The following is a 72,089-nucleotide window of genomic DNA, read 5'->3' as shown; positions in this document are numbered from 1 at the left end:
TATGATAATAATAAAGAGTATATAATAATAATAATAAAATTATCATTATAAATAATTCAATTTATGGATTATGGGATGTAGTCAAATGGTTGAGAATTACCTTAAAACATATATCATCTTATACTTACTCCAAATTAATATGAATTTTAAAAGCTTTTTCTTATCACATTAATTATGTATTTAATCACTAAAATATCACTTTGATTATGTTAGGTTATCTAATTATTTGTTTTTCAAAATCTTCACTAATGTTAGGTTTCGATTTCATTTTGATCATATACTGTTAAAAATTAATATAACTATTGACTTGACATCTTTATTTTTTAATGATGATGTGACATTACCTTATGATGACATGTTAACATCACCTTTAATTTTTTAACGATTGTTGATCAAAATGAAAACAAAAAACGTAATGTTAGTGATGGTTTTGAAAAAATAAATAGTTTAGTGACTGAAACGAAACCAAACGGATAATTAGTTGACTAAATATTAATTTACACTATGTTTTATTCAACTTGAATTTTTACTGCACTTGGATAAATTATTATGATACATTAGGTCTTTAAAATTTAAATTTTTATAAATTAAATTAATAGTACTAATACTTATCAAAGTGGTAGAATTTTTCATAATATTAATAGTAATCTGTCCAACTGCGACTTATCGTTTGGCTTGTATTCGGTTGGGTTGCACTTGGATAAAAATTGTACTTCAACGGACTTGAATCATCCATTCATTAATTTAAAATATTATTTTCCAAATAATGAAAACAAAATTTCCAAATTAATCATTGTATTTAGTTGCTTTTTTCGCTCGTGAGAAATTATTTTATTATTTTCTAATAATCTATGTGAAGTGTGTCATGTTTACCTGAATATTCACTTGCAAAGTCTCATGTATATAGCCTTAGTTATAAGCAAGAGAAGTAAATGCATTTCATAAAAATAAAATATATGCATTTAGCCACCAGCTGTATAATAAATATTAAATCTTTTAAATAAAAATATTTTACAAAAATAAAATATATACATTTTTATAATTGCATTTCATTTGAAAAAGAGAGTAAGTATTCGGCTAAAGTATCACTATTTTGGATTTATTTAAAGACAAGTCCATCTATTCAGGTTTGGTTGGTTTGACAGACCCAAATTCGGCCAAATTGGCCCATTAGGGCTAGGGTACCTAAACATTAATTTGAGATATACGGCAAATTGAATACTCACCATATCAGATGGGCCCTACATAGGGAATTAAAAAATATTTTTATACTTTTTTAATTGAAATAATATTTTATCTCCATAAAACTGTTTATTTTATCATATATTCCAAATTAAATATTTGGATACTTAATAAGCTAAATAATTTACCCGGTTGCCCTAATGGGTCAATTTAGCCCCCAAATTCAATGGTCTAAGGCGCAACAACTCTAGTTAGATGTGGCATTTTTTATTGGTGGAATTGAACCGACATTTTTCTTTGGTCAATGAGGCATGCTTTATGCCAGTAAGATGCTGTCAATTTATTATTTTTAATTAATAACAATTTTTAGATTTATTTTACAAAAAATAATAAAACTAAAAAATTAAAAATTAAATTTAAAATAAATTAATTATATAACCAATATTTTTTTATTATTATCAAATTATACAAGATAATCATTAAACAATAAAATAGGACCACAAAATAAAGAATTAAAAACTCAATCAAACAATTCGAAAAAAAAATAATAAATAAAAAACAAACCACGTGACTACATATCTTAATGATGCTCTAAATAATACAAGGATAAATTACACCAATAATCACTGATAACTTTCTCGTCTATTTCACTCACTGTACTTTAATGTAAATTTTCTCACTGAATTTAACATAATTTAACATTTTGATCACTCAATCGTTTTTCACTAAACGTCGTTATACATAAGTTGTTATATAGATGCAAAACGATTTCGTTTTGGTGAAAATTTTAATTTTCTAAAACGGCATCGTTTTAATGCCGTTGCATATTTAATGGCTAAGTGACAAAAAAATGCTAACTACTTTAAATTCAGTGAGAAAATTAAATGAATTTAAAGTACAATAAATAAAATAAGAGAGAAAGTAAAATTCAGTGATGATTAGTGTAATTTACCCTAAATACAAACACCACCTTATCTGTCTAATCTTTTGTAAAGAGATTTATTCAAATTTCTCGTATTCATGTGATGAGTTTTCTAATATAATAGATTTGGCCTCATCTTTAATCGAAAAAATACAAATTATAATAAAAAATATTTTTAAATTAATCCATTAATAGATTAAAAATTTCAAGTGGAATCCAGACCGATTCTATCAGAGTTTCTTTTCTTTAAGTAACAAAGGGAAACTTCCATTGATCTTTCAACTCATGAAGAAGCAGAAACAATGTCCACCCAATCCAGGTAACCCGCCTTTCATTCATGTGACGTCTCAACAAATTCATTGAAATCCCACGTTGCATATAATTTAAGCCCTCTCTTTCTTTTCTCACACGCCAGAAATTTCCTTCACAATCGGCCGTTTCTAGTTGGCATTTCCAATAATTTTCCTCAGGCTGTCATCAATCATGGCATTGGATAAACTTATAATCGCAAAGACTTGTGCGGTTTGCCCTCTGTTTTTTCTCTGTGTTTTACTTTGTTTGTGGAATTCCATTTCTCAGCCATTAGAATAGCCTCAACGTGTTTGACGAAATGCCAACTAAATGGCTTTGAGGCTATGGGTTTTTCCTTCTTCATTTTTTCTTTCGTATATCGTCTCTGTAAAGCTTTAGCAAGCTCCCAAGTTTGTGTAAAAACAAAAAGTAACAAAGAATTTTTGTTTCTGACTACTTTTGCTTAATTGTTTCCCACCATTATATTCGAATCAGTCGAATTTGAGGTACTTCATGTAGGAAATTTGTGGAATTTTTTTTAGGCTAGGATGTGTTTTGCTTTAGGGTAGGAGCGAAGACATGAATCTTATGTGAGGATGGCGGCTAAAATATTGCAAGTCAGAAAAATAGGATCAAATTAAATTATGGTATTTGGGGGTAAGTAAAACAGTTACTAAGATCCTTGGGAGTTTGGAGGAGCCAAGCAGCTTCAAGGGTATTGTGGTTTCTGGTTGATCTTACATAGTTCAGAGACTTTCGAGCAACTTAAATATGAGATATATTGAACAGGAAATGATAAATGTCTTGCAATTTTACATTAAACACTCTCACACATAGGTAGCAGGAGGAGGGTCTCCTTTGTTCATTTCAAGCTATTTTGTAAAACTTCTACTCGGAAGTACCAGTTTAATAATTGCTACTAATAGTAGAGAATTTCACAAACACGGGAAACTCCACTGATTCACATTCATAGTAATTGGGAATGATCTAGAAATCATGCTCTTTAGTTTCGTTTGCCTTTCAGAGCTCCAGCACCAGATCTACAAAACAAACCATTGTACTCAATTAGGATATCTATTCTGAGAACTGGAAATAGTTGCACATGCTTATGTGTGCGACAGTTACAGACAATTCACTGCTGCATCTACGTTTTTGGTATTCAACTCAATGTGCCAAATATGTGTTGACACCATGCTTACTGTAGAGCTGTTGTGCTAGATGGATCATTGAACCTTAGAACTAATGAAGTCCCTAGTTGGTTTTATTGCATGGCTATATGCATTTGTTTTAGGATTTAGATCGCAATTGTGAAAACCATTTTTTAGAAAAACCAAATATTCTTAGAAGAAAATCAAGAGAAAAATAACTAAATCAGACGTGTAGGACATTACATCAGTGAATTATAGGCAGTCAATGAGTGGGTTTCTTTATGGATACCCAAAATGTCAAAGGCTTGTATACTTACAGTCTTCATCTGTTTTGATCCAGCATTCCCCGTTCCCATTTGAATCATTGCAGCTAAGTGTGAATTGAGATGGATTAGATTGATTGCTGTAACGTTGCATGTCCTTCGAAAGGGCTCTCTGAGGAAATATTATTATTCTATCATCTGCAAGAGAAAGACGCTCGTTCTCATGACCTCCATCATAACTGATGCCTTTCTTGTTCTCATTCTTTTGGGCCCTGTTATGTTTGTATGTCGCTATTGAGCTTTCAGGATGAACTTTTTTGTGGAACATGTGCAAAATCTACAAACCACAATTCAGGGAATTAGGGAACTCAAACCTTTACCATCATTATATTCATAATCTTAAGCACATTGATTCAAACTCAAAACCAATGGTCTGTTTCTTCTTCTTTTTTAATTATTTGTAATATTGAAATAAAGAAGATAAAGAGAAGAAAGAAAATAAAAATAGTTGGAACAATTGTGAAACATACTTGACATACAGACCATTCAGTTGTCCTTTTATCTTGGTTTTTTTGACATACCTTGTGCAGTTTTGTTTCTGCTGAGGCAGAACGGTAGTTCCACCAGTAGGTGTAGTAGAACTCCTGGATGCATTGAGCATTTTTTTCTTCAGGATTTTTTTCATAATCTGCACTGCTGATTTATCTCCTTCCTTTCCATTCGCTTCTCCTCCTTGTCATATCTACTCCCAAAACTCCTCTGTTATTTTAGTCCTCTGAAACAGCTCTCCAAGTGAGGTCCTTTGTTCCTTTTTTGCCACTGTAGTTGTTTCTGACAATTCAGTTGCTGAGCCAAAAAGATAACCTTGTGAGCTTCAGCTCATTCTCGGTTACATCTGTTTCTTTTCAGTTATGTTCTCTACTGAGATAGCAATGTCGGCGTTGATGGATTGGGAGTGTTTGGGTCCGAACCAAGGGTGCCAATTGCAAGAAAGCCGTGGAATAGCTCTGATATTGCTGATGATTCTTCTTCCTCATAGTCTTCTTCTACCCGTGCTGATTCTATACCAGCAAAAGACTTCCTAAGATGAGTCGGGCTGCCTGAATGGCGTGGTGCCGTAATAAGGCTTTGAGTAGAATTGTTGGTCATCCAATGATGGCCCTGTAACAATTACAAGAAGACCCTGACACAGAAATGTTTAAAATGAAAACTTGGATGATGGTGACGTTAGAAGGAAGAATTGGTTCTAGCAGAACATTTCTGCATTGGAGATATTGATTGTTTCCTACCATGATAATATTAGTTTAGAAGAAAATGAAAGAAAAAAATGCTATATATTTATTCCATCTCTATGTATTTATCATTATGTGTTCATGTTTGGTTCGTCGCAATCCTCTCTTTCAGTCACCAAAAACACAGAGTGTGTGATGTTCGGAGTTCTTTATGGTTCATGTTTTGCAGTCTCTTGAGCACATATAATATCAGTCGTGTTGCCATTGTGGTTTTCATAATTTTTATGGCAAGAGATTAGACCTTTCAAGTTAAATCTTCCACGTAAATGTCTTTGTAGAAAAGCTATATGGCAGGATGACACTTACCGATGGCAAAATCCCTCAGTGGTTCGCTGCTATTTTGGCGGAACTTACGGTGCATCCAACCTAGTAACTGCAACCAAAAGATAAAAATTTAACCTATAGAATTGAAGAAAGATCACTTTGACCTTCCATAAGCGAAAAGTTTATACCTTCATCTCTGCTCTCTTTACTATACCAAATTCAGTTACTTGTTGCTGATGGTGGGTGGTGTTCTGATCTACTTAAAAATTTGATGTGGAACTGTTTATGAACGTGAGATAAATTAGGTCCTTAGTGCATCCTATCATCTAAGATAAAGATGGCTGGAGAGAAACACAAAGATGGTTACAAAATTTGGGTTGGGTGTTAATTGTCAAGATTGCATCGTGTACCCTAATGGAGAGTGGGTCCTCTTGTCCAGGAGCTCGAAATTCTTTATGTCATCAACTCATATTTATGTGCATGGAAGGTATCAGGATTTTCAACTTTCTTTTCTTTTTCTTTTCATTGCCACACATTTAATTTTTTTTTGCATGATTTGTCGTAGACTGCTACAATTGAAAAAACTTTCTTATGGTGGTATATATGAATCACTCACAAGTCCATTGAATCAGTACATTTAATGCAATTAATCGCAGTCAACTATTTTAGATCATCATCTAGAAGTGTGCCATGTAGTATGTTACCACCTTTCCGACACGTAAACCTGCGTGCCCTTTTTTTGCTTATGATTTTGATGAAATTATTTATAATTATTATGATAATATGATTTACTTGGTATTTGTTGGAAGAGTCCGGTTTCACTAGTAGGGGCTCTGGAGATTATTTGTCAGATTTCATATGGTTCAAAGGATGTGTCCGCAATAGAATAAAATATTGTCATTATGGATACAAATGTTAAGTCTGCCAGATGCACTCGGTTGGTCCAGTATAGTGTGGGTTTTCTAACTGAACTGCCTTTTTGTGATGGACAATAATAAATAATAATTTTCTTAAATAAATATCTTTATACTCGAGATGTTACAATAATGTGGTAGTTGAAATCGAAAGAATTTTGGTTTTGCAATCAATACTGTAGTTAATGGTCATAAATCTAGTTTCATGCAGTATGTTGTTGATTGGCCACTGTGTATGACTAAAGCCTCATAATCGAATTTTACTATATTATGGTGATTACTAAGAATAATTGTCCTTTGAATGTCCACTAACAAAAGTTCATGTCTTGTAATCTCCGGTATTTCACGGCGCTGTTTTCTATGAATTGTTGAAGATGCCTTCATTCATAGCCAGTCATGTGCACTATCCACTGTCACATCCACTGTCACATCCACTGTCATTTTCATTTCCTTACAATTGCAGGCGTCAGCCGTCATCAAGTGCTTAACTGATGTCCGTGAAAAAGTCTTGCTAGCAACTGATGAATATGAATATTAGAGTTAAGAAATGAGAAAATGTGATAAAAGAAAGAGTTTTCTAGTCTTTTTCAGTCAACTTCTTCCTTTTTTTTTACTACTACAATTCTTTTTTTATCTTCTTATTTCTTCTTTAATCTGTTCTACTTCCTATTAATATCTTTAAAAAAAAATCCTAAAGGCGCAAAGGCGCGCTCGGCGCCTAAAGCCCGGAGGCGCTCACCTCTTGTATCTCGCTTTGCTTCATCCCAGGCGGATGCCACCTTCAGTGCTTGAGCGCCACCTTCAGTGCTTGAGCGCCACCTTCAGTGCTTGAGCGTCATCTTCAGTGCCTAGCTACGCCTCAAACCTATACGTGCCCGATGCGCACCTTTTAAAACCAAGAACCAAATTTGAAAGTTTTTGGCCTCTATTTCAGTAGGATAACTAAATCGTAGTTTCCATCTTTTTTGTTTTTCCTTTCCGTCCTTACTGAGAGTGTTGTGTTGTGCTGGACATGGTCATGCTTAAGAACAACTACATACAGAAAATAAAATCTCAGGAAATGAAAATTGGGTCTGACAAACAAATGGCGCGTTAGGCATTTGTGTTAAAATTGATCATATACTAGAAGTGTAGGGTCAGGAGAAATTATGCGCTTTCCTGTTTTGTGTAGCCAACACGAAACTAGAATACGAATAGTTGTGACCCAATTTTCATCGAGTCCAAATGCATAGACCCTGATCCAATGTGAATTCATGGTGGATAATTGTTATGGTCATATTTTTACAAAAAATTACGACTGGTGGGTCTATACGTTCTTTTTTTTGTTAAACAGAGGATTCTTGCAACCAAAACAGTGGAGATTCAGTCAAATAGATGGTGTTAAGCAGGCGGCGGGTAGTGGTGAATCAGTATAAATCGACAATGTTGGATCGGTGGTCAGTGATGTTGGTTCTGCGCAATGATTGGTTCTCGATTAATCAAATTATGGTACGCACTTATGATCCTTTTACTTTTGCAGATTATAAGAACTCGTGAATTGCTGCCACACAATTGTATGGTCATGGAACTCGTGGATCATGCAATGTAGGCAAACAATAAGTGTGCCGGCTCTGGCTTTTATTAGGTAAACAAGCCATGCTTTTTATTGGTAGAGATCAAAACAACTTTCTATTTGGTTTTTTATTCTCAGTTTTGTCCCGGATATAAAATTGCCCAAAAATCCGGATATATGGTTTAAAAGCTCAGGTTCTCTTATCCGTTCTAATAATTCGGATTTCTGGTTTCCTTTGTTGGGTCCTTTTCTTGTTGTAATTTCTAAAAGGAGGTAGAGGTGCCTGTATTTATACCAGATACTGCTAATCTATGTTGTTCGGACTCTTATTTTCTTCTGAAGCACTTGTTTTCGACTCATATTAGGACATAAGTATGAACGTATGATCCTCCGAGGCTCTGCTCATTTATGTTGATAACATCACGCATTCAGTGTATCTAATTTCCATTAAGTTATTAATGTTAAAAGGTGACAAAGAGCTAAAGGATATAAAATAAATTTGTTCGATGCTAATTATATTTTAGTTATACCATTTGATTTACTATTACCAGAAGCTAACTGATGATTTCTCCTTGTGAAAATTTGTTACGTCATGAACACATTCACAGGCTTGGTCGCTGTTCCTGCACGCCAAGAACAACCACTTGTGCCAAGTACTTTGGTTCTCTTTATTTGCCTCGTCTTCGGATATGTTCCGTCATAATCTATGTTACTCATACTCGGCTACAAGGGTATGTAGAACATCATATTCTGATGTTCATTTTCAGATATGCGTTAAACATAGATATTCGACGTAAATACTTTAATAAAAATGAAGTATCGGAGCAACATAGAATGTAAATGTTGTGGAATTAATGCTTTTGATGATATATTTTTTAGTTTTGGGAAAAGAAATCATGTATGATGTGAGATGGCAGCTTGATTCCAATGATTTTCAATCCTGGTGAGGAGCTGTTTCCAGTTCTAGTTAATGTCAGGCATCATATTTTCTTTTTTCCGAAAGAAATATTTAAGTTTTTTTTATGTATAATTAATATATTCCATCACCTTCATAGATAGTTCATCTCTTATTTTTTATCTTGAAACTACGTTGAAACAAAAGAAGATACAACCTTAATAATGCGACTAATGAAAATAGAGAACTTTTAGAGTTAAGTCTACAAAAAAATTCAAACATAAAATAAAATAAAAATGAAAAGGCAATAACATTTTGAATCTAACTTCCATCTATAGTAACCTAGTAATTGTCGATGGTAACTCTTTTGTTTCTATCCATATAGACAACTTAGAAGGTGAAGGAGTGGTGAGCAAAATCAAAGTAAACTTACTCTTTCGCAAAATAAATCTCAATACATCAATAAACAACCACAAAATGAAATCTAATCATTAAAAGATTACTGATAATTGCAAATCAGAGAGTAATATGAGAATCTTTACACGATCGCATATTTATTATAGGTATAGGAGAACAATGTGTCATAAGGTAGAAAAAATGTGCCACAAAAATAGAGTTAAAATGTGAAAAAGAAAAGAAAAGAAAAGACAACCATACGCAAAATATGCTAAAAAGTAAGAAATCAGATATAGAATAAAAACTGAAAAGATAACAAACTAAAAATGATAATAAAGATAAATACAGACGATTAACTATCAACATGAAAAGATAGCAAACTAAAAATAATAATAAAGATGAATATGGACGATCAACTATCAAGATAAAAATAGTGTTACTATCGATAAAATCAAAAGAAAAAAAAAACTACATATAGTAGACAAAAAGAGAACAAAAACTAGACTATAAATAATATATTTATATCAAAATATAATATGAAGTAACATATTTATTTCTCGAAGAAAATATTTGGTAATTTGGAATTAAACTACTACTTAGCGGTTACATAAAAAATCAATATAAAAATAAATACTTTAATATTTGCATATTTAATTGTTAGAATAAAAATAACTTTTGTCATTAAAAAATAAAAATATAAGGACGCTAAGTACTCCTGGAGTCTTATCCATTGATCTAAAGACGTCGTGCACTCCTGGAGTCTTATCCATTGATCTAAAGATGCCGTGCACTCCTGGAGTCTTTAAGTTTGGCCTAAAGACGTCAAGCAATCATAGAGTCTTTATGTTGTTATTGTAGATTTCATCCTAGATGGAGAAATACATCCGAATGTGGTTTATATTGAAAATTATTTTTCCCACAACATTATCTCGACAATTTGGCCTGTTGAACATGCATCGATCCTTTTGAAAAGCGATCAATCCTTTGTTGGATAGAAACTTTGGGATCGACCCCTTTGGTTGAGGGATTGATTCTTTTTATGGGAATGACTTGCTTGAGCTCGAGAATCACTCAAGAATCACCTCAAATGACATGGGTTAGTTTCTAAACATATTCAAAAGTTTATTAAGTTATTCAGGGTCTTAAAACATCACTTAAACATATCATTAACAGATGATTTGGTTGAGAAATCAAAGATAAACCTTAAAATGCTTAAATCACAAAATCTTAGCAAAAACCATAGATTTATGAAACCTTAATACTCCAAAGGATTAGAAATACACTACCTTAAATTTAGAAACCCGAAAATGAAGCTCATTTTTCTATCAAACACACTTCTTTTTTACTTTAGTTGATTTTCCACCATTTTCCTTCAAACCAAAAAGGAAGACAAGATCTTTAGCATACCAAGGGTTATAGGATGAGTTTGCAATATATTAGAAGTCAAAAGGAGTAGAGAAAGATATTCTTACCAACTCTTGAATCTATGGAGACTTGGAGGAGAGAAGAAGAAGAGAAATGAAGAAGAAGAATCTAAGAAGAGGAGATAGGATGAGAACCCACGTCTAAAACACCAATAAAAACCCTAAAATCAACTTCCAAATTCTTCAATGGTCTAATTGCACTTTTGGTCGTTTGTATTTTATCTTATATTCAAAAATCCCCTTTTTATGACTAATAGGGCCTCAAAGTCAACCCAATTAAGCCCAACAACTTAATTTATAATTTCACATGGTCCACTTACCTCTCAGGTAAACCCGAAACTACTAACCCATAATTTGGGGTGTTATAACTTTCCTCTCCTTAAAAGAAATTTTGTCCTCGAAATTTACTCAATCCAATCAACGATTTATCTTTAAGTCAAACACTTAAGAATCTTGAAGTACCTAACTTATATCAAAACTGATTTTGACGGAAGAAATCCTTACACCCTGACATACAGCTTGAAAATCACAAAAATTGATTTACAATTTCCTGAGGGCATTGTTAACATTAAACTTTAAGCGAAAACCTTCGAAAGTTCAAAGCTAAGAAATCACATCATGTCTATCCGACTCAGCATGCTCAGAATATTCCACAAGGATAACACAATTTGTCCATTCATTGCATTCTTTAAGACATTCTCTGACAAATCTTACTCAATTTAGTTAACTCGATGGCTAACTCGATAACCTTTTTTAACTTGTCGAACATAAGCAACTCAACGTGTTATATCTTAATATCTTACGGTACTTACCAACACTGTCTCAATACCGACTACTGAAGATATGACAGTAATCCTCAATTAACGTTAATATCTATACTTTTGCTGTGGAACTCTGGTTCACTACTCAACTACAATGCCTAACTATTTCTCATATATCTTATGACTCACATACACAATGCTCATCTGATCAAACATTTAAGGTACTCACAACTAAAAATTGACCACTTGTCGAGCGGAACTAATGACATTTGACTTTCCCGGAGAGCACACATCACTAAGCGGAGATCTCGCAAGGTCAAACTCCGACTTAGGATTCTGAGATTCTATATTTTGCATACGCTAACACTTATCATCATTGAGCTAAACAATGACAGCTGACGCTAGTCATACGATGCTTAACGAACTTGGTTTTCTATAACCGAAGGTATCCAAAATATACGGTACTAAGCAACATTGCATGCTACTGAGTATGATACATAGCTCATGCTCACATACCACGCAAGGAAACTACTGTCGAGGCTTGGCTCACTTAGCTAACTTACTTACCGATTATGCACGAATGCACATTGATGAAATCAGAGGTAATCTTAGAATTGTTGTATTAAAACATACACTTAGCTAACTTACTCCTCGAGGGTATTGGGGCATCTGTGCCCAGTTAGCAACCAAAGTGCTCTAGCACTGACTGAGATATATCATGATGTTTCTAGGAAATAAAAAGCAATTGACATACTGATTAGAGCAACTTGGTATACTTAACTCTCGTGGAGATCTTCATCTCCAATGTTAAACCCGAGATTTTGAAATTTTTTCCCCGGGTCAATAACACGAACTATCAAAGAATATATGAGATAACATTGCTCATTCTGCTAAGGCCGACCCACTCGATACCTGGGTCCTCATTCTAAGATCCTCCACAAGAATACTTTTCTTACTTAGCTCACTGGTCACCATAAAAGAATGTGTGCACATATGCTTACTGAAGCAACACGAAAAGCTAAGACATCTAAAAAATACTCGACATCTCATATGCGTCATCGATATCATGACCCTGTTCCTCTGCTATCTGATGAGAATGATCAAACCTCGTCAAACCAAAAACAGGTTAAATCACTGCTCTATTCTCCTGTTCAAGCATAGAACCAACGCCAATCAAACTAGGACAATCCTTCACCATATGTTCCAAGGATCCACGTCCATAGCACTTCCTAAAAAGCTTGAAGCACCTCTCTCGATGATTTTCACCATAATGCTCACACTCTGGATACCTCAAAACTCTATCACAACCTCTAGAGTTCGCTACAGACGAGGAAACTGGTGGTCACCTATGAGACCCTACACTTGTACTCTGATTCGATTAGAGTGACAAAGCTGACGTCACTCTCATCTGCTCTCATGGACCTCGGGTCGGTCACTGACTAAGATCTGTCTACTGGCACATAAGTTCTCATACTTGAGCTACCTGATTCGCCCAACCAACTCATCCTCATAGCCTGCACCCTCTCCACGACCTTAACTTGCCATGACGACTCTGAAAAAAACTCTAAGCGGGTCTGCCACCTACTACTCATGGAACCTCTTGCATCTCAAGGACTCGGTCGTAACAAGCTTTGGAGTGTAACGACTCAATCTAAGGAAATCTCTCTCGTACTCGAACATTAAATGGTCTCCCTGAACCAACTGAGAGAATTGTATCCTCAAATTGTCTATGTGCACCTCACCAACTTACTTGCCTCTAAATTTCTCTATGATTTGATCCCATGTAGGCACCCTAGGATGTAGAGCTGTCTCTACAGTCTCTTACACGTCGATAGCACCACCCTTAAGCAAAGCGGTGATGCACTCTAACTTACCCCCTGGCATAAGGTGCAGTTGCCTTATAGTAATCATGGTCTCCCTCAACTACTGATCGATTGAAATTGATTCATCAACACTTGAACCGTAGAAGTCGAATGTGTTATAACTCCTCAGTCTCTCTATTGAAAATTCTATCGGCACTGATATACCCTTGGTGGTTGGGTACACAATTTGCGCTCCAGGACTATCTCCCTGAGAGTGAAGGTCAAACCTCTGAAGAATGTCGCCTCTACGACTCTTGTGCTTAATGAGACCACATGGTCCTCTGCTCTAGGCAAGAACTCCTTGTTAACATTATCGAGATGAGAGGTTCAACTCTACATCATATCCTCGAGACCACGCTCGAAACTATCAACCATTACAAGTTTCTATAACAAAGACTTGGAAAGGGAGACATCATCAGGATTCCAAACTTATACAAGTACATTGAGAACCTAGCGACATGTATTCACTGACACCTTACTAAAAACGACCATTGTGTCCTAGGATCGACTCAACCTGACGCTTTGATACCACTAAATATAACACCCTAAACCCGATTGGGCCTAAAGTAACACACTAGGCTATCAAGGCAACCTATGATCCTCAAAACCTATTCATTTTCTTTTGAAATGTATTACATGATATCATAATAAAACATAAACAACTGTTATAAAAACATTTTATAAAATCGGAGCTCCGAGACGCATGATTTAAATCAAAATAATACATCTTGAAGTTTACAACTCAAATACATAAGTAAGGTTCTATGAATACACATACCCATTAAAGCTTCAGTATAGTACTTTATTAGAGATATTAGAAGTCCTGCGGCAACGGTGTTCCACGAACTGCTCAAGCTACGGACCTACCAACGGAAAACATCTGAAGGCTGAGCTTTCAAAACTCAACAATATAATCGGTAATATAGAGCAACATATGAATTTCATAAACTAAAGCATGCTAGAGACATAGTACTAAGCAATAGGTACAAGCATGATTCCAATTAGTGCTACCCACGTAAAGTCCTCCAGTTCTATCCCTTGAATCTACGTCTCATGCTTCCCTTAGTCTTCGCTAAGGGCCCCGCCATGAGTATACAAGTACTAAGTCTCTAATCTCATTATCATCCTATAATGCATCACCGTGCCAAACACAATGACGGTACCCGATATCACAGAGACGTCGGTGCTATCACTCAACAATAAATAAGTATCATGGTGTAGCTCGGGGTCACATAGCATCACGGAACTCACACCTATGTTTTCTTAATAGAGGTACCTTGGGTAGACCTACGTCACACAACATCAGCATCTCCCAAGTATCTCAGGCGAGGTCCGAGTCACATAGCATCGACACCTCCCAATACCTTAGCCTAGTTCGGGTCACACAACATCGACACCTTGCCTGGCTAGTCTACTCCTTTTGAGTACTCGGAACATGTTTAGGTCACATAGCATCAGTACCACGTTCAACTAGCGACTAAAGTGCATCTTTCACTAACTTGGATATATCCAGATATTCTATGCACACAAGATGACCATCCTACTGCTAAAGTAACTCGAATGTCCTCACCGTTTTCCGAGCTGCACACAATGGTATAAGTCTTATGGAATCTTACCTCATATTATCATCTCATTATTATTATAAGTCTTTCTCTAAAGCTAATTAAATCGCATGTTATAATAATCAAGTTATTGCATAACGTAACAAATACTAAAAGAATATAAGTATTGTACCTCCTTTTTTAGGCGGGATCATTCAAGAATATCAATTTTCCTACAAAACAACTAATATACCGGAAGGATTAGATCATAATAACCTACGTGAGACATATCAAAGAAAAATGATTCGTTTTTGATATTATGTCACGTGCGATACTATGTAAAAAATAAATAAACATTTCTTTCTTTTGACAAAAAAATAAAAGATCTCTTTCTGAGGATAAACTAAAGAAGATACCTCTAGAGCAAATCTTGATAAGTTAGTGGTTTTTCATCCTCATCGAATAATCAATCAATCTTTTTGTTTTTAATCAATTAGACTATTAAGAAAAATCAAAATATTTCACCCTATAAGAACCAATTTCTATAACACTTCATTCTCACCATTTTCAGGAAAATGCCTTACCATTTCATCCAATTTATAAAATTAATGAAATTATAGTTGTGTAATCACAATTAAAACAACTTAAAAATTGGAAGACTAACAGTGTAATTTACCTAATATAGTATTTTAAGATAGCATTGTGTTTTGCAGTCTTCGTATAGTAATTTACGATAGCATTGTTTTTGCCGTTTCATACGCAACTGGGAAAGTGACAAGCTTTTAAAATATATTTGATCATTTCAATGTGTTGGAAAAGCTTTCATTTCAATTCCGACGAATCCATTGAAGAGAAACTAATAATCAGATTATTGTTGCCTCCTTGTCTCCGATGTCTCGTGCATCTTGGATTCTGATTTTGATCCTTTCGATCATAATAGCGCCGTCGTTGAAAGCAGAATCGCGGACGCTGCTCCGAGAGATTGACAATAACAACAGAAGCGGTGATCAGAAGGTCTACGGCGTTGAACTGACCGCCACGGATTTCGATGGAGCTCTCAACGCCACTCCCGCCGCTCATGCTATAGTCGAATTCTACGCTCACTGGTTAGTACTCGTTTTAAAGAACAAACAATTTATTCTCTCAATTTCGATAGTTTTATTATTTAGTTAATCGCGCTGACCAACATGATTAGAAGTAAGTAATGTACCGTAGCCAAATTGAAAATTGGATCGAATCTTGACATGAATCAGGATAGCTTTGTATACATGGGTGCATGTGCCTGCATCCAGTGAACTTACAAACATGTTGCCTAGTTTAAGTTTTCCCCCTAGTCACCGGTATCTGATCTATTAATTGATTAACTTGATTCGATATTCTAAAAACCTATTATGAGTGCGATCATTCATATCGAAGTTTCAAACTCCTAACCTTAAAATATGTAAATCCTCATTCACTAAACTATCCTTCTTGTTGATTGCTAGATTAAGCTTAAACATGTAGGGCTAGTACTTCAGTTTGCATGCATCACACCTGTTTGTTAACATTCCTCTCTTCCGTCTGCGTGATTATTACTTTTCAGGTGCCCTGCTTGCAGAAATTACAAGGTATGTATATATTGTGGTCTGTTTTGCACATCGCCTTCTTGCCATTTCTTGGCTTTTCTTATGATTTTTGCAGCCCCATTTTGAGAAAGTTGCTAGGCTCTTCAATGGACCTGATGCTGTGCATCCCGGTATCATATTTATGACGAGAGTTGACTGTGCGTTAAAGGTATTTATTTTGTCTTCTGGGTGTTCCTGCAAAGTGTGTGTATATATATATACGTCTCACTTGCATATAATGCGGAGATTTAGGATTAATTTTGGATCTGAACTGGCTGACAACACAGATAAACAGAGATCTTTGTGATAAGTTTTCTGTTAGTCACTATCCTGTGCTGTTCTGGGGTCCTGCTACAGAGCTTTCCTCTGGCTGGAAACCCAATGAATTAGCAAGTGAAATACGTGTAATCGACGACAGACGAACAGCAGAACGCTTGCTTAATTGGATCAATAACCAAATCGGCAGGTATGTACAAGACATCTTCATCTACCACTCATTTAATATACAGCATCATTGTTCATATGATTTTACGTACTGCCTTTCAGTTTTTACGGCTTGGACGATGAAATCAAGCATCTTCCGTCCGATATATCGGATCCTGTACAGGTATTAATGTCTTAAAGCACATCTTCTGCATCACACACACACATATATATGTACAGTTTTGGTGAATTACATACTGATGATGTTGTTGTGCAGGACAAAAGGGAGACTCTGGATAAGGTATGTGAAGTTGTAAGGAAACAACTGGCTATCGAGAATAACAAACCAGTCACCGGAGAATCGAAATTTGTTGATCTTGGGGTACTCTCTCAACTCTCAATGGCCATTTGATGTTGTTTATGCATATAAAAGTTGTTCCTTGTCCCGCAAGAATGAAGCTTGCATTATAATTGATCGGATTAAGTTTCAGGCCGAAATCGTGATGGGACTTGCAAAAGAATTCGGGATCACCGTGGAAGAGGAGAATGCAGAAACCATCACAACATTTCAAGACGCTGCATATCTTATCCAGAAGCTCTGCAGCGAGAGAAGTGCCTATTAAAAGAAAAACACATGACCATATTGATGTATCACTTTCTAGCCTGCACTCTCTTGAACATTTCGGCAAATTTCTTATTTGTGTTCAATAATGTTGGAAATCTCGAATTAACGTTGTTTGGGATTTAAACTTCTGGGGATTCTTACTTAAATTTGTGTGACCAGAGAAGTCTTTGCAAATTAATAAAAATAAACTATAATACAATCTTATATTATCATTATATCATATCATTCAAAATTGATCACATTAATAAAAATATTAAAATAATTTATGTAACCAAAAATTGGTTACTAATTTAAAAAAAAATATTTAAATACTAACTTAAATATGTCTAATTGTCTATCTTTAAATATTAAATTAATATTTAAGCCGAAAAAACATATATTTTCAAGAAAGCCAAATCAAACAAAATTGTGACTTAAATAACGTCGATCCCTTGCACTGTGTCTAAACTGATTTGGACATTCTCCCCTAAATAATCTTCTTTTAAACCACCTCGTATCTTATGTTAAAGCATGTCGTCTACTTAACAAGCCGTGGAAGACGAGTCATTGGAGGACCGATGACGTTCCAGTTTTAGTGGCAGTGGTGGTGGAGGCTGTCATTTTAATGGGGTCACTGCCATGGGCAATGGTGGTGACACGCTCGCATCGAGGGTTCGTCGTAAGGGTGGATGCGGGGAGTGGTTCGCGGCTGTGAGGCGAAATCACCGTCGGAGGTCCTACTTTCATGGCCCTAAGCTCCTCCACTTCGCATTGAAGCCGCCAGTTTTGTTCCGTTAATGATCCGAGCCATCTCTTAAGGTACTCGCACTAAATCTCTGTCTGCTTCAACTTGCTCCTATATTCAGTCCATTTTATTCATATTAAATAAATAAAATACATAATTATATCAATTTTTTTTAAAATAAAATAAAATAAATAAAATGTATTTATTAGGTTATTAAATGCTAAACTATTAAAGAAGATACTACCAAATGATCTATCAATAACTCAGAAAAGAAGCAATTTCTATTGCAGTGATAATTCTGTAATCTGCTTTCTGTTCTTCAATTGCATTTGATGCCATACACTTATACAATATTTCATTAAAGCCAAGTCCAACTCATGATGGGTCAATGCAGCACTTTAGTAATTATCATCCCTTGTCCAACATTTCTTAATTATTTGTGTTTAAATGTTTTTAACTTTTAGGGTATTTTGTTTCCGACTCAATTTATCACTTCTACTCTTATCTATTTTTGCATTAATTTAGTCATTGAAATTGCTCAATTGCATCATTCTATACTCTATTCTTAATTTAAAATCCTAAACCCTAAACTCTAACTTAGAGTTTATAATTTAAGGTTTTAAGTTAGGAATTGAACAACTTCAAGAGTTAACTTGACGCGAAAATACGATATGAGCGAAAATAATAAATTAGGTCTAATACATTAACAAAAGTTACATTTTTACCTAATCATTAAGATAAACTATCATTGTTTTTATCCTCGAATGCTCTCTCATCTCATGAAACTAAACCAAATATTCCTCTCTTTTTTAAATGAATATGTCCATTTACTGGTCAGTTATGTGTTCTTTAATACATATTTACATGCATAACGTTAAAAATTAATTATTTTATAAGGTTTTTTTACACTATACATGTATTTAATTATAAAAATAATAACTTAATTTTATATATTAAACTACATCAGGCAATAATGAACTCACACGAATTTTAAATAACATAAAATGAAACAAGAAAAATAACACTAATATTATCTAGTTTCATGTTAAGTTTTATATTTGTTAAAAATATTTAGGAGGAAACTAGTGAAATTCAGATTATATAACTTTCTAATAACTTTAGTTTATTAGTTAAAAAATGTGTAGAATCTGATTCAGAATATATACTTTCTGATATTCTGTCAAAACTTTGTTGATATTATATTTTTACCCTAATCTCCTTTATATATATAAAGGATCTACTTACAAAATGTAAAAATCATTTAGTTTTATATAGATTTAGTATCGTTGGATGTGTGAAAATAGATGGCTGAGATGAACATTAGTAAATGGTCTCAGTCATATATTTTCACTCATCCAATTGTCATAAATATATGTAAAATTAAAAACTTTTACATTATGTAATCTTACCCATATATATATATTCACTTACACAGTAAAACTTTTAGTTTTACATTTCTTATGATTGTTGGACAAAGAAAAATAAAAAATTGAGATTAACTCCTTATTTTTTTTGAGTAAATATATTCTCATTTATTAATGTTAATCTCATTATTTATTTCTTCTCATCTAACATCTTAAAAAAGCGTAAAACTTTTTAATTTTACACTATATAATTAGACTTTAACCCTATATATATATATATATATATATATATATATATATATATATATATATATATATATATATATATATATATATATATATAGTTAGTTAGTTAGTTAGAAGACAATGCAAATCCTAAAGAAATATGTGTCATTTAGTGTGTATATATATTAGAAATATTCTAGAATAATATGGAAATGGTAGAAGTGTAGAAATATCCATGAAAAATCTATATATTTGTAATATTTAATATTATAACTAGAATTATCTATTAGAAGAATCTAGATATTTTTTTAATGTTAAATGGCTAAGTTGTTGGCATGTGTCAACAATCTAATGGCCACTAGAAACTATAAATAAGGGTGAGTTTTAACCAATGTTATAAGAGTGAAAAAGTGGGAAAAGGGTGCCAAAAGTGTGAGCTAGAGAAAGAGAGCTTGAGGTAGAGAAGAGTAAAGTAGTGGGGTAAGTGAGTAATGTTGTAATTGTATTTTGTATCAATAAAAATGTTCTATTCTCTTCAGGTTTCCCAATTAAGCCTTAGTTGTTTTTAAGTTCTTAGTTCACTTGTTTTAGTTTTGTTATATGGTCTGCTCTGCCGTCTGATTGACATATGGTCGGTTTTACCGCCTGATTGATATATGGTCGACTCTGTTGCCTGAATAATATATGGTTGACCTTGCCGCCTAAGAATTACTGTGCACTAAGAATTCATAAGATAAAGGCTAACCAACGTTAAAACGTGTTGGTGTAGTGTGGGTGCTATATCATAGGTCCTCTATAATGGGTGTGTTGGGCTCATCGAAGTTTCCAATAATTGGTATCAGAGCTAGGTTGTTCGAGACCATTTCTAGTAGAGGAAAGCTTCGATAAGTGATGGATGCTTACATGGACATGTTAACAACAAGGCACTAAGAGGAGATTCTGCCAGAGCACAATTAGAAACTATAAAGCTCATTGGTCTGGGACCAAGCCTACTAGACGTCTGACGTCTTTCATGATGAAAAATCTTGTTAGCACGAGCAATGGAATCAAGAAGCTCAATAACTACAACTATGGTTATTGGCAGACTTGCATAGAATCCTACTTACAAGGTCAAAATTTTTGGGAAATAGTTGTTGGTAGCGATATAACTCCTCCGCCAAAGAAAAATGCTAAAGCCTTGAGAAAATGAAACATCAAGGTCGAAAATACTTTATTTATTTTGAAGATTACAATTGAGGAGGACCTATTGGAGCATGTCTATGACGAGAAGACATCAAAGACAGCCTGAGAGACTTTAGAAAAATTATTTTCGAAAAAGAATGAAGCATGCCTCAAACTCTTGAAAAATGAGCTTGCATGTATCTCACAAGGTAACCTAACTATTTCTCAATATTTCACCAAGGTGAAATCTATTTACCGCGAGATATCTCAACTTGCCCCTGAAGAGAAGGTAAGTGAAGCAATGATGAAGAGAATTGTCATCCATGGTCTAACGCCTTAGTATGACGGATTTATAAACGCTATGAGGGGATGACCTACTCAACCATCGTTGGTAGAGTTGGAGAACCTACTAGCTAATCAATAGGCATTGGCTAAACAAATGAATAGAGTAACCATAAAAGATGAATAATAGGTACTCTCTACCAACAAGAAGAAATCCACGCCTTGAAAACAAGAAATGGCGAAAGAAATGTGGACACGATGAGGCAAGTGACATTCAAAAGAAAGAAGTAACTATTCAAGGGGAGCTAGACAAGGAAGATAAGACTACCTCTAGTAACATGAAGGGAATGATAAAAGAAGAAACGATGAATGCATCAACTGTGGCAAGAAGGGCCATTTTTTTTTTCAGGATTTTAGATTCTCCAAGAGGCGAACTTTCCAAGGAAACATGGCTACCACAAAGGAGGAGAAGAAAGTGGTCACATTGGAAGCATCCATTAGTGAGTAAGAATGAGATGCATAAGCTGGATTTTTTTATTATAGTTGACAAATAAGAGATAAAGGAAAACATAGAGGAACACACTCTCGTAACAACCATGAAGTCAAAAATAAACTACAAAGATGATTGGATCGTCGATTCTGGGTGTTCCAATCATATAACCAATGACGAGAAGAAGCTGTAAGACATGGATGAATACAAAAGAAGAAGAGTAGTGTTGACGACCAATAATTCAAGGTTGTCTATTTCTCATATTGGAAAAACAACATTTCCAAAAGAAGGCTCTCAGCATCTCCAACTTGAGAAAGTGTATATTATCATTGATTTAAAGAATAATTTATTGTCGGTGCCACAACTGACAGCAAAAGAGAATTATGTGCTCTTTGGGCCTAAAAATATGATCGTATTTAAGAGAATAAAGGTGGTTAGAAATCTAATTATGAAGGGAAGAAGAATAGAGTCGGTCTATGTGTTGTCTGCAAATATATCCTACGTGGACAAGACTCGCAAAAATGAAACGAGTGATCTTTGGCATGAACATCTTAGGCATGTGAGCTACAACAAGTTAAAGGAGATGATGAATAAACACATAGTAAAAAAGCTTCCTCAATTATATATCCAAATGGATATAATATGTGCTGGATGTCAATTTGGCAAAGCTCACCAATTGTTATTCAAGGAGTTAGAGCATTAGTCCAAGACACCACTAGAACTCATACACTCATATGTCTTTGGCTTAGTGAAACAATCATCAATAGAATGAATGAAGTACATAATGACATTCATCGATGACTTTTCAAGCTATGTGTGGGTTTACTTTATGAAGGAAAACTCAAAGACTTTTCTAAAGTTCAAGGAGATCAAAAAGAAGATAGAAAGTGAACTCAATAAGAAAATTCAATGCCTACGCAGCGATAATTGAAGAGAATATTTGTCGACTAAGTTCAATATCAATCTTGAGAAGCACAAGATCAAAAATTAATTGACTTTCCCCAATACTCCATAAAAAATGGAGTGGCAAAGCACAAGAATCGTCACCTTGCTGAAACTTGTCGAAACATGCTTTATGCTAAGAATGCGCTAGGAAGATTATGGGTTGAATGTATGAGAACAACAACATACGTGATTAATAGGATCTCACAAGCAAATTTGGGAAAGATCAAGCCAACTGTGAGTCATCTTAAGGTATTTGGATGTGTGTGCTACATCTTCGTACCATATCACCTAAAGAGAAAATTTGATAAGAAGATAATGTGATGCATATTTGTTGGCAATGATGATGCACGAACAGGATGAAGGTGTTGTGATCCAACTACTGGAAAATGTCACACTTCAAGAAATGTGGTATTTGATTAAGCTTCTTCATGGTGATCACCTCAAAATATCGAGCTTCTGAAATCTCATAGCTGATTCGAACATGAAGAAACAAAAAAACGAGAGTGAAAATAGAGAATCTAAAATTTGAACAAAACCACAAGTTCAAAATAAGAGAGGAAAAGAAAAGAGGTTCTTGATATGTTCAATACTCGTCGGGAAGTCAAAAGGGTGATCGACTTTGTGACGATTTTGAGAGGTATAATGCTAGCTCTAGGCATTTCAGTTGAGTTTTAGGGGAAAAAAAGAAGAGAGTATTTTGAGGGGTGTTGTTTCCCAAGGTAACTGTGAACGGTGGTGGAATGCCACCGATGAACGGTTGCCATCCATTTTAATGGGGATGAGTTAAGAGAATATGAACTCTCTCTCTCTCTCTCTCTCTCGAAACACAAATGAGAAAATGAGAGAGCTTTGAAATCTTAAGCCTTGTTTTGAGCATTTATATGGAAACCAAAACTATGTCGTTTAGGGGATGAGCGGCCATGTGTTTAGTGCATGCTATATTTGCTTAAGGAATGTCCCTATTTTTGTAATCTTCCATTTCAGTCACTAAATACAACTTTTAATATTTTGATTATAAGCTATCAATATTTATGCGTTTACATTTTAGTCACAATGTGCTTTATTCCTATGTGTGGGTTAAATATCTTTTTTGAGTTGTTAATTTTTTATTTGTTATGTTTTAGTCATTCGTTTATTACATTTTAAAAATGCATGATTTTTACTCTAAACCCCTTTTGGTTTGTTGTATAGTCACTTTGATCACTGTTTGATTTTTTTAGTATTTGCTTTTCAACTCCTTAATTTCATCCCGCTTTCCTTTGATACTTGAATCAATTTTATTCCTCCTTTCCTGACTAGTCAATTCCCGTAATTTATAATTTTATATTTAAACCATGCTTACATTTATTTCCTTAGGTTATTGTTATTTTGATTTAATTATGCTTTAATAGGTTTTCTTAATTTCTGTAACTTATATTTTTTTCATAGAAAGTCACTAGTTTTATTAAAATAGAAAATATCTAAAATGACAATGAAGATTTACAAGCACAATCGTAAACCTAAAATATATTTATAACAATTTTCTATTACCATTGAGACAAAAACTAGTCAAGTGGATCACATAAGGACCAAAGAACGAAAAGGTTGAAAAACCTAACCAAAAACTCGAATAAAATTAATTTACGAACAAATATGAATGCATCGGTAAATGAACTACAAAAGGGGATAAAACTACTGAAAGATCACCGAAAATCACAAATCAGAGTCAAGCGACGTGAGAAAGTTATCCACGAACACAAAACATGCATCCAAATCAATACGAGGGTCCAAAGCAAGGAAGATCATTATGATAAGAAATAAGCGCAATATTGATCAGTCGTGGTGATGTCAAATCCAATTCTGAGAAAAAAAGATAAATAAAAATAACGGCAAAAAACTGTAAACAATGACAAAAAATCGTAAGTTACCAAAAGACAAAGAAAAATATGCCCCAAATGCACAGATAAACTTGTCATAAAGGCAGAGAACATGTCACAAAATTATTCTTATTAAAAAAAATAAAAAAAAAACAAAGAAAAAAAGATAACTGACGGGCGGCAACCATCACTAAAACCGGTTAAACAAAATTAAATTTAAAAAGTTAGATTGATCAATAAAATTGACACAAGTTGTAAAGAATAAAAAAAGAGAAAAGAGAAAGGAGGAAGGAGGAAGAAAACAGCTAGGGTTTTAACACTAACTGTTTTGTAACTTATTTATACGTATGTATATTACTAAATATCATGGTATTTCAAAAATATTTTCCCTGTTTTTAACTTATTAACATATATATAACACATTTCATACCCTTTATATAATATATTACATATGTGTATATACTTTACTATATCTATAACCTATATTTATATCATATATATTACGAGATTACTTCCCTTATATATATATATATATAATTGATAAAATATCCATTTGCAAATATTTTTTATGTTTATGCATCGAATATTTTCAAGAACATTGTCGCGGAATGGACGTGAAAAGCACCACTTAATAGAGGTAGTGTAATTCGACAACATTCGAACGAAAAGTGAACTTGAAATAAATTCATTCCATTTTTGTGCAATTTTGTGATTCTAAATAATTAATCAATGTTTGGTACAAGGGATCATAATTTAATTTTAGACTCGAATTTGCAAATTCCACTAAGACAATGTATAAGCGATTAGGTATCAATTTTTTGGCGTTCTGGGGTGATTATCATTTCTCACGCGTAATCGACTCCTGAGCTCTTTGAAATGAATTTTTGGTGACGTAGACCAATTTTTGTCTAAAAATGATTTTTTTAAAATTTGTTTTAAAAAATATTTTTAGGTATTTGACCTACCTAACCCAAAAGGTCGATGACAGCTCCCAATTCAAATTAAAAAAATCAAATTTCATCAAAAATATCTAATTTCCCAAAATAAAGTCATAATTATTTTTAAATTCGATTTTTCGTTAAAAAATGGTTATGACAATGAGATGCTCTTAAAATTTACTTTTTTAATATTTGATATTAAAACTCATTTTTTAATACTTATTATTATGAAGTTACCCTTAATTTTTTTCAATACTTATTATTACGAAGTTGCCCTTAAAATTTATTTTTTCCAACACTTATTATTATGAACAATTACTTAAATAATAGTATGTAACCACAACAATGGCTGTTATGCAGCGGTAACGACATCGTCTAAAACTGCGATATCAACAATCATTACGTTCACAATAACATATGTTACTAAAAATCCACAACCACGGTAAGTGCATTGACTACAATATCATCTGTTATGTTCAGAATAACGGTAAACACAACGCGATCGAATACACAAATACAAATTATAATTTAAACCTCTAATTAAGGCCTAAATTTTTAGTTCACCCAGGGCCACCAAAATCTCAGAAACAAACATGTACTTAAACTATTATATGTAACCACTTTAAGTACTTCAATCATTTTTTTAATCAAAATAAGTCCCTAAATTATATCCTTTTTTGCTTTAAGCCTCTAAATATATATTTTTGATAAAAAAAGTACCTAATTTTATAGACGTGTCGACATCTTAATGGTCGAAAAATAATTTTCTAATTGAAAATATATTAGGACCTAAAATAATTAAATATAATAGTTTAAGTACCTAATTTGACCAAAAAAATAGTTTAAGTACCTAAAAAATGAAACATAGTTTAGGTAATTTTTTCACTTTAAACATGCTTAAAAACATATTTTTCAAACAGATGTTTTTATCTTTCATGACAAACTCAGTCGGTAAATATCATAATTAATATGAAAAATAATATATATGTAGAGTAACATTTTTTTGAGTTATAACTTTGCTGATAAAAACAAATGAGTTGTGACAGTTGCAAGCAATTTATCCGCAATCGGTAGAGAATCAATCGTTAACCGGAATCAAAGTATTATGTCTCCATTTAGAGGCCAGTGAATGTAAGGTGATACCACCGTTTCTCTCGGTATAGGTCAAGAGGTTTTATAGTATCTCTTGGAGCTGGTGTGAGACGTAGGGTCATTATAACAACTCGTACCATTGTACACTGACAAGCCAGGTGAATATGATCCGATGGTGACATATTTGACTCTACTAGATTACGTAGGTATGTTATATGCCATGTCAATAAGCAACTACTTCACAAAATATGTTACATATTCGAGATACTTCTTTTGGTGGTGCTCTACCTATGTCTTCCAAAATTATCGAGGTTCTTTCTTCAAAATTATTCTTTCGGGATCCTACACAATGATGTTCTTTCTTAGAAGGCTTTGAGGTACGAGCGCGAAGATGACATGCGAAGGTCATTTTGACGAAGGTACATCATTTGTCCCCCTTAGTTGAGAAAATTGTCCTAAAGTGATTTAAACTGAGACTTAGTTTGAGGTAAGTAAAATTTGACTCAATTCGAAAATTTGATCCTTTTTTTTGCTTGACATGTAATTTTATAAATTCGATTTGAATCGAAAAATATTCAAATTCGAGTCAAGTTATAAAATAGAATCGGCTAACTCAAATAGTAACTCGAATAACTCAAAACTTTTAGTAATTAGTTGATTAGTTTTCAAGTTTAAGTCGACTCCCTTAATTTTGTATGATATATGTATATCATATATAAAAAAATTATAATATATATATGTATTGTATATAGTTATAAAAAATATTTAAATCGGAATCAAATAGTACAATAATATTATAAATATTTATAATAAGATTTAAACAAAAATTCAAATAACTCAACTTGAAAATATTTTAAATAAAATTTGAGTTATTAACTAAAACTTGTAAACTCGAATAATTTGAAATTTTTTTGACTGGACTCGAATTCAACAGTTAGGAACGTATGATTTGGTCCGACTATATAAGGAGAATTTTACGTGACAATCGTAAATACTTTTGTTTATATCTTTGCTTTGGTAGTTTCATTTTCACGTGAGTTTGCTTTCTAACATAATGGAGGAGGATGCTGACAGAAAGGAAGAAGCTCGAGCCAGTAAGGTGACAAAATGACATCGGGAGAAGACTTCGAATGCGATAATTCAAAGATCGTCTCTTCGGAAAAAACATTTAAACATTCTATATTCTCTGCGGAAGTTAAAAAATAGTGCTTTGCGGAAGTTATAAAGTTTTTAGCAATGCTTTTAAAATTGGACCGGACATTGAATCGGTGAAGGTACTGGTTCACTGGTTCAATCGGATTTAATCGCGGTTGAATCGGATTTTATATAAAATAATAATTTTTTAATTTTACATAATATTCAAAGTAATATTAATATATATGTAACACTTTTTTTTAAGTTTACAATATTAAAAAGTATAAAAATATCACAAATCATAACATATATAAATTAAAAACCATAAAATCAAGTGAAACAAAATGATTCAAATTAACTACAACATAATATTTAAGGTAAAACATATTAAATAATAAATATAATTATATAACTATAATAAAAAAATAAAATTGAGGCTTAAAAAATCATAACAAATTATGTCATGTGGTTTAATTTTTTTTAAAAAAATAATCTCACATGGCTAAGAAACATAGAAGAGCATCCCAAAAGTTTAAAGAGTAAAAATATGAGAATAAAACAATCTCACATGGCTAAGAAACATAGAAGAACATCACAACTTACTTCTATAAATAATAAAGGTAATTTGACATTCAAAATCATGGAGTCTTTTGGTGAGCACAGAGCGAACTATTCTTTCGCTTCAATTGAGCACAGAGCGAACTATTCTTTCGCTTCAATTGAGCTCAAATTTTAGGCTTCAATCGAACTTCTAAATTTTTTATGAGTTCGAGCCTTTTCGAGTTTAAGTTTTAATATTATATTTCGAGTTCGAGTTGAACTTGAATATTATTAGCTCGTGAGTTTTTGAGTCGAGTTGAGCTTACTTTTAAAGTTTTCGAGTTCGAGTCGAGCTCAACAATACTCGAATTTGACTTGGCTCGTTGAACAAACAACGTCGTTTGGTTTATTGCCAGACTGGTTTTGTGAGGTAACCGGACCGGACAGGCCACTGGTTCACAGTTCAACCGATTGAACCAGCCGGTCCGATCCGGTTTTGACAACCATGGTTTTTAGACGGTTTTCAAATTCTCCTCATTCATAGCAGCGGTGGTCCGTCCTGTCATTTTTAGTTCTATTTTATCGTTTTTACAATAATGATTTTTCATGATCCTTTTTCTTATAAAGGATATCATGATTATCAGTGTTTTTAGACTCGAAGTAAATATTTATTTTTATTGGTTTCTTCTCGGTCTTTTATTTCCCTTAAATAACTAGTTGATTGATTTCCCAATGCTGATTCCTCTGTTCGTTTGTACAAGACAGTGCATTTATGTACGTCGCAGTTGGTTATCACATATATGTGTCATATGAAATTGTTGTTAAGGGGAGATCATTTTTTTTTCATTGACCATTTTGATTTTTCTTCAAGTTTCTTCCCTCCATGTTTGATGCTCAAAACTTTTGGTGTGTTCAGTTTATGTACGTCGTTACTTCACTTGTTAATGGTTTTGTTTATTAGGCTATCTCTAAGCGATCATTATTATATTTTATTTTCAATAGTCACAATTGTATTTGTTCAATATGTACTTAACAAGATGTTTGATGATACAACTTTCGATAAATGAAATATATATATTAATTAAAAAATTTGTCTTCCCAAGGAGTGAGGACGCAACTGATGAATTTTTAGTCAAATTTAAAGATTTAAAAGATGAGCGCCAATATAAGGGGAGTTCTATAGTGCGGCAGTCTTAATATACGACTAAAAAATGTGTTATCGGTTTTGTTATTATTTAAATAATAAAATCCATAAAAAAAATTATCGAAAACATTATTATTTCTATCGGTTTTAATTACCGATGTAGGTTAACTCGGTAGAAAAAACCGATAAAAAATAATGTTTTAGATAGCGTTTTACCAAAAAACATTATTTTTTACCGGGTTTTTCTTTCGCATTTACCTATATTAGTAATTAATAATAATAACAAAATCAGTAGAAATAATAATATTTTCGGTCATTTTTTACCGATTTTATTATTTAAAATAATAACAAAACCGATAGCGTCTTTTTTTAGCCGTATATTAAGACTGTCGCACATGAACATTTCCCTAATAATTTAATTCACTCACAATGTTCAAGTTGTCTTCCTCAAGACATATCGAGTAATATAATTATACTCATAATTACACTAATTATCATCCTCTCCAAAGGATTGAAGAGGATAACTGAAAGTTCAAATTACACTCAATTAAAACGAACCTACAAGTTTCAACAATGTATCAAATACATCACATCTGTACAATCATATATAATTATATTTAATTTTAATTTTTATCTAATATTTTAAATACATTTTTAATATATTTGATGTCCATTTTCACTCAAACTATTGATAACTACATTAAATATGCATTTAATACATTTTAATTAAACATTGAATTAAATGAACAAATATACACTCATTAATTTAAATATTTTTTAGTATAATCATCGGTAAGATTAATATGTATAAAATACTACATAAATAAAGACAACTCTTTTAATTTAATTTGCTCTATTGACAATTTTAAATTGATCTTATCTTTTAAATATATCTGAAGTAGAATTATTTCTTAATTTATATTATAATTTTATTTTTTGAATATGATATTCTTATATATTCTATTATTTTGCAAATCCCCGAGTTATAAATAAGTCACAAAAAAGATTTCGTGACTTAGTTAATAAAATGGGTAAAGTATACAAATTGTCCTTCAATTATAGTGTGTTATTTTATTTAACTACTCAACTATTAAAAGTTATAAAATGAAATCTTATTTTATAGGTTGTTGTTTTGTTGAGTCATTGACTATTAAAAGTTACAAGATACCACTCGACTATTTATATGTTCCAAATTTGTCACTTTTTGTTAAAAATAACGACCGTTTGAGCTAGAAGTTAACGTATTGACTAAAATATGATAAAATTTAATCATACAATTATTTGAACGGTTTACATTATGATGTTGAGTCAATACTTGAAATATTATATCATCGAACCAGTGGTTGAAAGCAACGATAATGTCATTAAACATCATTAAATATGATTTTATCATGTCCTAATCTACATGTTAACATCTAACTCAGATGATTGATAATTTTCAATGAAAATGATGAGTTTGAAAAATATGAAGTCATATAATCATTTTATCACTTTTAATAATTGGAAGACTTAACAAAATTACACTATAGGATTATTTTGTAACTTTTAATTACCAGAGGACTCAACAAAGTAACACCATGTGATTATGAGATCATTTTTATACTTTATCCGATAAAAAACAACAAAAAAGTAATTTAAAAAGAGGAGAACATGTTAATTCTATAATAATAATAATAATAATGCTTAAATATAAAAATTGTGCCTAATGTATGTCTTTAGTTTTAGTTTGGTGCCTAATGTTTTATTCTGTAATTTAATTTGGGTCAGGTAATGACAGACCGTTAAGTTTGGCCATTAAGTGACACTTGTCACAACCTGATAATTTTAAAAAAATTATTTAAAATTTAAAATTATATATATTTTTAAAGAAGAAAACACAAATTTCGAAATTAACGCAAAATTTTGAAAATCTTTATTTCAACCCCTAAACACATATCGATCATCCTCGGCGACAAAAACCTTCATGAAATCGTGACCGATCGACGGTCGATCAATGACAAATTAACGTTTTATATTCCGTGAACCCTAGGATGAAAATCGTGATTCAGACGGCTGATCGATCACGATTTCATAGGGTTTTTGTCGTCGGGGGAGTAGTGGTCAGGTAGAGCTTCGCCGACGGCAAAAAACAATAGTCGACTTAGATTTAGAAATTGAAATAAATGTTTTCAAAGTTTTGAATTTATTTTAAAATTTTAGATTTATTTTAAAATTTGTGTTTTCTTTTTAAAAATTATATATAATTTTAATTTTTAAATTTCAAATAAATTTTATATAATAATCCGATAGTGACATGTATCACCTAACAACCAAACTTAATAATCTATCATGATTTTACACAAATTAAATTACGAAATAAAGTGATAGGAATTAAACTAGAACGAAAAATATTGGACATCAAATTGGAATAAAAAAGCCTACGTTGTTGACTTTTTTTATATTTAAGGCCAATAACAAAGGACTACAGTTCAGATAGAAGCGTCCATCAGGTCAGCAACGACAGCCCATCGCTGGATTCTCTCTTTCTCTCTACCATCGATTATATTTTCCTCTAACGAAACAGAAAAGAAAAAGAAATCCCCAAGCAAATATTAAATTATTAGTAATATAGAAAATTTGGGTAAGGAAAGTGAAAATCCAAGTGAGAAAGAAGGGTGCGGACTGCGGAGGATCTTTTTTTCTTCATTCTAAGACCGATCTGAGCGGTTTGATGCTACAAATGGGGACTCTTCAAACGTGGAGAAAAGCGTATGGCGCTCTTAAAGATTCCACCAAAGTCGGTCTCGCTCATGTCAATAGCGATTACGCCGTAATGTTTCTAAGATCTCCTCTTTTCATTCTCTCCTCCCCTTCCCCCATATTTAGTATGTGAAATTTTATTAGATTTGATTTTGTTATTTTTGTGAAATGTTTAAATTAGGACTTGGATGTGGCTATAGTTAAAGCTACTAACCACGTCGAGTGTCCTCCAAAAGAAAGGCATCTTAGAAGTGAGTTTTTATTTTGATTATTTGAATTGCTAATTTACAGATCCAGTTCGGGGTTTTCAATTTCTGGTATTGGATATGTATGGATTTTTTTTGTTTTTGCTTTTGTTGTAGAAATATTGTTAGCCACATCAGCGATTCGGCCTCGTGCAGATGTTGCTTATTGCATTCATGCACTTTCCCGCCGGTTAGCCAAGACTCATAGTTGGACGGTATCATTTCCTGCTCTTTTCTTTTATGATTGGGAAATCTTAGGGCTTATGGTCTTAAATTTGACATGAAATCAATGTTCAATTGGAAGATAATGCTTTTGCTTAAAAACGATGTTGGAGTTTCCAATTGTTATATTAATGTGCATTCAACAGTAATGTTTCCGGATTTAAGTTACATATTCTTATTGCTTTGTCTACTGGCTATCTATGTATTAGATTTTTTACCATCAATTATATGATCGCAAATATGCAAATATACAAGGTACTGCTGTGCATCGAATGGAATGATTTGCCTTAATATTTATGGAAGAGCGCAACATTCAAAATTTATACTGTGTTGAGGATTCATTTCAATACCTTCCAGTCAAACCTGTTTCTTGAGGCTAATCTTCATTAGTCTAATTCTGTATGCACTTTTGGGTGGTTGTTTGGAGTAGTTTCTAGTCGCAGCTTTGTTTCTAGACAAATTGAAATGATATTTGACTACAAGTACATTTGTTAGGTTTTTATGTTATTTTTTGTTTTCAGCTTTGATATGGTTAGTGAACCTTGATTCTTGGTGGATGATTAATTCATCTTCTTGGGCAGAAGATTTACCATGAAAGATGATTTATTCATGCTTTTGGTTCTTTAATTGCTCAAGTCTTTGTATGCTTCATATTTAACATTTATGACTTGACAAATTAAGTTGTATTGATGCAATTTGATATGCCAGCATCTAGCTCTTGATTTGATATAGGTAAGTGAACTTATATTGCGTTTTTCTTCATCCTTTATTTTATAGGTTGCATTGAAAACTCTTATAGTTATCCATAGGGCTCTGAGGGAGGGTGATCCTACTTTCAGAGAAGAGTTTGTAAACTTCTCGCAACGAGCACGCATACTTCAACTTTCTAATTTCAAGGATGATTCTAGCCCTATTGGTGAGTTTTTTAATCTCTCTCTACTTTTGTTCCTATTGGTCTATACATATGTCTCCATCCTCTCTACATGTTTTCTTATCACTAGTAATAGCTTCTGATTTGCTTGCCTATTCATTCTGCCCCTTTCTTTTTGTACATGCTCCTCAGCATGGGATTGCTCAGCCTGGGTGCGTTCATATGCATTATTTTTGGAAGAAAGATTTGAATGCTTTAGAGTTCTGAAGTATGACATTGAAGCTGAGCGTCTCCCAAGACCTTCCCAGGGGCAGGATAAGGTATCATTCTTTTGGGAATATTTTATTCAGTAGAATTACACAGGTATTTGGTTTTACCTTTGTTGGCTCTTGGTCTGCTGCAATTTTGATTCTCTTAAATGGGCAGGGGTACAGCAGAACGAGGGAGTTGGACAGCGAAGAGTTGTTGGAGCAGTTGCCTGCTCTACAGCAATTGCTTTATCGTCTCATTGGTTGCCGGGTATTATGATATTTAATCTTGTCTAATCTGAGTTTTGTTTCCTCAACTTGTTCAGTTTTTGTTATTTGTTTATGTTACTGGAAAGTTAATGGGCTTCTCTACTCTCCTTGCAGCCGGAAGGTGCTGCCGTAGTAAACTACGTTATACAGTATGCCTTGGCTCTGGTACGTTCAATTTTTAGTCTCTCTATGTTATGTTTTCATGTCATTTTATTTAGTCCTGAAATCTTATTTCAAATTATCACTAGTGGTGTCTGGATGTGTTTCTGGCTTTCATGCAGTATTTTTTGTCTTCTTAGATTCCAACTTTTCCTTTCGGATACCCTCTAGTGTAGATTATGATTTTCACTCTACTTGATCTATTCTTTTTGTCTTCCTCACGTCGTATGATGAATAAAAATGAACAGTCTCAAGATAAATCTCTTCTGGTCAGAAATAAGAAATGGAATACTGATTTTTCTGGCTAAGATCACTTGTAATTCACTAGCTGTCTTCTCTCTATCTTGTTACTGGTCTCTGGTCACTGAACTAATCTACTTCGAAAGTCTTCATTTGATTGACACATGAAGAGTTGAATAGTATGCAACCGAACTTATCTATCCGTAGTTCTTTGCAAAATTATTGAAACTTTTGTGGTGATTTTGTTATTAACGAGCTCCACATGTATGATTCTTTTCCACTATCCAGTCCCTAGTTCTTGTTTTGAGTTTTCTACAAGTGGAATCTGGGTTCTGCTGTTACATTCAAAGTTTAAATATCTCGTTAAGGATTCTTTTCATTTTCTATTTGCACCATATACAAAATTTACTAAATTATTTCTCCTTATAAATAACAACTAACCAACAGGGGGAAGAATCCACTGAACAAGCAGGCCTCTGAACTTCTCAACTGAGTGTCTCCAAACTATTTTAGGGGTAAACTACACCAATCCATAACATTTCTCATCAAACTTTGTGTCCCTTGATTCTATGAACCCCAACTGTTTACTATTTATTTCAATTCTGATTAAATCTCTTGAAAATTTCACTGTTTAATTTGGCTAAATTCATAAAAGGATCACTGTAAAAATCAACGAAATCTTTATAACTTAATTATAGCAAGTAAATGGTAGTGGATTGGATTAAGGATGGATCTTGTTGTCCTGTTTTCTATGCCTCCATTGTTAGGGAGGTAGCTGTTAAACTCAAAGAAGTCGAGGGAGTTATTAGATGGGTGGCTAGGACAGCCAATATTGAGGCTGATGGGTTGGCTAAGTTTGATATTGGTTAATTTTACTTTGTTGTTAGGATATTTTATTTTGGGTTTTTAGTTTGTTTGTAAGGGTTTTATCTTATTATTGTAAATCTTATGTATCCTTGTTAATAAAGTTTAAGGCACTCTTTTCCTCCTTCCTTTGATTTAGGAATTCAATATGAGTTCCTTAAATCATGAAGGGGTTTTTTAATGAGGCCTCAATTCCTATAAAAAAAAATTATAGCAAGTAAATAGGTCACATGTGAATCCATAAAAAGGAGGGGTAGGAGGGGAGATGTTTGACTTACAGAAGGTCGATTTCAGTTTTGAGTTTAGAAGTTATGCTTCCTGCATGTAAATCAATCATTGATGTTAGTAGTAGTTGTGATTGCAGGACCTATAATTTAAAAACCATTTGATTGATCGCCTTAGACAGGGATGTTCCCTGTCCCCTTTGCTATTTAATCTCGTTGGAGAACTGCTTCATCTGCTGCTACGTAAAGCAGTATCTTCGGGGTTATTTAGTGGTCTGGTGGTTGGTAAAGATGAAGCCTCAGTCAATTTATCTCATCTGCAATTTGCAGATGATCTCATCATTTTCTGCAATGCTTCGAAGACTCAGATTGTTAATGTTAAGAGGATTCTTCGTGTGTTTGAGGTTATGTCTGGTTTAAAGCTGAATATGTCTAAGAGCAAATTATTTGGTATTAATATTAATGAGGAAGAGGTTCGTCAGTAAGCTAATGCTATTGGTTGTTCAGTAGGACATTTTCCTGTGGAGTACTTGGGGTTGCCTCTTGGTGCTAAGAGAAATTCTATGTTGTTGTGGGATCCGGTAGTTCAAAAGTTTCATTTGAAGCTAGCCGGATGGAAGGCGAAGACTTTATCAATGCAGGGAGGCTGATTTTACTGAAGGCAGTTTTGGGTTCCTTTCTTATTTACTTCATGTCCATGTTCAAGATTCCTTCATCGGTGATTGTCAAGCTAAATTCCATCATGGCCAGATTTTTATGGGGAGGAGGAGTTGAGGCCAGAAAAATCCATTGGGTTAATTGGACAAAAGTGTGTTCTGGAAAAAGTGTTGGTGGTCTTAGTGCTTTGGACATTAGTTATATGAATAGAGCTCTTTTAGGGAGATGGTCTTGGAGGTTTGCTAATGATAAAGAGTCAATGTGGAAGAAGGTTATATGCTGTAAATACAATCTGGATCCAAGTTTTCTGACGTTTAACGAGAAATTTCCTACACATGCTTCTTGGATTTGGAAATCGGTGGTCCAGAACCATTTCAAGCAAGATCAGTTTGGAGCTAAGTTTCGAAGTAATTTTAATGTCCGAGTGGGGGATGGAGGGAGCATCAGATTTTGGCTTGATAGTTGGGCACATGATTCCCCTTTTAAAGTGGTTTTTCCCAGAATGTTTGTGTTGTCTATAAACAAGAATGGGAAGCTTATTGAGTTTGGGGAGTTTCGGTCAACAGTGTGGTCTTGACATGTTCATATGAGAAGGAATTTGAGTGATTGGGAATTGTCTCAGTATGTTGATTTAATGGTTTTGATCCATAATATCACTCTTTCTCAGGATTTATCAGATGGGCTGGTTTGGTGTGGGAATGGGGAAGGAGTCTATACTGTCAGTTCGTGTGTTAAGTCTTGTTATCCTGCTGGTTCAGCAGATCCTTTTTGGAAGAAATACGTTGTTATGACCCTACGAAAGAAGAAGAACAATCGAAGGAAATAGAGGAAGGGAGATTAAAGGAGAGGAGAAAGGGATTTCAAGAAGACTGAGTTTTCATTCATTCCAATCATACCGTAAGCCTTACCTAGTACATTGCTTATATATTTACATTGTAACAACCCATTTACCAGCTGGCAATACAGCTGTCCAAACAGTTAGATTCCCTTGCAGGTGTTGTTGGTGCTGTTAGCGTGACTTCCTTCACTGCTGGCAACACCCCTCCCCTTAATTGAAATCCCTAACCCTATTTCCAATTTCCCAAATTCTCCTCCGTCTTCTCCGATTAATGAATCTCTCATGATCATGACAATACCCCTTCCATGAAAGGATCCTTGTCCCCAAGGATCAAATCCTAATAATTGTGCCTTAAGCTCAATATAGTTTACCCCATGTTGTAAAACAATGTAGGCACCATAGACCCTTGCTGCTAGCCTTAATCCTTTTCGAAAAGCAAGTGAGGTTTGATGGTAAGATCGAAACTTCAGGTAAATTTTGTCCTCTGCCTTTATACCCCTGTCTGTCAATTTTATTTTAGCAAAAAATTTCAACCTTGCTTGAGTCTTCTGAAAAAATTTCAGATTCAAAAGTTGTTGTTTAAGTAACTGATTCTTGCTGCTTTCTTTGTTGACTTCCCCTATAGTTATGACATTCCCCTTCCCTTGAAATGATCCTAGAAACACAGACTGAACAATTCTGCCATTTGAAGTGGCCAACCTTCCAGTCAAGACAGCCTCATTATAGGACAATGCAAACTTTAAACTAGAGAGAGATAATGAGTCGCCAACAAGAATATCACTGCTGGAGACTTGCTCTGCCAATGTGCCAATGATGGTGTACAAGGATAAATAGACCCGCAGAAGAGCTGGTCTATCCTTGCTTATACACTCAAATAATACTTGTAAGCAAAACACCTGGAAGTCAACATCATATTTGCTATTCCAGGAAAGGTCACAGAAGAGTTGTGCAAAAACAATTAAACTTGGATCAGAAGAGAAAGTGCTGACAAGTTGATCAACAGTAACAGCAGTAGGTCCATCATTGACTGCTCTTAGACTTGTCGAATCAAAGACCTTGTGCATTGCTCGTGAAAGCAGTGACTGACACCCTAGGGGATCATCCACATATGAACATGATTCAACCTTTCGTTTGACATGGAGAATACCAGAGTGAAATGGGTCATTTCTGTCACCCAAACTCCACCAAGGCTCATTTTCAGGAACAAGCTCAATCACTTGAGGCCAATATCGAGGGCTACAAACACGAATTGTCTTCAAAATAGAACACTCGGGCAGAATGCAATGAGTAATCTCACAAAAACTTGTTTTAGAATAATGCTCAATTTCCCTGATTATGACTTCAAGAGGAGCATAAACGGGGAGGCCAGTGTCGATATCAATAGTTTGAAGCCAACGAGCATCCATTGCAAGGACATACAAATGTCGGAATGCCTGAAGGTTGCAACGGTTGTCATTGGGTCCTGTAGGCAACTGTGGATAGAGAGTGATAAGCAATGCTGCAATGGAACTGTTGCTGGTAGAAAATATCCTCGTTCCTCCACCAAGAAACAAGAAACCAATTGCTAAGCTCACCACCATCTGGATACCATAGTTAGCATAACCGTCTACAGAGCTTCGGTTGCGGAGAAGCCTTAGAAGCCGGAAGGTCTGTAAATGTCCAGAACCAGCCATAACCACAGACAATGATAGAACAATAAGATAAAGGCACATCTCTAATGTGCTTCGGTCAACATACTGAGATAAACCCTTGGAAAAGGTATTCCTATTTATAGTGGAAACAAGCTTGATCTCATTCAGGAAGTAGACAACATATTCATAAAGCAACTCCTGTGCATTTCTATCCTTTGTGCCAGCAAATCTCAACCCAAGAGAAATACATGCCCCGGCTACTATATTGACATATGCCTGTACAGTAGTTTCTGCATCCATTTCATCAATATCCATAGTATCATCTCCAAGGCTATTGACTCCATTTTCTACAATTTCAGGAATCTGGGACTGAATCCAGTCTTTAGTGGGATGAATCCTGCCCCACATGATCAAATTCCGAGCAATGACACGAAACATTATAAAATCAGGTCTTACGTATTGCAAATCGAAATGTGTTTGGGGGATTGTGAGCCTAGAGACAATCACCTCTGATTCACTCTTCAAAAACATTAAAGCAAGAGCTATCATAGCCCCAGGTGCAGTGACATCAACATTGACAGAGGTCCCATCCATCATCTGCCCAGTGCCCCGGTTATGTTCATCCATTGATGTAGAAAGCAGGGGAAACCTTTCATTTCGAATTTCCTTTCCACCAGTATAATGAAATAGCCAATCAACCAGTGTATCCATGAATCCCAATGTGTCTTCTCCTCGGCCTAATGCAACAAGACCTAATGAAAAGCCTGCAGAAACAACATAACCCTCCCTTTCAAGGACATTGTCGCCTCCACTTCTTTGGCCTATTTCACTCAGTAATCTTTGCATTGTTTGAGGGTGTGTTGATCCTTCAAAAAGAAACCCGAGTGACATTAGTGCTGCAGTCTGCAGCAGTGTTGGTAACTCCAACTCTGGATAGGAAGATGGATGGTGAGCAGGTATATGCACATAAAGACACTTTGCTATTGAAGGTTGCATAGTCCCTCTATAAGAAGTTGCCAGACCCAACATTAAACCTGCAATTGTGCTTTCATGTTCCTGTGAAAAGTATTGGTATATGTCCGTAATCCGTAAAACACGCAGAAATCCGTGTAATCCAAGAGCAAGGAGAAGTCCAGCATGAACTGCATTAGGTTCCTCGGGCTTGTTATATATTATCCATGTTCTAGACACTTTTCCCTGAAGTGGGGCCAGTCTTAAACCGGCAGCAACAACATTGTGGAACTCAGGCCATGACTTCAGGTCTTGTATGTTCCTCATGCTTGGATCAAGATTAATAGTAGCATTTTGTTGGGCAGGCAACTGCCCTGCTAAAACAAGCTTTGGGACGGTAAAAGCTTCTGTTAATAGAGTATATATAGTTGCTTCAGCCGCAGGAACCTCAATCTGCTTTCTAAAGCACGATATAGAACCACCAGAAAGATCATGTTGAACTTCTACTCCGTCAACTTGTCTTGTTGGAGGAAAAAACAATGTAGGCTGTGAAAGTATGCAAAAAAATAAAACTGCAGCAGTAACAGCAGCAATACCCGCTCTTATAGACATTTCAGTCCCAATTGCCCGCAAAAAATGAAAAAGCATCCAATTTCGAGGAAGCCTTATACCAGTTGTATAATCTTCAGCAGCCTGAAGGAGTTCCAGAAACTGCACGATAGCATCAATTGCATCCGTAGCCCACCATGGTGGTGCTTCTAAAAGTCCAAGAAGAAGTCTTTGTGTGGCACGTGGAATATGAGTGATGTTTAACAGCCTTCTCCATCGTCATCCGTCGCTTGCCATCCACCGTCCGTCGCTTGCCGTCCACCGTCCTCCGTACTCCGACCACCGTCCGCCGCCGCACATCGACCTCCTTTTGACGCCTTTTTTCTTAAGGATCATCGTCTATCCATAGAGTTTCTTTTTTCCTGGTTTATTTCGATTGATTCCCCTTTAATCGGAGCAAATCTAAACGCCTTTCTTCGCCGATTTTTCCATGAGCAGTCTTCAAAGTTTGTTCCAGCTGTGCACGCCGGAAGCTCGTGACAAAAACCCAAGTATTAAAGATCGGATTTCAGAGTGAGAATGAGTGCGATTGGGAGAGAGAATTAGAGATCTTTCGGAAAAATCCAGTGCCTCCGATGAGGAGTGGACAGTGTTCATCAAAAATCTTAGTATTAGGGTCTCAAGACGTGTGTTAAGGGATTTTTTTAGTCCTTATGGTCAGATTCTGAGGATTTTTATTCCTCGGTTTTTAGAGAAGTCATCTTATAAGTCTTCTACTTTTGCTTTTGTTCAATTTGCTGAGGAAGGAAGTAGGTAGAAAGCAATTTAGCTTGTCGATGGGAAGTGGTTGGACGGGAGAAGACTCTTTGTAGGGGCTGCTAAGTACCAGAATGCTAAGAGGAGGGAATCTGTTCGAGGGAAGAGGTCGTCATTGGTTAAGTAGGGACCTCAGGTTCCGTCAAGAAATGGGAGGAAGGGTCAGTTGGTTGACAGCTTTAGGGATGGTAGATCGTATAGGGAGGTAGTGCAGTCTGAGGCTACAACTATTAGAGATCAAGTGTCAGGGTTTATCCGGAAAGGTACCAATTAGAGAGTAGAGGGCCAGGAGATGCGCACATCTGAAGTGGGGAAGGCGGTGAAGAAACCTTTGGACATTTACATCCCAACGGAGGATAGGACATGTCTGAGATCGTCCTTAACGGGTATTTGTAAGGAGAGGTTTGAAGTAGACTTTGTGCAGAGGGCTTTAAGGAACGAGGGTCTTAATGTCAAGGTGGTTAGGTGGGGATATGCAAGAAACGCCTGTTTGGTTGTTTTTCGTTCAGTGGAGGAGAAATTTGCGTTGATGAAGGACAAGTGGGAGACTTTATCTTTCTGGTTTGATAGGCTGGATCCTGTTATGGATGATGAGTGTGTGCCTTTACAGTTTTGTGCAGTTTCTTTGATCGGAGTTCCGTTAAACTGTTGGTCTGTCCCTTTTTTCACTAGTTTGGCTTCGAGATGGGGTAAGTTGGTGAAGATTCAGGAGCAAAAAGCTAGAAGATCGGATTGCAGAGTGGCTCAGCTGCTGTTGAGGATCGAAAGTCCTTTTGATATTCCTCCCAATGTCTCTGTTACTACATTGGGTAGGTCGTTTAAGATCATGATTAAGGTGGAAGGATCTGATGATTTTTTTCCAGTATTGGAAGATGAGGTGGAAGAGGTCGGATCGGTACATCCCTGCGAGGGTAGTTCCTCCGACGGGAGCCGAGGGGTTGATGTTCACGGTCAGGATGGGCAGCTGGGGATACGTGCTGTGTCAGATTCTTTGAATATGGTGGAAGCATGGGTTAGGGATAATTCACGTGGGTGTGGTACGCTTATCAAGGGGAATGAGTTTGAGAATGTTGTTTTAAAGGATATGGGGGATGTGAATGTTTGCTATGGGGAGACAGCAAGTGGTGGGAATCCAAGTCAGCAGGAAGGTGGGGAGGACTTTATTGAAGGTTGTAAAAGGGGTTTGGGACTTGGAGATTTTTCTCTTCCAGTCGTTAAGGCCCAGCTGGATGGTAATGAGGACTGCCTTGTCTCTCCTAAGGCGGTTTGTCCCTCTGGGCCGGCATGTAATTGGGCCAGGGACAAATGCTTTACTCATTCCAACATTAGATCAGACCTTCCTGCAGAAGTTGGCAGTTATTTGGTGGGGAGGATGTGTACTAGGGAGGAGGGGGAGTCTTCTCAATGTGGCCAGGAGGCTTGTCTGGTTATTGAGCAATCTGATGGGCAGAGAGGTAGCCTTGGGGATCTCCGTCCGGGTACTATTTCAGTGGGTCCTTTGAACATGAAATTGGTCATGGAGGGCCTCAGTTTAAACATTAATGAGGATTGCTGTTCTAATTCGAGTGTTAGAGGTCCTATTTCGTCTCCTCGAGATAGAACCAGTCCAGTCAAGGTCCTTTCACGATCTAACAACCGTAGTTCTCAGAGACGGTTTAGAGTGGCCCCTACTCACTCTGGCAGTGTGGGCTCGGAAGGTGAAGTGGTCATTAATTTCTGTGATAGAGTTTATAGTAGGGTGTTCAGGAGTTTGGTCAGGGATTCCTTGGACCAAGGCAGGGAACCCACGCAGTCTGCGCAGGATTATGTGGAAGCTAGGATAGAAGCTGCTGCTACTATGGAGGTTTGTGACATGCTGGGAATCTCGTTTAAAGGGGGGAATCAGGTTTTAGAAGAGGAGATTGTTAAGTTGCAGTTGAAGGGGCCATGTAATGATTCCTGATCGTCTGAGTAGGAGTGTTAGGGGGTGTTGTGAGGTTTTTTTCGCATGTCTAATCTTAAATTTATTACTTGGAATGTTAGGGGGTTAGGGAAGAAGGAAAAAATCAGAGCAGTGGCTAGGTTGGTCTCTATTGAAAAGTCGTCCCTTCTGTTATTACAAGAAACTAAGCTTTTAGTCTGCCGTAGTGGCTTGAGAAGGAAGTTAGGGGCTAATTTCCTGCGGGGCAGTAGCTTTTCTCCTGCTGATGGTTCGGCAGGGGGCTTGATGTGTTTGTGGAATGAGGATGTTTTCGAGGCAGGTTCTGAGCATAAGGACAGGAGATTTTTGGCTATTTCAGGGAGGTTTAAGTTGAGTAATTTTGAGTGTGTTATAATAAATGTATATGGCCCATCAGTAGAGGCTGACAAAGAAGAGTTTTTTAGAGAGTTCATGTGTTATGTGGGTAGTTTGAATGTGCCTGTTTGTATAGGGGGGATTTCAATGCTTATCTCGTTCCGGAAGAGAAATGTGGTTTTACTCAGAATTGGCACTCTATGGATTTGTTTAGATCTTTTATTAATTTTTATAATCTGATGGACTTACCGCTGGTAGGGGGCGGTTCACTTGGTGTAATTTTAGAGAGTTCCCCACTTGGGTTAGGCTGGACAGATTTCTTATTACTGGATCTTTTTTAAATTTTCTTCCTAATGTGATTCAAAGAATGCTTCCTAAATCCCTTTCGGATCATAATCCTGTCGTGTTAGCTGAGGAAAGTTTTAATTGGGGTCCTAGGTCCTAAGTCGTTTCGTTTTTTTAATTATCTTCTGGAGGAGGAGGGGTTTGCTGGGGTGGTTGAAAATTCTATTGCAATTTCGAGGAATGGTTTCGGGGGTAGGGCCTTATTCTCCCTTCTCAAAGGGACTAAGCTAGCTATAAAGAATTGGCCAAGGATTAATCATAGAGGGTTTTCGGTAGAAATCTCAGATTTGGAGGAGAGGATTAATGGATTGGAGCTGAAATTTCAGAGTGGGGGGATCTCTGCTCAAGAAAGGGAGTTGCTTGTCTGTTCGAGGAAGGAACTGTGGAATTTGCATAGGAAGGAAGAGAGTATTTGGCTACAGCGGTCTAGATTGAAGTGGAATAACGAGGGGGATAAAAACACCAAGTTTTTCAACCTTTGTGCAACGAATAGAAGCAGAATTAACTCCATTTCTGCATTGAAGGTGGGTGGGGTGGTTGTTTCGGACCCTGTTCAGATGAGAGGCTTTATCTCTGACTATTTCAAGGCTGTCTATAACTCGAATTCAACTCTTGAGGTGGATGCTATGGATCTGAACTTTGCTAAACTGAATCATGATCAGGTGACGGTTCTCGAAAGGCATTTCTCTGAGCAAGAAGTGTGGGAGGCAATCTCGCAGTCGGACAGCTCCAAAGCGCCGGGTCCGGATGGTTTTACGATGGGGTTCTTTAAGAAATTCTGGCCCAGCCTGAAGGTTTTTATTATGAAGTTTGTTGAAGATTTCTACAATGGAAGGAAATGGGAGCATGGGGTTAACCACGCTTTTACTACTTTGATTCCAAAGACCAGTAACCTGGAAGGCATTGAAGACTACAGACCAATTAGTCTAGTTGGCAGTCTGTACAAAATTATTTCTAAAGTTCTGTCTAGAAGGCTAGTGTCTGTCATTACAAATATTATAAGCCCTACTCAGTTTGCCTTTATCCCGGGTAGGCAGCTGCACGAATGTGCTTTCTTAGCTAATGAAGCTATTGATTTTTGGAGGAAAAGGGGGAGGAAAGGAGTTGTTTTTAAGGCTGATTTTCGGCGTGCTCACGATTCGGTAGAATGACCGATCTTATTGAGGCTTTTGAAAGTTATGGGCTTCGGAGATAAGTGGATTTCTTGGATTAATCTATGCATATCCTCTGCTTCTATTTCGGTTCTGGTGAATGGTTCTCCCACTGAGGAATTTATGATGGGCAAAGGGCTAAGACAAGGCTGCAACTTGTCTCCTCTCCTATTTAATATAGTAGGGGAACTGTTGAACCTTATGCTAGTAAAGGCTGCTGATAATGGTTTGTTTGAAGGGTTTAATATTGGTAGGGAGAATAATCTTTTCTTGTTGACCCACCTACAATTTGCAGACGACCTAATTATTTTCTGCAGGGATTCTCCTACTCAAATTCTGAATGTTAGGAGAGTGTTGAGGATCTTTAGTCTAATGTCAGGGTTAAATCTTAATTTATCCAAGAGTAAGTTGTTCGGTGTTAACTTGGGAGAGGAACTTTTAGAAGAAAGGGCTTCGGTGGTAGGCTGTGGAGTGGGTACTCTGCCTATGTCTTATCTTGGTCTTCCGGTTGGTACGTCCAAGAACTTTGATCTGTTGTGGGAACCGGTGATCCATAATTTTTCTTCGAAGTTAGCGGGTTGGAAAGCTTCAACTCTATCGTTAGCGGGGAGATTGGTGTTAGTGAAGACGGTGTTGTCATCCTTGCCGATTTTCTTCCTGTCCATTTTTAAAATTCCCCCTAAGGTTAATCGTAAGCTGAATTCTATAATGGCTAGTTTCCTTTGGGGGGAAGGTCCAGAAAGAAAACGGATTCATTGGGTTAATTGGAATTTGGTGTGTAAACCGTTTGACGAGGGGGGCTTGGGTGTTTTGGACCTGAGTTTGATCAATCGAGTGCTACTGGGAAGTGGGTTTGGAAGTTTGCTAACGAGAAGGATTCATTATGGAAGAACTTGCTCTGCTGCATTCACAATAGCAGCAACTTATCCTTATCTTTAAGTTCGACAGTTTCTCCTCAAGACTCTTGGGTTTGGAGAGGTATTAGGAGTAACTATGAGAAGAGGGATGAAATTGGTGATTGCTTGAGGTCAAACTCGAAGATGCAAGTGGGGAATGGTAGATCTATTGCATTTTGGAATGATGTTTGGGTAAATAATTCAACTCTTAGAGAACAATTTCCAAGGATTTTTGCTCTTTCTATTAATAAAGGGGGGAGAGTAGCTGATTTTGGTAGTCAGGAAATCAGTGGTTGGGTTTGGAATATTCAATTAAGGAGGAATTTATGTGATTGGGAACTTGATCAGTGGATTTCCCTAATGTCCTTGCTGGACAACATTGGATTGTTGGAGTCAGTCGATGATTTTTTGGCCTGGTCTGGGATTGGTGACGGTCAGTTCTCGGCTAAATCATGTAGATTGACTATCTCGGGCAGATCTAGAGGGAATTTCCAGTGGAGCAGTTGGGTGTGGTCTGGTTTGGCTCCTCCAAAGGTTCAAACTTTTTTGTGGCAAGTATCTCATTATAAAGTGGCTGTTAGAGTAGAGTTGATAAAGCGAGGGGTACCATTGGATAATGTTTTATGTCCTTTATGTCTTAAGGCTGATGAAACAATTCAACATCTTTTTATTTGTGTGTCCGATTGCGGGGGAGTTATGGAGCAGGTTCCTTTGTCTTTGGGATGTAGTAACTGCTCTGCCTAAGGACCCTAAGTCTCTATTGTGCTCTTGGCCTCATCTTATGGCTTCGTCTTCTATTTGGAAGTTTATCCCCGTGTGTTGTTTATGGTCTACTTGGATAGCTAGGAATTCGGTGGTGTTCGAAAACGGTAAACTTGACTTGGCTTTACTATTTTTCATCTCCAAATTCAGGCTGGCGAACTGGTTTTTAGCAAAATATCCTAAGGTAAATATCCAGGTCGACTTATTGGTAGGGGATCCAAGGCTTGCTGACACTATTGGAGTGTGCCCTCCTAAGCTGAGGAAGGATACGTGTTGGCACCCCCTCCACCAGATTTCTTTAAGTTCAATGTGGATGCGGCGGTAAGGTCTGATGGTTTACAAGGAGGAATAGGGGGAATTCTGAGAGACTCGAACGGCTCTAAGCTTATCTCCTTCTCTACTGCTATGGGTCCTGGTCCGCCCTTGTTTGCTGAGTTGAAAGCAATCAAAGAGGGAATTGTTGTTTTTCTTTCATCTCATTGGGCGGGGAAAAGTAGATTAGTGATAGAGAGTGATTGTTCTAAGGTAGTGGATTGGATCTCGAGGCCTATTTTGACCACCTCTTTTTTCAGAACTTTGGTCGGGGACATTGCTGCCCTAGTTTCTGCTAAGGACATTTTGGTTAGATGGGTCCCTAGGAGCTGTAATTGTGAGGCGGACAAGCCAGCTAAGGAGGGGATAGGTTGAACGTTTTGAGTGTCATCGTTGGTATGTTGTGTTTCTGTTAGGATTTGTCAGTGTAAAGTGTATCTTATGTAATTCGGTTTATTAATAAAATTGAGGTACTCTTTTCCTCCTTCAGGTTGCTGCCTCTTTTTAAGAGGCAACGATGACGGAGGTTTTTAACGAGACCTCCTATTCCTATCAAAAAAAAATAATACCGATGAAACAAACGTGCATATGGTTCAAGAGCTGGTAACCCAGCAACTGGATGCTCATCCAAGGCTGTTGTTGGAGGAGGAACTAGAAGAGCAGGGACTGCAGCAGCCGTTAAACTAGCAGTCTCATAGTGTGCAATCTCTTCATCACATACACTTAAAATGACACCGGCACCATTTACAACAGCCCATCTTGGAGTTGATGGTATGAGCTGAGAATGTTTTCCAGATCCACGAGAAGAAGCAGTAATTTGAATCTTTGATGTTGGCAATTTATCGAACACCTGAGAATCATCATGTTTTTGCTCACACTCTTTACCAGTCAACAACTGTAAAATGTGCTCCAAACGATCCTTATTCATTGCAATCCTTGTCTCCAAGTACTGATCTTGCTTCACTAACTTTGATAAGTCTTCAATCTGTTGTTGAATCGCAGAAAAAACAGAGTATGCAGCCATTGCTTTGCCAGGAGTTGTGGCTCTGTATACCAATTTTTATGACCCTACGAAAGAAGAAGAACAATCAAAAGAAATAGAGGAAGGGAGATTAAAGGAGAGGAGAAAGGGATTTCAAGAAGACTGAGTTTTCATTCATTCCAATCATACCGTAAGCCTTACCTAGTACATTGCTTATATATTTACATTGTAACAACCCATTTACCAGCTGGCAATACAGCTGTCCAAACAGTTAGATTCCCTTGCAGGTGTTGTTGGTGCTGTTGGCGTGGCTTCCTTCACTGCTGGCAACACCCCTCCCCTTAATTGAAATCCCTAACCCTATTTCCAATTTCCCTAATTCTCCTCCGTCTTCTCCGTTTAATGAATCTCTCATGATCATGACATATGTTTGGAGGGGTTTAGTGCCTCCTAGAGTGGAGGTTTTTTTGTGGCAAGTGGTGTTGCAGAGACTGCCAGTAAAGATCGAGTTAAAGAGGAGAGGAGTCGTAGCTATTGATGATGTTGCTTGCCCTTTGTGTGAAAAGGCGGATGAAACCTCATCACATTTATATTTTTCTTGCTTGGTGGTGTGGTCCTTATGGAACAAATTTATGAGCTTTTGGGGAGTTTCTTCAGTTTTTCAAGTCAATGCTCAAAGTTTTATGGTTGCTTGGGATGAATTGGTTCCTAATTCTAAAATTTGGTCCTTCATTCCGGGGTGGTGTTATGGACAATTTGGAAATGTAGGAATGCCGTTGTGTTCGAGGGGGGCAGGGTAGATCAGATTGATCTATTCTTTATGGCAAGATGTAGGTTGGCTGCTTGGTTCTTAGCTTACTACAAGGTTGTATCTATTTCTAAGGATTCTCTAATCTGTGGCCCATCACTTGGGGATTGTTGCTCTTTCTCAAGCTCTCCTATCATCAAAATTGTGTCTTGGTCTCACCCTCCAAAGGGCTTTATTAAGTTGAATGTTGATGCGACAGTGACTGCAGACTGGAGGAAGAGTGGTGTTGGGGGCATCCTAAGGGTTCACGATGGTTCGGTGTTGGGTTCCTTTCAAGAGGCTGCTAGTCCAGGTCCTCCTATTTTGATATAACTTAAGGCTATTAAGAAAGGGTTATCCTTCTTTGCGTCGTTTCAGCAGAGTTTTAAGGACAGGTTAATTGTTGAATCAGACAGTAAATTAGCAGTGGAATGGGTCAAGAGTATCGATCGCTGTCCCTATGTGTACTTAGACATTGTGACAGCTATTGTCGATAAGATTAGAGGTTTGAATGGTAGTATTAAATGGGTTGCTAGGTCAGCAAATGTTTGAGGCTGATAGTTTAACTAAGGCTGGTATTGGATAGATTTGATGTTTTCGTTTGGTTGGTTAGTTTATCTGTTAGGCTTTGGGTTGGTTATTGGCAAGAGAGATTGTATGGTTGTTTTTAAGTTTTTGTAATTTGTGGTTATCAATGAAATATTTAGGCACTCTTTCCCCCTTCCGCTGATTAAGGAGCACTTTGTGATCCTTTAATCATGAAGGGGGTTTTAACGAGGCCTACCATTCCTATAAAAAAAAAGATTCAGGTTTCAAGACCCCATCACGTATCTGCACCTCCTTTCTTCGTTTGTACTATAATGATTTTTCTGTGTTAAAAGAATGTGGGAATATAGTTTTGTACTTCCTAAGAATCTTTTTACCTTCTCATATGTATAAGTAAAATGAGGGGTATCTGAATTTGAAATACTTGGCTTTTGAAACTATGTTAACCTTACAATATTGCACTTTTCAGGTATTAAAGGAGAGCTTCAAAATATATTGTTCTATTAATGATGGAATTATCAATCTTGTTGACAAGGTGATCTGTTTTTTAATTGTTTAGAAAGTAATTTCCTGGTTTCAGGGTTATGCTTTTTACTTTCATTCTTTTCTCCCCACTTTCACAATAGCTTGAGCTGTGATTTATTGCAGTTTTTTGAGATGCCTAGACATGAAGCACTTGATGGTGTCACTTTCACAATAGCTTGAGCTGTGCTTTTACAATATAGCTTTTTACTTCAAAATGAATGACCTTTTAAACTCTATCCTCTCTTCCCCCCTTCTTTGTGTTTAATTTAGAATTCTCAAGTTGCCTTGGAATTTAGCATACTATTTTGAATTGATATATTCTATAGAACTAATGGTGTCACTTATTACAGCTTCAATTAACATACAGACCCGAGGAAGGTCCTTATGAAGATAATAAATCATCTAATGATGAACCTGAACCATTTGCAGCTGCTGATGATGTTCCTGTTTCCAGTGTTGAGACTGCTCCCCCTCCGGCACCTCAGACCAACTTGGTCACTGATGACTTACTGGTATGTTTCTTTTTGAGTTTCATAACTTATCCTATTTGTATATTTCTTTCATTTTTTGATTGCATTTTGTTGGGTTAAGGGATTGAATGATTCTGCACCTAACGCCTCGGCAATTGAGGAAAGTAATGCTTTAGCACTAGCCATTGTTCCAACGGAATCTGGTAAACTGTGTTTCGTAGTCTCTTGCCTCCCTCCCATTATTTGATGGTTAATATTCTTACTCTGGCTTGGCGATGCTTAGCAGGTGCTTTTTCGTAATATTTTATTTTGCAGGTACTGCTTCAACTTTTAATTCTAGTGCTGGTCAACCAAAAGATTTTGATCCTACTGGATGGGAACTTGCCCTTGTCACAACACCAAGCACCGATATTTCTGCACCAACTGAAAGGCAATAGGTATGCCCTCTCTGCGCGTTCAACTCTCCTGTATTTCTATGTTGCTTCAACTCTTCATTTCTGTTTAGATTTTCATTCCTAGTCCCGTTTTAACGATACCATACATGAAACTGAAAGACAACCAAAGTGCCTGAGTGAGAATACACGGAGGCCCTGAGTCAGTAGCATAATCTGACCGAATTTGTAATTGATGATTGACAGGCTGGTGGATTGGACTCTCTCACTCTCAACAGTTTATACGACTCAGCTGCATATACAGCTTACCAGCAGCCTGCGTATGGGAATGCTGCGCCAAATCCATTCGAGGTACAGGATCCATTTGCTGTATCGAATCACATTGCTCCCCCTACGGCTGTTCAAATGGAAGCAATGACTCAACAGCAAAACAATCCTTTTGGTTCTTACCAACCTACGTATCCGCTGCCGCAGCAGCAGCAGCATTTGATGGTGAGCCCATCAAATCCTTTTGGTGATACAGGGTTCGGGGCATTTCCGGCGAACCAAATGGTCCCCTATACTCAACCGCATGCAAACAATCCATTTGGTGGAAGCACAGGTCTATTGTAATGTTAAATAATATGAAGAGTCAATTGGTGTGTCGTTTGGTCGTTGCCGGTCAGTTTTGATGTTCTTTGAAGATAAGAGTGTAGAAAGGATGAATGGGTTTTGAAGTCAGCCGGTGTTGAACGCCAAAAAAAAAAAAAAAGTGGGTATTCATAGATGTAATGATATTAACTTGTTGGTACCAATTCATTAATGCCACAAAGTTGTGTTGAAAATTTCTCCGCTTTCCCCCTTTTCAATGCTATTTTTTTTTAAAAATAAGATGGTGAAAATTATTATTTTTTTTATTTCAGGAAAAAAGAAAACTTATCATCAATATTTGATATTAAGGGTCTACGAATGAACTAAAGTTACTTTAGTAGTTAACAAATTATTACTATTTCTTGAGGTCTTGGATGAGTATAACATTTGTAGAAGTTTATAACGTTTATTGTCAAATATGTAAAAGGTTTTCAAACGGATATCACTTTCTACTTACCCTAGATTGATAAAAGAAAACATTAAGCATATATCTTATAGCTTGTAACCAATGAAATGTTAACATTAGTGCGAAAAATATTTGAGGGCCAATTTTGACAAAATTAGGGTAATTTTGTCGTCAAAAAAATAATTAGAAAGATGTTGATTGTTAGTGATGGACGTATAATTTTATGTTAGGAGACGAACTTAAACTTAAAAAGGATGAACTAAAATTTTAAGAGCAGAGGCGAAACATATTTTTAATAGGAAATATATAGAAAAATTTAAAGTATACCGTAATTATTTAAAATTATGGGATTGTTGCTACTGTGTCGACTAATATTGTTATAGTGAATAGTCATTATCTCTTATTGATGAGTTATTCTGATTCTTTTAAATAAAATAATATAAAATTGTTCTTCTTTTAGAATTCAACTGACGACGCTTTCTCTTTTAGAATGCATGCGGGCAGAGTGAGAGCAGCTATTCATCGGTTCATTGGATGGCTAAAATTGACTTTATAAACTCAATCTGGATGGGTGAAATGGTAAACCGGTTAAAAGAAAATTAGTGTTGGGAATAAAGTTGAACAATAAATTTAGAGAGGAGAAAAGGCTGCAGCTTCTTCGGTTATGGTTTCAGAATTTTAATATATTATTTTAATTAAAATGCTATTTACTTGTGATATATTTTAGATGATATACTTGAATTAAGTTGGTTGTTGGTTTTATGACTTATTTTGTATGTTTTAGTTAAATTAAATTGTTAAAGTTGAGTGCATAAAAAATGTTGAAAGTGTCTAAAATGCATATAGTATAAAGTTTTGGGTTAAAAAGGAGTTTTGTTCAACTCCTATATCTTGGATTCGAACCGCTATGTTTACAGAGTATATATGTGTCGTCAATTATTGAGAAAAATTATAAATAAATATTACATTCTAATTACTTCAAATTATTTAAAAAAAAGTTTAATATATTTTTTAGTGCCTGAATTATACATGAAAATACGATTTGGTGTATAAATAATTTTTTTGCTAACAATAGATGTCTAATGTTTCCAACGTTATACTTTTAGAAACCTGAACTGTAGTAGTCATTAAATTTGGTCGTTATCTAACAAGTGTACTCATTTAAAATTCCAAAAATTATTTTATTTAAAAAACTTAATATTGTAATTTTAAAAAACTCAAACCCCCTAGATTTTACATCTTTCGTCATCGATCCGTGGTCGTTACCGTTGACACCATAAGAACGGTCTCTTCACCACAAAAAACACAGTCCCCCACCCACTGTGAAAACTATGCCGGTCATAGTGAAAAATGTTGTGAACGGTCGTCGGATTTTTAGGTTTTTTGTTGTTTTCCGGCGATTTTGATGGCTAAATCCTATACATTACACGACCGCCACTATTGACTTTCTCGTCCTAGTTCAAACAAAACCTGACTGATGGTGACCTTTACCCGTCTACGGTGGGGATAGGAAGAAAATGGACGATGTGGGGTGGGGATTTATTTTTTTATTTTTTTATTTTTATTAAAAAATAATTGTATTATTAAAAAATTTAAAAATTAAGAAATATATCGATAGACATCTGAAAGTGTAACGGAGACAACTATAGGTATCTAAAAGTGTAACGGAGAAAACGTTAGACACCTATTGTTAGTAAAAAAATCTTTAGATATCAAATCATATTTTGAGGTAAAATTTAGACACTAAAAAATATATTAAGTGATAAAAAATAATAAAAAAATAAGAGAGAAAGTAAAATCTAATGATTAATTTGTAAAATCTAATGACAAGCTTGAGAACAGAAAAAAATCAATGTCATCAAAATGACCGCAACTAAATAAAATTAGAAGTTCCTATATATGGTATGATACTACATTAAATTTATTCTTAAAATAATATTAGCCTTTGATTTTTATTCTTATATAGAATAATGTTTGAACTATTTTTTCCCATTAAAATAATTTTTTTATTATTATGTTCCTTTGACTCTATTTTCCAACCAAGCGTGTTCTGCTTCCTTGCCCATTTTAAATATTCAACTCTCCTTACCTTTTCTTTTAGAAAGTTTAGGGGGAGAATATTATTTTATTTTATCCGAATTTATTTAATTATTTTTACATGGATAAATTATAAATTTTATCACTTAATTTACTTCTCATTTCTATTTGTTCATTAAAATTAAATAAAAAAATTGATTCTCTAAACTTTCGATTTACTTCTATTTTGATTACTCTACACTTAAATATTTTTCTTTTAAGTTTATGAAAAGTCTCATTTTCTTTATCTTTTGTGAAAAAGTTTGTAGTTTTGAATTTCCTTTGATTTATCGATAATGAAACATCGTCTTTTAAATTTCAATGACGGGGAGATAGAGAATGAGGAAACAAGTTGTATATCTTGATCACACGATGATCAGATGATAAATACTATAGATCATAGTAGTTTAGAGTTTCATGAGTTTTAGGTTTATGGATTTTGTTAGTTTTAAAGTGATTTATATAAAACCTAAACTAATAGATTAGCAGGAGACAATGAAGTAAATTCGTCGATATTTTGAGTGGTTAAAAAAGACACAAGAGAAAGATAATTGCAAGATTGACGTGAGACAAAGATGAAATTATAAAAAAATTTGGAGGAAAAATATATAAGAACAAGAAGAAAAATGACGTAGATGTCATATCAACAAAAATCAATCCACACCGGCACACATAATTGTTATATCATTATTCTATTTATTATTTAACATCGGAGTGATTAAAGTAAATCAAAAACTCAACGAATAAATAAAATAAATTAATTTTAGTAATCAAAATAAGAAGGAAAAAAAAGGTTAAATTGTGAAATTTACAATTTACTCTTTTATTTGTTGAATGTTTATTATATTTCCGAAGATTGACTTTCGTTTAACATATCAATGAAATAAGAAATTGAAATTTATAGAAGAGAGACCAAATCCAAATGAAGAGAAATAAGAGAGATGGAAGAGGAGAAATAAATACAAATGGGAAATGTCAACCAAATAGTCAATAAACGCCCACCCACGCGTATATTTTATTTCTTAAACAAACAAACAGTAAAAAACAAATAATTTCCCCGGAGAATCATCGACTCTTCGAAAAAGCAAAACCTTGCTGCGTCCTCCAACTTTTCCAAGCTCCAAACTTTCACAAGAATTCGTTCCAGAATCTTTTTGTTTTAATTTTTCATGGTCTGGTTTTCAAAACCCCATGAACAAATCCAAGAATTTCTTCCGGAATCTAGTGAAACCTTTCAGGTCAAGCTCAAGCAATGGTAAAATGAAAAACCCAGTTTCGTACATGAAAAATGAAGAGAAAGACTGGTGTTCTATTTCTACTTGTTTGATGATCTATTTGTTATTTGGTGTGTGCGTGTTTCAGTGGGGGATAATGTAGAGGATTTGGAGAGAATAGCTCAACAAGAACAAAAGAGCTTCCTTTTCGAGACTTTAGTTGCTGCTACAAAAGATTTCCATTCTCATCACAAGCTTGGTGAAGGGGGTTTTGGACCTGTTTATAGAGTAAGATCCCAATTCTTGTTTGGTTGCCTAGAAAATAGAGGGAAACTTTTGTTGTTCTTTAGTTTGAATTAAGAATATAAGTAATATGATATAATGGATTGTCATAGATATTATTTGCATTAAAGTATATATGATGCAAGTCTAATATGTATGTATCCCTTATGTAAGTGTAATATGTATGTATCCCTCATGGGGTAGCTCCATTTCTTGTAATTTTTTCATATATTGAGAGCCATACTCTTGAACGCCTGAATATGTGTCGGACCAGGGATGGACCGAAGGGCTGCTGGTGGTGCAGTCGCATACTAATATAACTTACTAGGTTCGAACTCCCTGAAATAAATCTTGCGTCTACCCTTGTGTCCGACATTGGTACTTTAAGAAGAATGAAGAGTTCGAGGAACATAGCTTGAGAATCCCATTTTCACCATTAGCTTTTATTAAGAGTGAACCATATGTCCCAAGCTAGCCTGACCATTAAACTCTTTTGTCTTAGCTATTAAAAGGGAGGTAAAGCATGCACAGTTTTAATTGAAATCACTCACGTAGTATCAAGGTTTCAAAATGCTGATGTTTTTGCTTGGTTGATCAAACTAAACTGCGAGTAATTTTTCTGAACTTGGTAGCTGTTACTTAATTTGTAGGGTAAGTTAGATGATGGAAGGGAGATTGCAGTGAAGAAGCTATCTCAAAACTCGAGTCAGGGGAAAAAGGAGTTCGAGAACGAAGCTAAGGTCCTAGCACGCGTGCAGCACCGCAATGTCGTGAATCTGTTGGGGTACTGCATACATGGTGATGAAAAGCTTTTGGTATATGAATATATCACTAATCAGAGTCTTGACAAGGTTCTCTTCAGTAAGTTATCATATTGTTATCTGCCACATTTTCTTCTATGCTTCATAACAATTCGAGGTTATCGGTGTAATCCCGATAATTTTGGCATGATTTAGTGTTCTGTTTTAGAAACATCATGGTTTGTTTCATTTTTTTTCTGTATCTGTTGTTTCTTTTCTTTTATCTCCATCTTTGTGACTGAGTGTTGTTGTAATTTACTGGTTTCAAGAACTCAAAATGGATTAACATATGTAAGCATTTGTTTCGAACATCCTTCAAGAGAAGGAAAAACATGGTCAGGCTAGTGTAAAATATTTGAAAACTCATTTTACACCGCTTTTAAACGAGCAACAAAACCAAGGCAGAACCTTAGTATTTAGAAAAGAAGGAACCACTATGTTTACAGGAAGGAGATTTTGGAATAAGAACGGAACCTACAGCTTATGTTGCACAAATCTTGATGCATTTACACTTTGGAAATTGTTAAAATTTCAGTTTGAAAGGGTGTTGGATTAGGAGATACTTCATACAAGCAATTAGATCGAGTTGGAAGGCTTTGACTAATGACTGATCTTTCATTAACCTCATCACTGCTATTCCAGGACATGGACTTGAGATCTCCGAATTGGACTGTAAATTTGTTATTGTTGGTTCATCCCTTTGGTGGCATCTAGTATGCATTTGATTGTAACGATCGAGTCAAATGAACTCATAGCGAATCGAATGAATTCGAAAATGAATGATGTAACCATCATTAGGGACATGCATGAGTATTGCTATATATCTTTAATAATTTGATTCATTGGAAGTTCTCTGATTCATTTTTCTGATAACTTCAAGATTTTGTCCTTGAAACCAATTCATTTTTCCGATTTTTAGTAATAGTAACGATGGTGGTGGTTTATTCCATAGAACCGAGTAGAAAAGAGGAGCTTGACTGGAAGCGAAGGTATGAAATAATTACAGGCATTGCACGGGGTTTGCTTTACCTTCACAATGACTCACACAACCGTATCATTCACCGGGATATCAAGGCGAGCAATATTTTACTTGACGATAAATGGGTCCCTAAAATTGCTGATTTCGGTATGGCTCGCCTCTTCCCTGAGGGCGAAACGCATGTTAACACCAGGGTAGCTGGTACCAAGTATGTTGTCTTTCATGCATCTTCTTATTTGATAACTTGATGAGGTCTACCTGCCTCGGATTTATGCTATGTCACAATGCCTATACCTTAGTTGTAAGGTGTTTATTTAATGAAGCTATTCGTATTTTGTTGTTCGGAAACAGCGGATATATGGCGCCGGAGTACGTTATGCATGGACATCTATCAGTGAAGGCCGATGTGTTCAGCTTCGGAGTTTTGGTTTTGGAGCTAATAAGTGGCCACAGAAACTCATCTTTGAGTTCAAATGCTGATGCTCGGAATCTACTCGAATGGGTAGGAGCAAGATTATAAGCTAATCATTTGCCGTCTGAATCTTTGTTTCTTTTATCCGACTCTCTAAATATATAGAAAAACTTGAAAAATAAAAATAGAGTGTACTTGTGCTGACACATACTTATGTTCGAATCTGCATGTATCGAATCATTCATGATATTCGAAAGAAATGTTCTGTAACCAATGCTTGTTTGCTTGTCAATTTGCAGGCATAAGCTTTACAAAAAGGGCAAGGGCATGGAGATCATGGATGCTGCTATAGCATCATCGGCACCCTCTGAACAAGTAGCTATCTGCATCCAAATAGGTTTATTATGCGTGCAGAGCGATCCCAAGGTACGGCCGGACATGCACCGGGTCGTTATAATGCTTTCGAAGAAGCACGGACATCTAGAGGAGCCAATGAGACCTGGAATTCCAGGTACTCGATACAGAAGATCCCGCCTGCCTCCCGGATCCTCATCGACTGCCCCTGGAGCCTCTGTTTTTTCGGATTCTAATTCTTCAGAATCAACCTTTAACATTACTACTAATACTGCATCTGCTTCAACATCAGCCCTTGCAAGCTCCTCCAACCCCGATCCCCACGGGAAGCTCCCGATGAAGAGTTAGTTTTGCCGGGAAATTTCTAGGTCTACGTTTATATTTGATACACTGGTAATATATATATCTATGAACCAAATTGTGCCATTTTATTGAAGGTCAAGTTATTCAAATACTTATGAAATTTTTTAATGAAGTGGCATCATTGGTTCAGTGACATGTTATAGATATATACATTATCCTTGCATCAAATATAAACTCTTTGTATACTTGTTATAATTAGTATGAAAATTGTGAAGTTTAGCTTAGTGTATAGTCTGTAAGATGGATGAGCTGAGATATTAGAGAGATTATAGAATTCATTGTTTTATTTGTAAGATATGAAAGAATTTTCCTTTAATTATTTGATAAGAGAAAAAAATGTAAAAAGTTTTCCTATTGATGAAAAAAATTCGTATTGTTTAATTTAATTAAATTTTAAAGTTAAAAAGTATTAAACAATGTGATCATTTTATTTACAATAACTGTCACTGGTATAATGGTGATATAAGATACTAACATGATGATTTAGATGTTTATGACAAATATGAGATCAACCATTTTTTTTAATAAACTGAGGTGATTATAATAAAATAATATGTGTTCTAAATACTTTCAATCATTCGATAATGAATACTCAATCAGTCTACTGCAGTTGCTAGTGCTCGAACTCGTGAGCTCTAAGAATAACAATAATTTATTTAACCATTAAGGTAAGTTGATTCGTGCATGAGATCGATCATGTTGCTCTCTCATTCTTATTAGAAATTATATAATTTTTATATAATATAAGATATTATATATATATATTCCAAATATGAGACCGACAAAAAGATTGTTCAGTTAAAAAGTCGCACAAATGCAAAGAAAATAAAACTCCATAGAAAGCAAGAAAAAAAAACAAAGATTAATACAAAATCTTACTATTGTTTTATTTTCTACATCGTAACGGCAATTGATTGGGTTACAAAGTAGCAAATAATCAACACTTTATAAACCCTAAAAAAACCCAAAATACACAAATAAATTCGTTAAACTGATGGAAATTAAGCAGACATACATATAAGAAAATGGTTGTAATGTCACCAAAATCATTGATGATGGTTAACCCTCCATTGCTTACCTGAAAAGAACAACATGTCTGCAGCAAAGTTCATGCCAGTGTTGTAGATTGTAGAGATTTCTTGCTCACTTCATATGGTGCTGCAGTCGTAACCCTACAAGCAGCGGATAAACGAGGCGTTAATACGAGCACAATATTGCAACTCAAGCTTTAAATCTTATCATCCGACCTGGATAAGAACTGACCTCTCCTTGCGCTTCTCCAAAAACCGAGCCAGGGATGCTTTGCGAGCCTGAGGAACTGCAGGCAAACGATTCCAAGTCATTTACAAATGAATTTTCAGTAATAAGTCAAGTGCCAAGGGGTGAATTAAGCTGAACAAAATGCATACCGGAAGGCATCATGCCGGTTATTGGTCCCTTGGTATTTGCCGGTTTTGGAGGCTCCGCTTTGCTGATAGGGGTTGTTGAACTTCCCGTAGTCTTGTATACAACCAGTTCATCGGTATTAATGGATCCACTCCTAGATTGAACACCCGTGTGAGATGAAACCGACAAAGGGCTTGGGATACCAGAGCACAGTTGTGTATTCATGAGCTGGTTTGCCGGAACAGTTTCGAATTGAACTGTCTTTGAAATCAGGGTCTGGAGTTGCGCTTTCTGTTGTGTCGTGTTAGAAGCCATGGAAGATCCGTTCCCAGCAAGTAACATGATAGCCTGAGCCTGAATAATGAGCAAAATAAATAAATAAAAAATGTTACTTTCTTAGCTTTCCATTGACTAACAGATCCCAGAAAGTAAAAAGAGTCACCTTCTCGGGGGTAATATCTTCGAAGACATTCACGGTACCAGCATAAAAGATCGTCAATTGAGCAGCAGGTGATCCGGAGTCCCGCAGGACCTTGCCGCTTTTCCTAATAAGGAAAACATAGTTCCAACAGAATCAGTATTTGTCAACATTTTCGATAAAAGTAACCAAAGGCAAGCTTAAATTCATTAAGTTTACCATGGTTCGATGCTTCCGCCCAAGGAAGCAAGGGCGGGAAGAACCGAATGTGGAGTCGACACCGGAATTCCTCCAAGCAATTGTGGTTTCATGGCAGTAGTAATGGGCAAATTTAGACCAGCCGTAGAGAAATGATTCTTCATAAACTGGTTGGTCGTCGAAACGGAAATCGATTGGTTTGGGAACGGAAACATTTTCACATCATAAGGCCGTTGAAGGTGATGTACATCATGTTGAACAGAGGAAGAAGCCGACAACGGAAAATTATTGCCTACTCGTTGGCTGTTGTGAATGAAGGATTTCTATAGACGGTGAAGGCCAAAATGGAAGAGAAAACAACATAAGTTGATTATTCACATTTAGTTGGAGACATCCTCGATCAACAAATATGGTCCAACATGAATATGCAACCTTATAAATTTCAAATTCACCTATACTTTAAATATTATCTTCGCACTCGACATAAAATTATGGGTCCATCTTCTTATGTTTGGATCTTGACATAAAATTTTACGTTTATCCCTAAGTTTCGGATACCGCCGGAGCTAGTTTGTAAAACAATTAACTAATACTGCATTGAAAGACATGGAAATGAAGGCATACCTGAAGTTGAGCAGCATCTGGAGTTAAGATATGCATGAAACCAGGGGGAACCATTGAATCATGTTCAATCCATTTAGCCTTATCTCCTTGACCAAAATCAAAGCTCATCGCAGCCGAAGAAACCTTGTTCGAAACCGGCCATTGAAATCCAGAGCTTTTAGTAAAACCTATAAAATCCCAAGTAATCAACTGCAAGAATTTTATCCATCTTCTCCTAATATAAATAAAAGAAAGCTTGTTCGGCTTCATAGCAATAACAGAAATGGAAGCTTTATAAGTGGTAATATCCAAATAAGAAAGTACACACCCATTTCTTAACTTCTTCTCTAACCAGAGGCAATGATTCTTTTGAGCTCAAACCCAGAAAATCTCTCTCCATTTCCTTTCTTTCAGTTTCTTATTCAAAGCGAAAGCCACCTCGTAAACAAAAGGATTTCACTTTCTTATATCTTATCCACCAACAAAAACATGAAGGTGACCAAAGGCAAAGCGAAAGGCCAAAGCTTTTCTGCAAGCCGCAGCTCCTGAGGGAGAATAACAGAGGCAAAGCAGGCTGAAAGAAGTTGCTTTAATAATGAGATCTTGACCGCTAACTCTCTCTCTACTTTTTTAATTAATATTAAGAATTATATATTTTTTAAAAAACAAATAAATAAAAATTTATCAGACCCTTCAATTAAAATAATTATATGTATAGAAAATAAAAAATATTTTAACCGTCGTTAAAATAAAATCTTAATCCTACCATGCTTATAATTATTATAAAACAATTTAAATTCAATCTATTAAATAAATTCAAACATAAATCAAATGATTTTACTGATAAAAAGGTATTATTATATTTAGATATTTCAGATTCAAAGATGATATTTATAATAGTATATGAGAATTTATTATTTAAAACGGATAATATTTTATAATTATCTCATATTAATAAAAAAAATTAATTTGCGACCATCTTTTCTTTAAATTAAAATAATGATAACATTATCATCATCTTTTCTTTGAATTAAAACGATAACCCAAAACTGAATACTCTTATCACAATCCTTAGTTCTTGACATTTCCACTTTCTTAGTTTTAAATTTTAAGAGAAAAATTAATTCTATGTTTTTTTATTTTACTTGATTATATAAGTCATTAAATAAGTTGATATAAATGTCATGCCAGTATAGTAGCTAAGTTTTTAACTATGTGACTAAAATGAAATTAAAATTAGACGTTATATATAACTTTTTTTTAAAAGTTGAGTGACTAAAAATGAATAAAACTAGTAGTTAAAGTATTAAAAATGTATTTTACCCTAAATTCAATAAGTTGATACAGAATGTAGAAAAATATGGACCACTCAAATTTGCAAATGTATATCAGTGAATAAAGTAAGAGGACGGGAAAATAATGCGTGACAACTACGTCACGGCGCCGTAAAAATTAGATCGTATTAAACTCACACGTGTAAGAATCGTCCAATGATTAACCGTCACTTGGCCGAAACGTGAACTTTACTTGTTTATCATATACAGTAAACACGTGATTATTTTTCTTCTAATTTACAGCCATTGTTGTAATATTATATTTATATGAAATGGTCAATTGATATTTAGGATAAATTACAAATTTGGTAACTGAATTTTACTCTCTCTCCTATTTCATTCATTGTACTTTAAATCTTTTTAATTTTCTCATTGAACTTAATATATTCGATTTTTTGTCACTCATTCGTTTTTCACTAACTACATTATAAATGGACTTTTATACATATGAAAATTGATGTCGTTTCGATAAAATTTAGTTTTTTTTAAACGGTTCCTCTTTAACACCGGTAACTATTTAACGGTGAATATGACAAAAAAATTCAATGTATTAAGTTCAATGAAGAAATTGAAAACTTTTAAAGTTTAGTGAACAACATAGGAGAGAGAGTAAAGTTTAGTGATAAAATTTTTAATTTACCCTAATACTTAAATGGGTAAAGTACATAAATGATCCCAAATGTATTATTTTGTTGAGTTATTAAACTATTAAAATTTATAAAATAATTGCTCAACTATAGTCAATACTTCGTTGAATTTTTCAACTACTAATAATTATAAAATAGTCACTTGAATATTCATATGCTTCAAATTCTTCCTTTTCTCTTAAAAAATTGGTGATCGAGCGTTAAGCTGAACGTTAACATGTTAACTGAGATATGTCAAAATCATATTTTAATGATGTGAACTGGCAATTCCGTTACTTTCAAGCATTGGTTCGTCGTCATAGTGTTTCAAGTACTGACACAATAAATGAAGAGTCGTTCCACAAAATATAATTCAAATGGTTATGAGATCAGATTTTATCATATTCATATCTTAGTCAACATGTTAACATTTAGTTTAGACAATTGTCAATTTTTTAACAAAAATGATGAGTTTAGAACATATAAATAATTGAATAATCATTTTGTAACTTTTAATAGTCAGAGTATTTAACAAAATAGCGTATTATAATCGATAGACTATCTTATAACTTTTAATAATTATGAGACTCGATAAAATAATATTTTATAGTTGATGAATCATTTGTCAACTTTATACTATTAAATCATAAAAGGGCAATAAGCTTTTAAATTATTAATTTTCTTGTACATTACGACACCACGTGCTGATGGTCCTACAGATATTACTAATATTAATTTTATGTTTAACTTACTCAACTTTGTTGTTGTTGTCCCTTTCAAGTAATATATATATAGAGTTTTGGATTATAAATATATTTATTTTAATAGTCGAAAATTAATATAAGATAATATCTATTAATAATTTTTATCAATAATTAAAATTAAATCTTTTGATGGGATCGAATTATAAAATGAATGTGCATGTGGATTACTTTATTCAAAGACAGTAATTAACTAATTAATTTTGTTTGAGTTCGTGAAATGAATATAGTTGGCAAATATTCCCTATCGTTGTTGATTTGAAGCTGGGCAAGATATGGGAAGGCAAGGCATGTATATGTCCACAAATCATTACTTTGAAAATCCAATGAATTATAACCATTTTTCTTTTTCTTTTTTTAATTTTAAAAATAAGAATAGGAAACTGAATCGTATTTATTATTTAAAAAAAATCAATGAGAGATGTGACGTGTTTTCTAACTGTATTTATAGGATTTAAAATATTCCTACTCGCTATATTAAATACATAAACTAAATTAAATTAACTTAAGGAAATAATGTTGTTGGGGAAAAAAGTTAAAATAACAATCATAGAAGTTATCAGAGAAATAAGGTGAATTTTAAAATAGTAGGTGAATTTTCAACAACTTATGTGTTTCCTATTCTACCTAAATAAATAATGCAGAAAAAAAATGTAATAATTTACCATAAAACGAGACAAGAGAGAAAGGACATGAAATTACGATGGCCACCCACCACCGAGCTGCTATTATCCGCTTATAAAATATTGGCCTCAAATAACTAAATACTATCATAGTCTTCTTCTATTAGGGCCGTTTGGATGAGGTAATGTGAAATTCTCATCCGTTTGGTTTGGTCGGGAATGTCATTTCTGGTAATATTTTATTACCGATAATAGATTTTTTGGAGTATATTACCGGGAATGTCATTACCTCCCTTCTCTTAGGTATTGTAATATTACCGATGTTTTGGACTAAAATGTCCTTAATTTTTTTTTCCAAAAATATCATTCTTATGTCATTGAATAATAAAAATTCTACGAAAGTTAAATTATAAATTTATTCTTAAACTATTTTAGATTTACAAAAAAAAATATAATTAAAATTTTATATGAAATTCAGGGGGTTAAAATAAAATTTTACCCTTTCATTAAACATTTTTTATATTTTTAATTTTGTAAAAAAAGTATATAAATTTTATGAATATAATTTTTTTTAAAGAAAATATATAAATATTTTCCAACTTGTAATATTATACGAATATATAATAAGAACAATTTGGTTAAATATACATTCTAATAATCTGTTATTCCTTTAACCAAACATAGTAATCTTGCATTCATGCTAAACCAACCAAACACAAAATACAACATTCTCAGTAATCCTATTCTTTGGTAATCTTTTATTCCTACCGGTAATCTTTCATTCTGTTAACCAAACACAAAACACACCCTTAGTGTCTTTGTAGGGTGGCTTTTGCCACTCACAAAAAGAAAATAATACTAATAAATAATTCAATGTAAGAAAGGGGACAACAATAATAATAGGAAGGATCACATGGGGATTTGTAGAGCACATGCGAAACTTGGTTTCTTTAGATAATGTCTTCTTCTTTGAGGGCTCCCCTCAGATCCTGTAACCGCATCTGATATGTTCATTCCCAATCATACATACCTCGGCACTATTGCATCCCTGGACCTGTAGCAGTGGCACTACAAGTTTGCAATTTCTTTAAACTTCTAAATGCAGGACCCTATGTTGACCAGGAAAATTGGAAAAGAACAAAGCATTTTTTAAAGATGCAATCTCCATGTAAAGAGAGAGGAACTATTGAGTGAAGAAATAAATTAAGGGGAAAACTAGGATTTTCGTAACTCATCTATTCATTCAACAGAACAAATATGCTGAGTAGACAGAAATGCAGATCCCAAATGACAATTAAGAACTGCAAAATGGGGCTCAATTGCAAAGATGAATTTTGATGATAATTTAACTAATTTACACACAGCACACTGAATATATCCGTGTCAGAGATATACAAATTCAACACTTTTATCCAAGCGAGTAACACAGGTAACGGAAGCTGCATTGCAAAATCTTATCAGCTTGCTTCAAAACAATAAGAAAACGGGTAAGTAGAAATTTAAACAAAAAATCATAAAATAATAACTTATCTCAATCGCGATTCTTAAGCCTCTCGAGAGGCTGCTTCAGCTGCTCGATCTAAACAACAAGGTTAGTAACCGAGTAAAGGAGCCAGTAGAAAATAAGCGGTGACGGAGGTGCTCCGAGGGAGTTCACAAATCGCTGTTGTAACACCCCAATTTAGGGGCTAAATTTTAGAATTATAAAGTGGTGGATTTAATTGGTATTTTGGGAAGAAAATTGAAAATTAAATTGAAATATTTTAAAGTTGTCAGACTATTTTAAGAAGTGTAGGAAATTCAGTGACTAAACTCATGATTTACCTATTTTTTTTGGGATGAATTATAACTACGTTCTGCAAATTATTTTCCTAGTTTCCCTCCCCCTTCAACCCTCCTTTCAACTCCGATCTACCCACCTTCCGACCTCTGTTCGACGAACTGAAACCATCATCATGTTTGTTGTTTAACGATGAACAAAACCCCTTAAACCTTTCGTCGTAAATCGTCATCGTTCGTCGTTAATTTCAGTCAGAAGTATTGTCGGGTTTTAACTCAATTTTCGTTGGTTTTCCGTCGATCCGGCCATCCGTTTTCGACACCTCCCACACCATCGTGTTCCTTGCATGGTTCCGAGTCCATCGGTGATCTCCGTGTCTCCGCCGTAGCTGGCGCGTGGAGTGGTGAGAAAGTCAAAGTTTTCGATGTTCGGAATCAAGCTCTCCACCGTTCAAAATTGTGAACCGAGTTTGGTAAGTGTCTCAAAATGCCTTAAAATAATAGGAACTTTTCCCGGAATTTTTGGACGCGCCCCACTCGCCGCCCCCTGCGCGTGGGAAAGTCCTAGCCGCAGGGTGGTATTTGTGTAAAAAAATTCGGGTGCTCGTTTTGTAAATATTTTTATAATGGTGCCTAATTTGTAATTAATTTCTGTTAGGGTGATATTTTTGTAAAATCGTTGACTGACTGTTAATCGTTGACTTTGATCGAAAAAGTCTAAATTTTCGAAAAGTTATATTTTATGTTTTTTTACGTTTCGAATTTTTTTTGGGGTCCGTTTCGCCAAATTTAAACCCTATAAGCTGTTTTTGACTAATTTATCACCCGATTCGATCCGTTTTTCAGAATTAAGCTCCGTTTTTTATGTAATTTCTGTTGATATGCATATGAGGAATTATTGGAAGTTGAATTAAAGATCGAGGACATTCGAATAGAAATTATAAGGTCGATCAATATGGCACGGAAAACGAGGTAATACTTTACTACCTCTTTATGCTTTATGGAACATGTTGTTATTGGTAAATGCATGAATAAGATAATGTTGGTCATTTTTGTGGAGTTGATTAATTTATACACTCGATATGAATGCGGTAAAAATTCGATAACTGAATACGGATCGAATGACTAATATAAGAGATTGAGGGACTGTTATAATTACATTACAAGTTTTTTGATTAGTGATAAAGGAATCAACCCTGGATTTGTAACTTATATTTTATATCAACAAAGGTTAAATATTAAAGCTACTCGGATGAGAAATTATGAGAATACTCTGGTTGGGTAAAATTATGAAAATACCCTTATGTTGTAAGATGACAAAAATTATCCTTGAAAGTTGGTTAATAACTCTGAAAAGACATATTGATACGGTAAAAATTACTGATGTGTATAAGAAATGCTAGTTTTGCTTAGGAAATACGAATAATCGGTTTTTAAACTAAGAGGGTTTGTGCAAGATACTAGAAGTCTGTTAAGGAATCATTTCAAGATCAGAGAATGTTCGGGAAAGCAATTAACAATAAAATCTCTAAACAACAATTATTTTTCCTTTAAGAGTTCATACCGAAACTATTTGGTTAAGAAATTACGAAAATGCCCTTGAAATGTAAAAATAGTCCGAGTTAACCCTGAATGAGAAAGTACTTTGAGGATTCATACTTAACTCGATAAAGTACAGATTTAATTTTTAAGATCATGTCTTTGTACAGAAAATTCCTAATAACCTGTTGGTAACTTTTGAGAAGACAATTGACCTGAAAATCTCCGAGTTAATAATAAATTAAAGAGGGTGCTCTTTTGTCAGAATTGTACGAAAGGTCTGGAAAAGATGATATGTTTGAATTAAATAATAATATCATATGGAAGAAAAGGATTGAAATACACTTGATATGTAAAATGACCAAAATACCCCTGTAATGGAAATGACCCAAGAATATCACCAAGCTCAGGAATGATGGGATATCTTTGAGCTCTGTAATGAATGGAATAAAATTGAATACCAAAATGACCAAAATACCCTTATGGCCTATACTAATTAAATGTCTTGGATTAATTAAGGAATCCAAATAAGCATATGTGTTGGACTACCTTTAACAGTTATGGAACACAACTTAAGTGAGTTGATCAATCCTAATGATAAGTCAGTACCTGAACAACATAGATATTACTTGTATATGTGTTCGTATTCTCAAGTGTGGCTTGATGATAATTTTAGAAGTATTCAGCTCAGCTAAACTTTAGATCGCATTCGATATTAAGAAGTGAATATTCAGTAGACAAATCAACTACAAATACCAAATTGAATTGAACTGAAGTACAATAAGTATCTGAAATTCAAAAACGTCTGAATTACTATAGAAAACCCCGAAGTAACTGTAAAGGACTTGACTATTAAGTGAACTAAGTAAGCTCAATGACTGATGATTAAATAAGTGATTTGGATGAGTATGAGAATGCTAATGAACTTACATGATGTACTATCCTTCGGGTTATGAACTATAAATCAAACACGTCAGTATTTCATGATATCGTGGAAGCGTGGAAATTAAATAAAGAATATTGGAAGATCTATTTAACGATGATTTCGAAGATGATCTATGGATAAGAATTTTAGGTATTAAAGATTAAATACCCTGGAAGGACAATGAATTGACCAATCAACGAGTATAAGTTCTGGGAGTTGTTCGATAATCCGATCAATCGACATGGATTGAATCTTCGTTTATTCCTTATCAACTCAAAACACATTATGCATAACTGATGATTCTGTTAGTTAATGAACTCTTCCAATAGTGATTCTAACTTCCGGCCTTCTATCGGTACACGAAAGATCCTTGTTTATTTTGCCTGATAAGATTATTCAGTATCTCTGAATAATATTTGTAAACACTAGTGTGTTCCCTAATAACATAAATATTTTATCTGATTTTTGACTTGAATTCTGTTTTGATACATGACCTGAATTTTGTTCTGATTTCTGATTTGGATTCTGTTCTGATATCTGATCTGAATTCTGTTTTGATTTCTGATATCTTCGCTTACTAACGGAGAAATGTTTTATATGGGGGGTTTATTGTAGGAGGAAGTATATCTGCAGGCTTCTCGGCTGTGTGCTCAGGGCCTTACTTGTTGTGCGGGGTGTATGGTTCCGGGGAACCTACATAAACAGATTGTGAAAGGATTAAGGTATATATATATATATGTTTTAAAAAAATATGTACATTTTTACTGGTTTTACGGGAACACACTAGATAACATATTCTAATCTCCTGAACCTAGACATCCGAAATATTTCCATCTGAACTGAAAACTCACTATCTGTTACTACCTGAAATATCAGTAGGATCTCCGGCATAAAGATTTGTAGGTGTTCGGAACCAATAAGGAAATATATGTTTATATGTATTTGCACGTTCTTCAGCATCATATGGTAGTTCTGTATTACTGAGCTTTCCGAAGCTCACTCTGTTACTCACCATTACAGGTTAAAAGAATTGTACCAGTACAATTATCGACTTCAATAAGAGAGTTCTTCCGGCGTTGCTTGCAGAGTATGGTACATGTGATTAGTGGGCATGTAATTGTATTTTGTTTTATATTTGAGTTTGAAAATCTGTTTTAATTTTGCATACCGATTAATGATTTTATGAGTTTACATGTTTTGATAAAAGTTTTAAAATTTCCGCTATTTTTACAGTGGGTCGCTCTGGTGGCCCTAATGTGACACTCCAGATCGGATCGGGTTACCCGTATCGGTCTGGGGGTTACAGTTGTCGCAGGGAGGACGCGTATCATACTTCCAATATATATGTCCATCAAAAGGAAGAGGCAGAACGACACCACCGACAAGAACGATTTCAGGAGGTTGCCGGTCACCGCGATCAGGACACGGTGGATTCCGTTGAGGCCCGGTAGAGTAAGGAGGAGTAACATGATTGCTTCTGCACCTGTGGCGTACCCTAACACAACCCATTTCGAATATGGTTTTTGGGTGGAGATCGGTAAAGATTAGATATGATTTTCCTAAGTGCAATGCCTTTGCTTTTATTTATTTTTGGGTAAACTAAGTATTTAGTCATCCAAGTATCAATTTTATTTTATTTTGATCATCAATTTATTTTTTAAAATTATCACTAACGTTACATTTTAATAACACAAATAAAAGATTAAAAGTAATATTGATATAGCACCACAAAATAATATCACATTGAAAAAATAAAAATATAATAAAAATATTTTATTAATCACATCATCATTGAAAAATAATAATATATAAAAATATTATGTTAATCACATCATCATTGAAAAATAAAAATACTATGTTAATAATTTTGTTAATTTTTTAATAGTGACTAACAAAAAAAATCAAAACTTAACATTAACAGTAATCTTAAAAGAAATTAAATGATTAAAATAATAATTGAATGATTAAATATATAATAATCATTATTTTTTTCTAATCTTTCTAGGAACATATGGGATATTACCAAATTTAATATAAAAAATCGTTTTCTTTTTACAGTGATTTTGGTCTTTATTTTTTAAAAAATATTTTAATTTTAAATTTTTTTATCAACGTTTGCTATAACGTAATATATATTTTATGTACTTAAAATATGACATGATAATTACTTGTACATAAGTAATGACATGACACATGATATGTGTTCAAAGTAATCGTGTGACATATTTTATGTATATATGTACACATTTTCTTTTTATCAATTTTGAGTAAATTTCATAAGAAACCAATCTTTGAAGAAAAAAGATGGATGAAATGTGAACGCCTTGATACTAGTCTTGCTCAAAGATGATCGGTGATAGACAATGATTAGATGTTCACAACGGTAAAAAAAAGTGCTATCAAGTAAATTATTCAAACATGAATATTAAATATGATTTAAAGAGTTTATTAAATATATTATCGGTGTAAAATAATTTTACAAGTGGTATTAAGATGATGACAAATATTCTTATTTTTTTTTCAAAAATTAAAAAAAATAAACATGATACTTATCGTCATCTTAGGACCCCACTCATAAAATTTAAATTTTTACAAACAATATATCAAATAATTATTATTAATAAATATTTTTGAGAAATAAACGAGATCAGAAGTACATAGTTTTTGTTGGGAGCAATGAAAATAGAGAGATTTGGTGCTTAGGGTTGTCGCTACAAAGAGGTGACTCTTTGAACCAGAATGTCCAAGGCTTCTTTCATCCAACAATGCTGGCAAACGTCCCTTGCTTCTTTCACATTCATCTAATTCAAGTGTAATCTTTTTCTTAAATACCAATATACATATAACCTATGATTTTTTAAATTATGGATAAGAAAAATAAAGAGAGAATGGGTTACCCATGCTCTTTGCGGACGTGCTGCTCAGGCCACAAGTCGAGCTCTTCCTTGACCAGCAAAGGCCTTCATAAAATGTGCCATGGTTTTTGCTTATGAAATACCATTTCCCCAACTCACACTGTTCGTTTTCCAGACATAATTTAACCATTTCAGTTCAAACAAAATCAAATATTTAAAATTTCAAAATAAAATGAATCAAATATGCCATGCTCAAGGAATTTGATTATAGGGTAATCAAAAGCAAAACAGTATCAAGAGTTGAACTAATTAAGTAATAAAACCAACCTCAACGTGGCCTAAGACACCGGCTTCCTCGATTGATTCTCTTAAGGCAGCTTCCTCTATAGATTCGTCAATCTCCCAACCTCCCTATTCATTTTCAGTGCATCAGATTTAGGGTTAGTCTTCTCAAACAAATCTGGACTTTATAAGATTGTTGGTTGGGTACTCTAATTTAGTAGTTAATTCTTTAATTTGTCTATTTTTTATAAAAAAAGAAGAGAAATGGATGAATATACCTTGGGAAACATCATTTTAGGACCTTTCTGGGAGGAGATGACAAGAACTTCCAAATCATTAGTAATGGTTCCGTCGGTGCGACATTTGAATCTATAGGGAATGCAGCTGCAAAAAAAAAAAAATCATCCGAATCTCGAAAAAAATCAAATCAAATTTCTCAAAGCCGAACAGACTTCCCTCACAGACAGAGAGATGCGACCCACCCGGCAACTTGGCGGCGGCCGAGGTTGTCGTATCGCTGCAAATGCCTTCCGGTTCGAGCAACCATGCACATCTTCAAAATAAATTCCAAGGTCAGGACGGAAACTCTGGAATATTACAGGCTATTTATATAAACATCACCAAGAGGTGAAAATGCTTAAACCCAAATATAATTCATGGAAAAAGAAAATGAATGGCTATTTATTAATTGAATTTAGTGGTAAAAAATGCTATTTTTTAAAATTCAAATTTAATCAATTATATCCGTATAGAATGTATGAATGTTATCAATAGATTATTTGTTTAAAAATATAATTCTATAATCATTCTAGATTGCTTAAAAAAATTTTGAATATGTATTCTAGGGAAAAATGTTTAAAATTATTTTTTTAGCTATATAATAATGTTTGTAAAAAGCAGTATTTAATATTTGAATTCTCGATAGAAAACAATCTTTATATTAAGAATATTGTGTTTAGTGTTACGAATTTTTCAACTAAAAAAGTTCATAAATAATAAATATTAAAATCTAAAAGTATTTTT

General features: G+C 34.7%; 3 protein-coding genes and 3 pseudogenes across 8 annotated transcripts; 3 read left to right on the top strand and 3 right to left on the bottom strand.

The window, feature by feature from the left end:
- Nucleotides 1–3,411: 3,411 nt before the first annotated feature.
- On the bottom strand, nt 3,412–5,757 carry LOC120157870 (annotated as a pseudogene).
- A 9,721-nt stretch (nt 5,758–15,478) lies between these two features.
- On the top strand, nt 15,479–17,517 carry LOC120157856 (sulfhydryl oxidase 2-like). Of its 2 annotated transcripts, none has more exons than XM_039168862.1 (7): nt 15,479–15,813; nt 16,290–16,314; nt 16,388–16,480; nt 16,599–16,777; nt 16,858–16,918; nt 17,012–17,116; nt 17,226–17,517. In XM_039168862.1, exons 1-7 carry the CDS (start codon nt 15,599–15,601, stop codon nt 17,355–17,357), a joined length of 810 nt encoding a protein of 269 aa, XP_039024793.1. In that variant the 5' UTR covers nt 15,479–15,598; the 3' UTR covers nt 17,358–17,517. The 2 variants fall into 2 exon arrangements, with proteins under 2 accessions (XP_039024793.1, XP_039024792.1); XM_039168861.1 differs by having other exon boundaries at nt 17,220–17,517.
- A 14,215-nt stretch (nt 17,518–31,732) lies between these two features.
- LOC120157880 lies at nt 31,733–50,946 on the top strand (annotated as a pseudogene).
- A 3,457-nt stretch (nt 50,947–54,403) lies between these two features.
- On the top strand, nt 54,404–57,963 carry LOC120157879 (putative receptor-like protein kinase At4g00960). The gene is made up of 6 exons (XM_039168873.1): nt 54,404–54,588; nt 54,696–54,835; nt 55,480–55,690; nt 56,582–56,816; nt 56,960–57,114; nt 57,322–57,963. Exons 1-6 carry the CDS (start codon nt 54,525–54,527, stop codon nt 57,720–57,722), a joined length of 1,206 nt encoding a protein of 401 aa, XP_039024804.1. The 5' UTR covers nt 54,404–54,524; the 3' UTR covers nt 57,723–57,963.
- Nucleotides 57,964–58,599: 636 nt separating this feature from the next.
- Nucleotides 58,600–60,824, bottom strand: LOC120157854 (protein TIFY 7-like). 5 transcript variants are annotated; one of them, XM_039168859.1, is made up of 7 exons: nt 60,671–60,824; nt 60,364–60,552; nt 59,761–60,062; nt 59,566–59,668; nt 59,147–59,477; nt 59,001–59,055; nt 58,600–58,909 (listed from the first exon to the last, which is right to left on the bottom strand). In XM_039168859.1, the coding sequence occupies exons 1-7, from the start codon at nt 60,740–60,742 to the stop codon at nt 58,846–58,848; spliced, it is 1,116 nt and encodes a 371-aa protein (XP_039024790.1). In that variant the 5' UTR covers nt 60,743–60,824; the 3' UTR covers nt 58,600–58,845. The 5 variants fall into 5 exon arrangements, with proteins under 5 accessions (XP_039024790.1, XP_039024789.1, XP_039024787.1 ...); XM_039168858.1 differs by having other exon boundaries at nt 59,566–59,662; nt 60,364–60,530; nt 60,671–60,819; XM_039168856.1 differs by having other exon boundaries at nt 60,364–60,530; nt 60,671–60,815.
- A 9,998-nt stretch (nt 60,825–70,822) lies between these two features.
- LOC120157869 lies at nt 70,823–71,627 on the bottom strand (annotated as a pseudogene).
- Nucleotides 71,628–72,089: the final 462 nt, after the last annotated feature.

This window comes from Hibiscus syriacus, unplaced genomic scaffold, assembly GCF_006381635.1.
Source record: "Hibiscus syriacus cultivar Baekdansim isolate YM2019G1 unplaced genomic scaffold, ASM638163v2 tig00111277_pilon, whole genome shotgun sequence".
In the NCBI taxonomy this organism is placed as follows: domain Eukaryota; kingdom Viridiplantae; phylum Streptophyta; class Magnoliopsida; order Malvales; family Malvaceae; genus Hibiscus; species Hibiscus syriacus.
The sequence above is the reverse complement of the archived record's forward strand: the minus strand, read 5'-3'. Positions and strand labels throughout refer to the sequence as shown.

What these genes read in the sequence shown, in the direction of transcription:
- LOC120157854 (XM_039168859.1), bottom strand. Translation starts at nt 60,742, where the DNA reads ATGGAGAGAGATTTTCTGGGTTTGAGCTCAAAAGAATCATTGCCTCTG. An exon ending in CAGATGCTGCTCAACTTCAG is followed by an intron (nt 60,063 to 60,363) that starts GTATGCCTTCAT and finishes CACCGTCTATAG; the next exon opens with AAATCCTTCATTCACAACAG. An exon ending in AACCGGCATGATGCCTTCCG is followed by an intron (nt 59,056 to 59,146) that starts GTATGCATTTTG and finishes GTTTGCCTGCAG; the next exon opens with TTCCTCAGGCTCGCAAAGCA.
- LOC120157856 (XM_039168861.1), top strand. Translation starts at nt 15,599, where the DNA reads ATGTCTCGTGCATCTTGGATTCTGATTTTGATCCTTTCGATCATAATA. An exon ending in CTGCTTGCAGAAATTACAAG is followed by an intron (nt 16,315 to 16,387) that starts GTATGTATATAT and finishes TGATTTTTGCAG; the next exon opens with CCCCATTTTGAGAAAGTTGC. An exon ending in ATCAATAACCAAATCGGCAG is followed by an intron (nt 16,778 to 16,857) that starts GTATGTACAAGA and finishes ACTGCCTTTCAG; the next exon opens with TTTTTACGGCTTGGACGATG.
- LOC120157879 (XM_039168873.1), top strand. Translation starts at nt 54,525, where the DNA reads ATGAACAAATCCAAGAATTTCTTCCGGAATCTAGTGAAACCTTTCAGG. An exon ending in CAGGTCAAGCTCAAGCAATG is followed by an intron (nt 54,589 to 54,695) that starts GTAAAATGAAAA and finishes TGCGTGTTTCAG; the next exon opens with TGGGGGATAATGTAGAGGAT. An exon ending in GTTTTGGACCTGTTTATAGA is followed by an intron (nt 54,836 to 55,479) that starts GTAAGATCCCAA and finishes CTTAATTTGTAG; the next exon opens with GGTAAGTTAGATGATGGAAG.